Here is a 72,089-nt window from a genome sequence, read left to right as displayed (position 1 = left end):
CATATAAAGAAGCCACAGAAGTTTTGGGATTCTGTTCTGAGGAGTGATGAAACAAAACTGGAACTTTTCAGTATGATGAACGATTTTCTCGAGGAAGGAGCATGAAGAAAGAACACTCTGTCCATAGTCAAGCATGGTGGTGGCTCGGTGATGCTCTGGGGCTGCTTTGCATCCTCTGGCACTGGAAACCTGCAGCGTTTGGAAGGCAAGATGGATACATTGAAGTATCAGGAAATCCTAGGAGAAAATCTCATGCCGTCTGTGATGAAGCTGAAGCTTGGGCAACAGGACAAGGATCCCAAGCATACCTCAAATTCCACCAAGGCTTGGTTGCAGAAGTCCTGGAAGATTCTACAGGGCCGTCACAGTCACCTGACTTGAACCCCTAGAAAATCTCTGGTGGGATTTGAAGAAGGCGGTTGCAGCACACAAAACCAAGAATATTACTGAACTGGAGGACATTGCGCATGAGCAATGGGATAAGACTCCTCAGGAACGCTGCCAGAAGCTGGTGTCTGGCTCTGCATCTTGTATGCAGCAAGTCAGAGCAGCAAAAGGGTGCTGTAGTAAGTACTAAAGGTGTTTGCCATGGAGGGGTTGAAAAAATTTTGAGACTGGAGAAGTCATTCTAAGTTGGATTTTCAGTTGAATTTGGGGAAACCACTTGAAGTATTCGTTGTGTTCAACTATTACAGTTGCTTTTGTTTGATTTATTCATTGCAAACAGTTGTAAGTGTAAATTTTGACAGTAAACCTGATTTGCAATGGGGTTTGAATCTTTTCCATTGCAACTGTAGTAGTATTACAAGATACATTTGTAGATCATTCTATAATAATTTCCATAACTGATGTATGTATTTTTTTGTGTTTCTTTAGTCTGAAGAGGACCACAGATGTGATGTTCGGAGGGAAACAGGTGGTGGTGTGTGGTTACGGAGAGGTGAGAACCTGTCGTTAGCACACCAGTGCATTATACGTGTTGCATGACTCTTTCCTTGTCAACCAGTAATTAAAAAAAAAAAAGTAGTGAATCTTAAACCAGAAGAAAAGAAAATCTGAAGCCACAGACTGTACTTTTAAAGACAGGAACTGGTAATCGGATATAAAGGTTGCAGGACAAAGAAATGGCATGCTGATAAACATGGGACATACTGAGTGATGTATTTATCGCATCTGGTGTAAACTGGGATTTACTTATTCGTTCATTTATTCACTTGTCTTTACTAATTGCTTTATGCTTTTTAGGGTCACTGTGGTTGTAATTATTTGTTTATATTTTTGGAAATACTAAGTGCATTCAAAAATATTGTGGATATTACTAATAAAAATAACTGTGGGAGCAGGCAGGATAATGATGGTTCAGAGTTCCTTCGGGAGCGGTCAGGAGTTGTGTGGCACACATTTATATTTAACCATAAAAGTAATATGAAAATGGTAACATCCATGGAAAAAAAGACTTTACACAGCTTAGTCCTATACAGTATGCAGTTGACTGTAGAAATGGTGTCGTCTAGTCTGAAATGTCTTCAGATTTAAGTATATTTAGCCTGCTTTTATTAAATGACTGCCGTTCTACTGTTTTTTTGTTTTGTTTTGTTTTTTTGTTTTTTTTAAAAAACCAACCCTACTAGTCGACATCCCCACGAATATATTATTTGCCTAGTTGACTAGGCATCTCTTAGTTGTCTCTACCGCACACATTCACAGATGATGCTTCTTTTTTTTAATCAATAATTATTATTATTATTATTATTATTATTATTATTATTATTATTATGGTGCTGCTGTTGTTGTTGTTACAAACCCCAGTATGGCCACTAGGTGGTGCCATGCATTAACAAAAACTTGTATTAAATGTCTGTGTTTGTGATACAAGCCTGTTTTTTTTTCCCCCCTCCTCATGAATCGAACATGTGTGTGTAGGTTGGAAAGGGCTGCTGTGCTGCTTTGAAGGCAATGGGCTCTATTGTGTATGTCACAGAAATTGACCCTATTTGTGCTTTGCAGGCCTGGTAAGCTTCAGTTTCTGAAATGTAGTTGATATGATGCATGGTGTGTTACACATGCTTCCTCAGTACTGGAGGAAGAAGACTGCATATTTATATCCCCTCCACACACACACACCCACACACACATATATATATATACACTTGCAGATGTTTGCTTTCTTAGTTGTCAAGAAAGGCCAGTATTAATTCTTTATTATGGAACAGATGTAAATTAGGTAGATGTCACTGTTAGCCATTCAATTTCAATAAATCTTGTGATCCCTCAGTTTGGTTCTGTTTATCATCGTGTCTTGATCTTTCAGCATGGATGGCTTCAGACTGGTCAAACTGAATGAGGTCATCAGACAAGTGGACATTGTCATCACCTGCACAGGTTTGTTTTCCCAACACTTCTGTATGTATATACACTCACCGTCCACTTTAATAGGAGCACCTGCTCATGTATGCAGTTCTCCAGTCAGCCCGTCATCTGGCAGCAGCAGATACAGGTCAAGAGCTTCAGTTAGTGTTCACATCAAACATCAGAATGGGGGAAAAAGTGTGATCTCTGACTTTAACCATGGCATAGTTGTTACCAGATGGGCTGATATGAATATTTCTGATACTGCTGATCTCCTGGGATTTTCACGCACAAGTGTCTCTAGAGTTTACACAGAATGGTGGGAAAAACAAAAAAAATGAGTGAGTCACAGATATGTGGGAGGAAACGCCTTGTTGATGAGAGAGGTCAGAGGGAAATGGCTGGATTGATTCGAGCTGCCAGGAAGGATATAATAACTCTAATAATAACTCTGTACAACCGTGGTGAGCAGAAACGCATCCCAGCTTGCACAGAACATCGAACCTCGAGATGGATGAGCTATAACAGCAGAAGACCATGTCGGTTCCACTCCTGTCAGCCAAGATCTGAGGCTAACATCAACACAGACTCGCCCAAACTGGACAGCTAAAGATGAGAAAAAACATCAGCTGGTCTTTTTTCAGTTTTCAGCTTCAATTGCTTGGTTTTTAAGTCAGTTTAACTGTTTCATCAACCAAGCAGCACTGATAACACATTTTTAACTGATGAAAATATTTATTTCTTGTCACTTGCTCAGCAGCATTTTTCCCTTTCAATGTAATCGATCTGTTTCTTACAGACAGTTGGGTTATTTTTAGAATTTTTTTTTGTAATAAATTGCATGATGTTTTGTAGCTTAGTTAAATACATTCTTAAAGTCTGTACCACAACACTGATTGCGTTTGTATTTTTTAATTTTTTTCTTCTTTTTTTTTTTGTCGTCTGGTCTTCATCAGATGAGGCGACATCGTCTGAACTGACAAACAAAATGTGTGTTTTTACCTGTTTACCAACCACCCATTGTTGGATGGACAGCATGCAAACATCTTACAACCTCCTACTGTTCAAAAACCTGGAATGGTCATAGTTTTTTGTTCGTGTGTTGGATTATGTTAGTCCCAGGGTCACACACATTCTCTGTTAACATTGTACATGCTTGTATAGCTGCCTAGTGAGTTCAACAGAAATGTTTCAGCAAATTACTTGTGCAACTTATAAAGTGACAGTACTACGCAGCCTTGTTAGTTGTCGTCTCAGATCGATAATTCTGGTTGAACGTACCGAGCAGAATTAAATAATGACTAAAAGATTGTTCTGTTTCTCTTAGGGAACAAGAACGTGGTGGTGAGAGAAAACCTGGACCGTATGAAGAACGGCTGCATTGTCTGCAACATGGGCCACTCCAACACTGAGATCGATGTGGTGAGCAAACCGTAACGACCCTTGATCACTGTGTGACTGTGCTAAAGAACTGTTAGCAGCTTAGTAGCTTTCTGTATTGGTGTAAAAAAAAAAAAAAAAAAAAGCTTCCGTGTTAATATGCTGTACATCTAATTGCATCTGTTCATTCATTCATTTGCTGATTGTTATTGTGCGTTTCAGGCAAGTTTGAGGACCCCTGAGTTGACCTGGGAGCGTGTGAGATCACAGGTGGACCATGTGATCTGGCCTGATGGCAAGAGAATAGTGTTACTGGCAGAGGTGAGGTTATAACCGAGACCACCTATAATCCCCCTTTCAGCCCCTAGAGAAAAACCACACAAGATGTTGACCTTTTCATGTAGTGGTAAGTGGTACATCAGTGTGAATGAGACACTTGTAAGGATTTTGTAACCAGTAGAGATTTTCAAGTATCGTGCCATCACAGTTGAACCATAAAAATGACATAATTTTGCTTTAAAATGTTGCTAGTTACTTGTATGACGCCTTGGCGCTGTGGACAGTGTTTTCTCAGACTAGTTTGATAATGCATTCAGTAGTGTACCTGTGAATTTTTTTTTTTATAATTATTTTTTTTTTTTAAGTGTATTTACAAAAATTATCATGCGTATAACACCATTATGTTATACTTGTGCCAGTGCTGATCCATCAAGCATAAAGCAGGCATTATGTTCAGCTCCCACACAGTAAAGGAGAGAGATAAGCTTCTGTGAAATCCTCATATATATATATATATATATATGTGTGTGTGTGTGTGTGTGTATGTATATATGTGTGTATGTATATATACACACACACATATATATATACATACAATCATCATTTTATATACATTATATATAATGTTTATATATATATATATATATATATATATATAGATAGATAGATAGATAGTTAGATATGTGTGTATGTACAGTGTGTATGTACAGCAGAGGAAGAGGGACACTGAACACATACTGAGTCACATAGAGCAATCTTTGTAACAAAGATGTATGCAGATTTTGCCCGCTCTCTCGTCAACACACGATGCGCATGTGCCATGGATCTGTCGTGAACACACGATAAAGAGCTCTGCAGAAGTGAAAATAGTTTGTGAATAAAGACTTATTTTTAGTTCTTTTTTTTGTGCACACAAAGGATTCGTATCACTTCATAAAATTTGGATTAAACCACTGGAGTCACATGGTTTACTTTTATGATGCCTTTATGAACTTTTTGGAGGTTGAAAGTTTTGGTTACATGGATTGTAAACAGAGGGACAGAAATCTCCGAAGTTTCATTAAAATGTCTTCATTTGTGCTCTGAAAGTTGAACGAAATGGGTTTGGAACGACATGAGGAGGACTACTTGATGGCAGAATTTTCATTTTTGGGTGAACTATCTGAGAGAGAGAGCAGGTGTTTATATATTTATCTGAATGCATGTCTGTTCAATTAGGGTCGCCTCCTCAACCTAAGCTGTTCTACTGTACCCACATTCGTCCTGTCCATCACAGCCACAACCCAGGTGAGAGGCACAGAGCAGTGCCACTTACGTTAAAGCCGTAGTTACTGTTTGTGTTTGAGTATTTACTTCTGCTTTCAAGTAGAGATGGTGTTGCCTGCTTATTCAGTGGCAGTGTTTTGTCCTGCATGCGAGCGTGTGAGTGCACTCATGTGAGCATGTATGCCTTATGCATACAAGCACACTGTTGTCATGGTGACCAAGTTCTGTCTCCTCCCACAGGCTCTGGCTCTGATAGAGCTGTACAATGCTCCAGAGGGCCGCTACAAACAGGATGTTTACCTGCTGCCTAAGAAGATGGGTAAGATGCACATTTTTATGTGTGTGTAATATATGTATAATGAAAGCATTTATTGGTGAGTCAGACTCACTGTTCACATATAGCCAGCTGGTATTGTGCCTACGTGTGTAGATTTTGTTCTGCTGTGTTGCATGTAGTCATGAGGGATTTTTATACCAGTTTGTCAGCAGACTGTGCTGTGCTGAATGATTTAAGCACATGTGCAGACTCCTGCTTGGAGCGTAACCATGTGTGTCCCAGTACAGGCTCTGCAGAGAGAGCAGAATTTAGGTCACCCTGTCAGAGACTGCTGCCAGTGCTCACTGCACCATTCAGTACCCTTTCTCGCTCTCTCTCATGCTCCCATCCACCCATCCTTCCCTCCCTCCTTCCCTCAATCCTGTACCTTAGCATCATTACAGTAAAAAGTTGAATAAAAAAGTACTATAGAAAGCTGTGACTGATGGCATAAGAAGGAAGCTGTTTCATTTCCAAGAGGAATATCCGGAAGGTAATTAGTCAAGGCTAGACGTTTACACTCCCTGATTGAAACTCAGGAGCTCTTCTTCCTGTTTTCTATTTATTACTCATCAAAATGCCACCAGACACTGTATAGACTGTCACTGGCACACATTATGCCAAGGTTATTGAAGAACTGATGTGCCTTTTTGGTTCTGCACACGGTGTTACATTGTTGATATGTGTGTCTTTTATAGACGAGTATGTGGCCAGCCTTCACCTGCCCACATTTGATGCCCACCTCACTGAGCTGAGCGATGAGCAGGCCAAGTATCTAGGCCTAAACAAAAATGGTCCCTTCAAGCCAAATTACTACAGGCAAGTATTCCCTACAGAGTCATGGCATCTACTGCTTCCTGTTTTTCTTTTGGTCTTGTTTTTGAATTCTCTGTGCAAAAGAAACATCTACATGTTACCTTGTATAAAATGACAAACCTAATAATTATTATAATAATAATCTCTGTTGCAGGTATTAAAGCACATCACCAATGGAAAATGAAGATTAGAGAATTTAGCCAGACTCATCAATCCAGGGGAAGCTGGGGTTCAGCCTCTCTCTCGGAGAGGGGGGGAGGGGGGGGAGAGGCTCTGTGCTGATTGGCTGTAGCCTTGGGCATGGCTTGCAATGGCTGCAGCAGTTTTTATTTATTTTCTGCTACAAATAGCATAACTCTAATCCTTTTATGAGCTGCTACTGCTAGTGGCCCATCCTAGCATCATCTTTATTGAAATTTCAGACTTTCATCCTCTTTAGATTCTTGTGTTAGTTGTACCTAATCCAATTAGAGATCTTTTGTTTAATCTTGGCTAAGCTGATTTGACAAAGCTGGAAAAAAAAAACATGTACCATTTTTGACCTTTAATGATTATTGTGTTGGACATGCAGTATGTCCTTTTGTCTTTATTTTCTAAGTCGGGGGGGGGGGGGTCCTTCTTTCTATGAAATGGTGGGTTCAGACACGGTTATGGCTGGGTCCAAGGGTCCCAATTATATATTTTCTTTCCTTTGTTCACATAATTGAGAAGTGATTATTTTATTTTTTAAAAATTGATTTTTACTCAAATTTTAGGATTTGTATTTTTTCTTCCAGTTCTTAATCACAATAAGCAAGACTCATTTTAACTGACACCGATAAACGTGGGGGCACAGCCACTCTTTACCCTGCTGTCACTACAACTGGATACGGATTATTTCCATGACCAGACTGTAACCATCTCAGTGTGTCTCCCAAAGAGGCTCATGCTGTTTCGATATTGAAATGAAGCCAGTATTAATGTTTTAAAAATGTTCCCTCTATTAAGCATTTCTCCCACTCTAGTTCTTGATTTTCATATTATGTTATTGCAGATGCTTTTCAGGCTGTATAATCCTTCACAGGGGTGTATATTTAAATATTTATACAGAAAACTTAAGATTTTTCTATCTTCTACTTCCTCTTTCTGTTCCCATGAAATCATCCTGTATTAATATAGAGAGAAGCAAATTAAATGTTCTATTACATTTTAGTGTAATGTTAAATGTACTGAAAAGTTCGATTTATATACTGTGAAGTAAAGATTATTTTGATGAAATACCAAATGTATAGTCAGGCCGGTACCCAGTTTCTTTGCCAGGCTCTCCAGGATTTGTGTAAAGTGGGGGGGATTAGGTGGAACAAAGAGTGACGTCTGTGCACATTTCAGTGTTTTAAGGGGAGTTTGGAACAAACTGCTTCGATATAACTGCTCTCAAAGCTGCCTTGGCTGAATGGCCTATTGAAATTTGACAAAATCTGGCTCTTTATTTCACTACACTTTTAAAATGACCTTTATGACAGGTGACTGTTTCATCTTTGATCAACTCTGTATGTTTCTTATAAAGGGAGTGAATCGTTTCTTCAGACTCCATATTGCTGTGCGTCCTGTGCCATTTTCTTCTTTTACTACTACATAGCAAAATAGAGAGCAACAATACACAAGTCTTAGATTTTAGTGTTATTACATCAGATTCACACATCTCTACAATCCAAATACCTGGTTTTGGATGTTTATTCTGATTATAACAGTGTTAAGCAGGTCTCACCTCGCTTGTTGTCCTAGGTTGTTGCCAAGCTCAGCATTACTATACTGCAAACCCTTCATTAAATCCCTCTGCAGTCACTCTAATGATGTAGTATTTTATGCCCCTAATACACTTGGTGTTAAGTTTATGTACCGAAGCTCCATACTGTATCACCAACTGTCAGTTTCTCCCATCTGTCTGTGTTTAGTCAACGGCACTTGTGCTGACCTTGATGTGGCTTAAATTTTTTAATTTCTTTTTTTTTTTCTGTCTGCGTTTGGGTGTGCATACATTTTTATGTGTGTTTGAGGGGGCTCGTGTGTGTACAGGTTTTTTTGCAAGGCCGGAATTTTGTCGCAGTGTTGCTGTTGACTCAGGATCCGAGCCTGTGTCTAAGGCTGACATGATCAGTGGTCCCACAGCAGCACGTGCAGCGAGTTAACACCAGCATCTCGTGTAGAAACGAGCTTCATAGGAACTCAATCAGATCCACTCCTGTATTTATTGTATTCAGTACAAATAAGAGAATCTTTAATGTTACTTTTGTCAAAACAATGTTTAAATATTTCAAATTGATGGTAGATGAGCAATAATCAATATGTAACCTGAAAGAATAAAATAAAAGTCATAAAAATGTATTGGAGGAAATGTTCAGATATTGCAGCCTGTGTTTTGTTTTGCACTTCTATGTGAAATGCTGGCTGAGCTTGTTTTTCTTGTGGTTTGTGTGTGATTTCTATTGGTCTAATATTTTATTGCATTTTGAAGGTCATACTTGCATTAGGAAGCTTTGTAAACTAGGCCAAGCACACTTTTGTGAACCATGCCTAGTCAGTCAGCAGATTCCTAGCTTCAGAGCCAATAGATAAGCTTTATAATTAGGATGTGTTATCAGCTCATGGAGGGGATATTCCATGAAGTGAGCTTATAAAATCCAGGCTCGTTTGAAATAGCCTTGCCTAAATTAGCTAGATCAGTCCAGACCGAGGCTCAAAATATTTATACATCCCCAACAATCGCTTTCAGAAATGTCAGTTAAAGATCGACCGTTTAATTCCCCGTCAAACAAGTTATTTTATAAACTACGATACGTAATTAAAGAAAGCCATGTAAGCTGCCTTGCAGATACAGTGACATGGATAGATTTATTTGTACTTTGCAAGGTTCAGTAATTTTTTATTTTATTTTATTTTTTTGGTCTAATTCATCTTCTGAGGCTGTTGAAGGAAAAACATTATACACAAGCGCTAACAGAAACCAACATTATACAACATTAAATGTAACGGTAAATGGTTCAAAAGCATGCATCATTCATTAATTAAAGGGAAATTGTGGTTGTTAGACAGTCGTGTTGGTATAAGATGAATAACATACTTTTGAATATTGCTATTCTAGGAAAATCATCCTCAGGGAGGTAAAAGTAACCAGTTCGTGTCGGGCTGTGTCACACCACTCCCTGTCATGTTTTATTCATGAAATAACAGCAGCATTGACCGTAGTGCCAGCTGACATTCAAATCACATTTATTAATGCGCTCATTCTTTGATATTCCTGTGTCCCAATTGGCAGACCCTCCGTGCTAAATAGTATCCCAAATTAGAATTGGTACATCCCAAAAAGTATGTTCAAATGAGTATCCCAAAGGTACCCGGATGGTCTACTATTTTCAGTAAATTTTCGGAGTGTGGGTCTGTGCACTGTTTTTTTTCTTTTCTTTTTTTTCTTTTTTTTTTCTGTCCCCCCCAGCTAATATCCACCACAACTCCTTGCACGAGGGAGTAGGAGCTTTGCGATGTTTTGCTTTGCCAAGTTCAAGAATGCATTTTAGAGAGGTGGAAATAAAATGTGGAAAAATAAATCAAGTGAATGATAAGTTACATAGTACAAATTATATAAGGAATAAAGAATGAAGAAAAGCTGAAATGCGACACGGAGATTGTTTACGGTAACAGTGCGTAACTAGGCAACAACATTCTCTTCCGTCACATGGTGTTAGTATGTCCCGGTCAAAAGTATGGTGAAGTTTTCTGTGAGTAGATGTTTGGAGACACTTTCCAAAGATGTTAGTGTCAGCATTTTGTAACAGAAGTAATGTTTAAGTAACCTTTAAGTATTTTCCCTACATGAAAGTCTTCAGGACATGAGTTTGCGTTTTGTGGTTTAACAAAGAGAAAGAGAGAGACTGGTGAGGGAACAGCTGTTTACAGCTGTTATAATGTAATTATACACCAATCAGCCATAACATTACAACCACCTGCCTAATATTGTGTAGGTCCCCCTTGTGCCACCAAAACAGCTCTGAACCGTCGAGGCATGGACTCCACAAGTCCCTGGATGGTGTGTTGTGAATCAGACCGACTGAATGAAGTAAGGAATGGACATTTCTACTGAAGTTTGGGTTTGGGTAGTACCCAAATAGATATTTTCCAGTTTACTCAGGAACACACACTTGGTGGAATACACACATGGTGGCAAATGTTGAATGATCGTGTGCAAATATAGCAACGCTTAGATTATCGCAACAGTTAGATTTATCATTGTAGATAGCTGGTGATCAACCTGACCACACACACGATGCCCAAAGTCCCCAAGCTGGATGTTTGCACAGGAAACGGTAGCTGGGTAAGTTGATGTGGACTATTGCTTTATCGGGGGGGGGAACAGAATTTGGCCAGTTTGTTCAGTTTCTCTTTTTATACATCATTTATGGAGAATATTTCAACATGTTACAAATATCAGCAGTACAGACATCAATGCAGAGCCCTCAATCCACATACAGTGTCCTCCACTGATATTGGCACCCTTGGTAAACATGAGCAAGAAAGGCTGTGAAAAATTGTCTTCATTGTTTAACCGTTTGATCTTTAGTAAAAAAATTTATTTAAAAAAAATACTCTGCACTCATGGATATCAAACAATTGCAAACACAACACACACAAAAAAATCTTTGTTAAATATATTTAAATATAAATGTTTGTTTTATATGAATTGAACTGCCCAAAATGGCAGAATTGCTTCAATACAGTGAAAAGCACTTCCTCTTTCTTTTCCCTCCACTTTTCCTCATGGAGGTCATGGGGGCAGGAAGGTGAGACGGTCAGTTCAGACTTACCTATCCCCAGCCACAGATTCCAGCTCCTCCTGGAGGATCCCCAGATGTTTCCAAGATAACTGTAATACATGCACATCTTGCCAGCAGGACTGCCTTGGGGTACTGATCATGTGGAATTTGCCTGATATAGCTCTAGTACCAGAGCCATCCATGGGGCATCCTTTTAAGATGCCCAAAGCACCTCCTCTCAATTTTGCTCTACTCCATGGTTCTCTTTGTTCGTCAAGCTCCTCACCCTGACACAGAAAGTAAGCCCAGGAACCCTACAGAGAAATCTAATTTCCACCACACGCATTTACACCACTATTCTTTCAGTCACTATCCACAGCTCATCACCATAGGTGAGGATAATAGGGACATAGATTTACCAGGAAACAGAGAGCTTCATCCATAAATTGAGTTGCTGCTTCACCATCAAAGACTGGTACAGTGACTTTAACACTACGGCTGGTCCAGTCTGGCCCAATTCATTTATTAGAAAAAGAAGCAGCCTTTATTTGTCACATATACAGTATCTCACAAAAGTGAGTACACCCCTCACATTTTATAAATATTTGATTATATCTTTTCATGTGACAACACTGAAGAAATGACACTTTGCTACAATGTAAAGTAGTGAGTGTACAGCTTGTGTAACAGTGTAAATTTGCTGTCTATGGATATGTTGAAATAAAATAGGCCTGTTTAATAATTTTTTTTAAAGGCTCTGTTCAGATCATTATGCAAGACAGTCCTAGTTGAGCGAATATAAAATATGACAAAGGCAACTATTTTCTGTGAAATAACCTAAACCCTATCTCATTTCCTTTCAAATATCACAGTCCTCTGTTATTTATTCTCCAGGCAGACAATAGACCCTTCACTAATTTTAGGTTGTGTTTTACTTGAATTGCTGCACGGTATGTATTAAAGAAGAGAAATCACTAAAATGTGCTGAACTTTGTGTATACAGGACCAGAGCCAGATTCAGGTCTTGAATCAGTGTTTTTTCAAACTCTGATGCTGTACACAAAGCTGATCTAATGAAAGGTTAATGAACTGGGTCACCTGTGCCAATGACCCCTGTGGTGAATCCAGCCTCTACTGTGTGTGTGTGGAGCTTGTTCTCCATTGGTGTCAGGGTTTCCTCCAAGTACTGCAGTTTCCTCCCCCAGTCTAAAGACATACATTATAGGGAGATTGTCATCTCCAAATTGTGTTTAGTGAGTAACAGTGTGTGCAACTGTGCCCTGTAACCAGGGTGTCCCCTGCCTTGTGCCCCAAGTTCCTTGGCTTGCCAATGACCCTGTGTAAAATAAGTGGTATTTACGGACCTGGTCTTAATTACTTTTTCCCCCTAGTAATTAATTAAAGTGTTGTTGACAAGGAATACATCCATTTTTTTTTATTTTTTTTTATTTTTACATCACATAATGACCATCAGTTAACAATCAAGAGATTGTATTGAGATGGTCAATTCTGCTGAAATGTTTTTCTGTATGCTCTTCAAGTTAATGGAGGTCTTTAAAGGAGTCTCACAACACAACCTAATAGCTGATCTAATGTATTCTTAAGATAAACGTCGTCCTTTAATCGCACTGCGCGAGACTATAAGCGCCGAATGTGTACAGTGTGTGTAAAACCCCGCCCCCTCACCGCCTCAGCGTCCAATCAGAGCGTCGCGGAATTCTGAAGTTGGCAACCCCGGCGGCGTCGCGGTCAATGTGACGGTGCGCGAGCGGAGGAGACAGACAACAGAGACACACACAGACACAAACACAGACACAAACACGAGCCATGCAGCAGTCGGACGACATGGAGGTACTTGTCTATTTTACACCTTATAAACACATTGAGCAGGAGTGTATCAGGAATCAGGACGCGGAGCGCGCGCGCGCGCGCGCGTGCGTGTGTGTGTGTGTGTGCGCGTGTCGGTGGTTGTTGCTGGGGCAGCTTTAAATGCCCTTGCTCCAGAACGGATGTAACCCGACTTCTTATTTTGGCGACACGGCGTGTGAGCTCTATAAATATCTCACATTTTGCAGTTCGGATGACCGACGGTGGGACTGCGGGACTTCAGCAGTGTCATGTGGTGCGACCCATTCAGCCTGTGCCTCTCCAGCCCCACTGCGTAAAATCAATATATCTCTTTATTATAATCCTCGGTGTAATGCACCTCTATATACTTGGATTGGTGTATTTATACTTGGGTGAAGAATGTATTGATTTATTTTAATTTACCATCTTATTCATTTATCGTCACTATCTGCTTTATGATGGTCAGAGTCACAATGTTTACCTGTTTATCTAAAGCCCCTCTCCGCTATATTATAAGGTCACGCATGAAGATCCAAAAACATGCTCTAATACAGTGGTTTTCCTGGAGAACTACCTTCCTGCAGGTTTCATCTCCATCCAAAATATAACACACCTGTTTTAGTTGATTAAAAACCTCTTAAGGCACTGATTAGACGGTCAGGGGGGCATCATTACTGTTGGAGCTAAAGTCTTCAGAAAGGTAGATCTCCAGGAATAGGGTTGCTGATCAATACTTTTAAAGCACATCATTCTGTACCCTCATCTGACATGGTGGAGGAATTTTTCATAGGGTTGTTTATACAGTTGCATCATAGCAAGCTCTTCTTCTCCTCCTCTAGTTTTATTAGGTTTATGATTCATTCATTCATCTTCAGTATCGTGGTCAAGTTTGCAGTGGATCCCCAGCCTATCACGGCATGTTTTATGGGAGGCAGGAGGAAACTGGAGAACCCATAGCAAACTCCGGTGAACATGAGAACATGTGTATCTCCACACCTGAGCTCAGGGTTGAACCGGAGACTCTGGAGCTGTGAGGATGCAATGCTTCCCACTGTGCATTTATTTATTTACTATTTACATAAAAATGAAATTGATATTTTTTAAAAAATGTCTGAATTTATTTGCCTGTTAGATACATGCATAAAATGACTGATTAGAAATCAGAATCATAATAATAACCCCAGATGGCATTGTAGTGGAGCGGGTAGTGTTGCTGACTCATAGCACTAGGGTCGCCAGTTCAATCCTAAGCTTGGTTAACTGTCTGTCTGAAGTGTCATGTTTTCCATGTGTCTGTGTTGGTTTCCTCAATGTTCTCCGGCTTCTCATCTCCCAAAAACACGCCGGTTTGTCAAATGGCGTCTTTAAATTTCAAATGGCATATCTAGATGTGAGTCTGTGTGTTCACTTCCAGATCCCCTGTAATGCAGACCAGAATAAAGTAGTAGCAGTTTTCCCTCCACCATGTCAGATGAGGATCCTGGATGAGTGCTATTAACGTTTTCTCGAGTCTTTTTGATCCTTCAGGCTAGATTTTCTAACACAATGCAGAGGAGATTTAGATGTAAGCATGCAACACATGCATGGCTCCCTCCCACCAACCCTCCTGACTAAATTATACTTGCTGCTAAAATATAGACCAATCTCCAGGCTCCTAGAAATAGGATTGCATCTCATTCAGAGGTCAAATAAGATGGAATATGGCAGATGTAATAGGATCTTTGAGCCCTTGGATCCAGGCCAGTGCTATTGTCAATGTGTATATTTGTGCTGTTGATGTTTGGTATTTATGGAATACGAAGTAGGGGGTTGGTAGAGCTGTTCTTAATGTAGAGCCTGATGCCTCTGTTCTGGCATTACTCTCAGCTGCTCTTTTGAGAGAAGATTGAGTGCTGTGATTTAAGATTAGATTCTGCTACAGACTGTAATTGTCGTTTCATGTGCTAATAGCATTTTGCACATGGCTCATCTCACATTCTCGTAGTAGTACTGACCTGTCCATAGCCCTTCGGATTAGATTTATGGATTGGACACTCTTGATAAGAGAGCGCTTGGTGGTGACACACAGGGAGCATCCTTCTGGAAATGTGTCTGTGAGAGGAAAACCGTGCTCTCCCTCGTGCCTCTCAGTCAGAGCTCTCGTCTCTGGCTCTCAGTCCCATCTGCTCCTGAAGACCAAAATAAGCACCACTCACTATAAAAGTGTGTGTGTGTGTGTTGTATAGGTCTGTATTACACCTACTTCAGTGCTTGTTTGCTCAGTTATATTATAGAGCTGCAAATATACACATATTTTCTACCTAATTGGGATGCGCCTGTTCTCAGGAATAAGTCGTGGGCGGTTGAGTGTGTAACACAGCATGCTGGAAACAGCGTAGAGGGACGAGATGTCTATTCAGACTGCTCATATTGTCAAGATCTCGGGCAAAACATGCTGCTCAGGTATTTATTGTGGTGCAATTTAAAATCAACTTTGCAAACACCCAACCACATTTGTGTGGGAGATGTTCAAGAAGGCAATGCATAGAGTATACTTATGCATACGTAAAATATGAAATATAACGCTTTTCCTATAGCATTCAAAGATACACTCTTCAGTGTAGTATGTGGACAGTGAGTGTCACACCCATATATGCTTGTTGAACTTCCCATTTCAGATTTATTCACCTGTTTGTTGTTACAATAACCTCCACTCTTCTGGGAAGGCTTTCCACTAGATTTTGCAGCGTGGCTGTAGGCATTTGTGTTTATTCCTCCACAAGAGCATGAAAAATCTGAAAATCACTCACTGGGTGGCCCCACATGGACAGCCTAAAGATTACCATAAGATTACTGAAAATGGTGCTGCATAGAAGCCATAAGGGATGGCTGTGCATGTTCTTCCTTGGATAGTCTTAGGACTGCATCTGCTAAGAACAGCTTGCACTCAAGTCTCCATCACTGAACAGGTAGTAATTTGAGCTTGGTACAACAGACTTTATGTTAAAACTATAATGAATTCAGAAATGCCTCTGATGATCATACTCAAATTCATAAGTTCCTGTTGAAACATTTAGCACTTTTTGACTATATATTATATACTATATGTTATATAATATATACGGTTATAGACGTGATAATATTTATAATCGCAGCATCACCAGATGAGGATGGGTTCCCTTTTGAGTCTGGTTCCTCTCAAGGTTTCTTCATGATGTCGTCTCAGGTAGATTTTCCTTGCCACCGTCTCCTTTGGTGCCCTCAGTAGCAATGCATTTATAAATTTTACACTTATATCTGGAATTTACAACCCAGGTTCCCAAAAGCCTACATCTCTGATGGTTATGGGGGTGCATCTTGCACATCTGGAAAGGCACCATCAATGCTGAAAGGTACAGTTTTTAAGGTACAGATACAGTTTTTAGAGCAACATACGCTTCCATCCAGATTCCATCCCATCTTTACTTCTGAGAGATTCTGCCTCTCTAAGATACTCTTTTGAGGCACAATCATGTTACTGACCTGGTGCCAATTAACCTAATTAGTTGTAAAATGTTCCTTCAGCTGTTTCTTTTTAGTAACACTTACTTTTCCAGCCTTTTGTTGCCTCCGTCCCAACTTTTTTGACACGTGTTGCAATCATCAAATTCAAAATTGCCTTATTTTTTCTTAAAATGGTACATTTCCTCAGTTTCAGCATTTGATGTTGTCTATGAAATGTAACACTACAGCACCTGTCCAGGGTGTCCCCCCACTTTGTGCCCTGAGTCCCCTGGGATAGGCTCTAGATGTTTAAGCTTCTACTGGTACTTGTATTTCTTGAAGCATGTGGTGGATATGTGGTTGCCCTCTGGTCCTGTGGATATGTTCATTCAGGCAGTGTGTGTGTGTGTGTGTGTGTGTGTGTGTGTGTGTGTGTGTGTGTGTGTGGTTTTACGCAAAACTATCACTAACCCAAAATGTAATTCCTGAGACTCATGACAGTATGTATAATATCACTGGATGGAAATTATGGTTAATCCACTCCCAGAAATGTTGACTATTTTTTTCTGTGTATTTCATTCAGCTTCTTTAGAAATACGTCCTGCAAATTCCTCTACGCACTGATCCTCCCATTTGCATAATCACACAGACAGCATAGTGCTGGGAAAAAAGCCTCTGCAGAGTGAGGGGAAATAGTGGCAGAACCTGAAGAGTGTGTTTCGGTGTAAGCTATCCAGGTTGATCAGTGTGTTTCCTTTTCACTGCTCAAGCGTATGTTTCGTTCTTTTCTTTAGGGTTCCATGGAATCCCCCAACCTGGAGTTTGAGTATGGGGACACAGACAGTCTGACTGCAGAACTCTCAGGTGACACACATACATACACACACACACACACACACACACACACACACACACACACACACACACACACACACACACACACACACACACACACACACACACACACAGTTAACACACAGTTTGTGTGTGTTTTAGGCATGTCATAGGAACTTTTAACAAACTTGTGGTTATTGTGATAAAGACTTGACTTTAGATGAACTGTTAATATATTGTGTATTAATTAAAATGCATTTACAAACCATTAAGCCTATTTTACACTGTCCACCTTCCACCTTGTCTTTGTCTTTGAGTAAGAGAGATTTTAAAAAAAATGTTTTCCCCCACACACGGTGGCTGGGGGCTCGAATCCTGCGTCCGCCCTGAGTGCATGGAGTCTGTATGTTTTCCCCATGCCTCGGGGGTTTTCTCTGGGTACCCTGGTTTCCTCCCCCAGTCCAAAGACATGCGTTGTAGGCTGAGTGGCATATCCAAATTGTCTGTAGTGTGTGTTTGTGCCGTGTGATGGGTTGACACCCTGTCCAGGGTGTCTTCTTGGATAGACTCCAGGCTCCCCGTGACCTGTGTAGGATAAGTAGTATGGAAAAAGGATGGATAGATGGATGGATGGATGGATGGATGGATGGATTTTTTTCCCATGTATACTCAGCAAAAAAAGAAACATTCATTTTTCAGGAGACTGTATTTTAAAGATCATTTGTAAAATCCAAATAAGCTTTACAGATCTTTATTGTAAAGGGTTTAAACAATGTTTTTCATGTTTGTTCAGTGAACCATAAACAATTATTGCACATGCTCCTGTGGAACAGTCCTTAAGACACGAACAGTTTACAGGCGATTAAGGTCACAGTTACAATAACTTAGGACACTAAAGAGACCTTTCTACTGACTCTTAAAAATAAATAAATAAATAAATAAATAAATAAGTAAAAACACCAGAGAAACATGTCTAGAGTGCCTGCTCGCCTGTGTGAACATGCCATAGGCCTGCTGCAGGGAGGCTTGAGGACTGCAGATGTGGCCAGAGCAATAAACTGCAATGTCTGTAATGTAAGACGCCTAAGACAGTGCTACAGGGAGACAGGAAGGACAGCTGATCGTCCTTGCAATGGAAAATTACATGTAACCATGTGTCCTCCCAGACGTGATGGAGAACTTGCAAATGCCTTGGTGGAAGAGTGGAGCAACATCTCACAGCAATAACTGACAAATCTGGTGCAGTCCATGAGGATGAGATGCACTGTAGTACTTAAAGCAGCTGGAGGCCACAGATACTGACTGTTACTCTTGACATTGACCCCTCCTTTGTTCAGGGACTCATTATTCTATTTGTTTGTCAAATGTCTGTGAAACTTGTTCATTTTATGTCTCAGTTGTTGAATGTGTTTATGTTCATACAAATATTTACAAACGTTAAGAAATTTGCTGGAAATATAAGCAGGCGAATGTATATATTCTGTATATATTATGCTAGCCAGCAAGCCTGAGTTTGTCAGAGTGGAATGTTTCCTCGTGTCATTAAACTACCATGCACATTTGTTGAGAAATGGTATAGTTTGTTACTTGAATCTTTGCTTGTTCTATTATTTTGTATGTAGATCAGTTTCTATCCAAAGTGATTGTTGGTGACATGGGATACACACATTTGCACACTTGTTCATGCCTGGGCTCAATTTACAGCAGCCAGTTCATCAACCGGCATGATTTTGGGAGCTGGAAGGAAACCAGAGAACCCAGAGTAAATTCAGGTGGTTTTCTCAGGTGGAACTCAGACCATATCCTACAGGTAGTCTTGGGTTCGGTACCATGGTCCGCTTCCTGGTCCACATAACAGCTTTCACATTACCAATATTTCATGCTCTATTTTGGACTAAATTGCCAGTGTGAAAGCCCCCTCAGACACGGACAGTAACCTGAGCTCAGGATTGAGTAGGGACCCTGGAGCTGTGAGACATCAAGGTTACCTGTCATGCCACCATGCCTCCTAATACTACATGATCATAAGAAACACATACGAATATTATGCAAATGAAGTCCAGCTGAAAAGGTTCATGACCATGCCATGTACTGGGCCATTAAAAAAAATGCTACACAGGGTTTACATTCAGCACATTTATTTGTAGAACTTGTTTTACCTGCTATACCACTTCTTCTTTCTTTCTTCTTCTCTTTCAGAGCTGTACAGTTACACAGAGGAGCCTGAGTTCAGTCTGAACCGGGACTGCTTTGAGGAGGACTTTAGGAGTCACGGTAATGTCAAGACTATCATGTCTCGTCCGGTTACAGAGCGGTGTGAACAGTACACATCTCCTTGTTTACTTCAGCTGTAGCCAGCTACAATCATGCCCCCACCAATAACCTCATAGGCCTACTCAGAACTGTTGTGTGTTCATGATTGTGTTTTTGTGCATGTACTGTCACTGTGGCTGGTTTCTGTGGTGGAATTCTAGCTCTTTACCAAGAGAGACTGCTGTATGAGAAGGTTATTCACACATGTAAAGTGTGTGTGCCGAGAGGGAGACTGAAGGAGCTGATTAATTGAAAGCTCCCAAGTGGCCCGGAAAGAGAGAGAAATGAACTGTCAGTATGGTACAGTTCCTGTGTGTGTGTGTGTGTGTGTGTGTGTGTGAAGTACACCCTGCAGGGAAGAACAAAGAGCCAAATGTACAAAGTACAGCTCAATGTGTGTCTTGAAGAATGTGTACGAAGGAGACACTGCTGTGTTTAACCAGTTCAGCAGCCCAGTTAGAAGTCTCTGTTTTCTTTTACACGTTTTTGTACACACAGACTGTAATGTCCTGTAGCCTGCTGACTGTAAAATACTGAGCCTCTGAGATGAATTGGTGGATAGTTCTTAATAAGTCATGACCACATATTAATATTTGGAGGCCACAAAATATCTAAATGGCCACAGATTGTTATATAATTACAGTTATAACTGTGGCCATACAAGACCAATTTTGTAGCCACAAATTGTGTAGGTTGAGCCCAGGACTTAATATGTTGCGGGAGCATCTATCTTAATGCGTGACTTCCAGTTAGTTATTTGTTGGGAACGGATGGAAAAAAGTCAGAGAAGTCACTTAAAGTGACATTGGCTAATGTATCCATGTCACAATACCAATGACCCCGATGGGGGTCCCGGTCATGGTGGAGTCTTGTCTCTGCCCTGTGCGTGTGGAGTTTGCATGTTCTCCCTGTCACAGTCCAAAGGCGTGCGTTGTAGGCTGATTGGCATCTCTGAATTGTATGTAGTGTGTGAATGGGTCTGTAAATGTTTGTGCGATTGTGCCCTGCGATGGCTTGGCATCCCGTCCAGGCTGTCCCCCATAGGATAGGCTCCAGGCTCCCTGCAACCCTGTGTAGGATCAGCGGCATGGAAAAATGGATGGATGGGATAGTTAAGTATTTCATAGATGCAAAATACAACTCAAGAAGTTTAACTTGTGGCCACACCTTATTAAAAATTAACCGCCATTCACACCAGCAAGTCTGTAATAGCTAACATATTATTCTCTCAGAGAAGATTGTCTTGGAACTAGATGTTCAATTTCTCTGTGATTTGAAAAGAACAGAAAACTGGTGTATTTTACATTATTGTGTGAGCCTGAAGGCACTTGGGAAATTCAGTAAATGTTTCAAAATGTTTCTAGGCTAAAATGTGGATCCAAAACAACCCTTGCACTGATGATCGCGACATTACAATACAGTCTTACTAAAACTATTCTTATACAGTTGTATCCAGCTTTAAACACTAGAGCACTAAAGTAAAAAAATACAAATTTATAAAACACACACCTACGTTGTCAATACTTGCACACTTTACATCTCAGTGATGTCGTGTGCATCATGTTTGCGATTAGAGAAGAATTATTTTTAGTATCCACTTTTTTTTTTTTTAAACCATTGTTGGGCATACAGTGTTCTTTAAACCTGTGAGTGTTGTAAGACAGAAGCCCTTCTTTGTGATGGTTTATTAAATATCCATTCTCTCACCCTGTGATGAGTAGATTCAGCTCAAGTTCCCCTCACACAACTTTTTTTTCAAGGGTTTTGTTTAGCTGGTAATATCCAACTTAGTAAAAATCATGAGCTGAATAAATATACCCACTGGTCTAAATGTATAATGTGAAATATTAATAACATGCATTAAAGGTGATAAAAACAATGCTGCGCTGATAGCAAGCAAGCTACATGTTGTTGAGATGTAATTTGTGCATGTTGTGCTGACGATAGCTGTGTGTGTGTGTGTGAAATATGCTGATTTATAGCTTAATCTACAAATATCTTTAACTAAAAAATCATGAGGTTGTTCTACAAAAATGCAAGTTTTGCATGAACTTTTCTCAAAAACTGCATTTACACTTTCCACATCATTACATTCTGAGTAAAGAAAATGTACCCATTTATTCCACAGTGCAGGGAAATGTGTCTAAATTATTGTCAGAGGAAATCACACATCCTACAGACCTACCAACGCAAAAAATTCAATTTATGATGAAATGCACCGGAGTTTTACTAAGAGGAGTAATACTCATCTGTGGTACTGATCGTGTTTATACTGATTTAAGCATGAACATGAGTGCACAGTGTTGGTGCTTACGGTTGTTTGCCCATGGGCTTATCTCTTCACTGTATGTACAAGCTCAGATCACCTTGTTAGACCTCCGTGTTCTTTCTCTCTCTCTCTCTCTCTCTCTCTCTCTCTCTCTCTCTCTCTCTCTCTCTCTCACGCTTTCTGTCTCACTCACCCTATCTCTCTCTCTTTCACTCTTTCTCACTCTTTCTCTCTCTCTCTCTCTCTCTCTCTCACGCTTTCTGTCTCACTCACCCTATCTCTCTCTCTTTCACTCTTTCTCTCTCTCTCTCTCTCTCTCTCTCTCTCTCTCTCTCTCTCTCTGCTCTTGTCACCTCTCCTGTCATGTCTGCTCTCCTCTATTGTCAAATTGGTTGTCCCTGCAAATTAATTCCCATCAGCCTTATAACTTGCATAATTTCTTCTTGTATGTCCTTTCAAATCTCTAGCCCCTTGAATTTTTTTATATTGAGACACAATTCCAAAGATTCACTTTATAATTATGTAAATATAAAGTGGACGTTTGAGATTTTCAATGTACCTGATGGATCGATCAAACAGGAACGCTAATGCTCACTAATCTTTCTCAGATGTGAAACAAAGAGACTGAGAGAGTCATTGAGCAGTGAGAGTGGAGACTGATTGAATGTGTGTATTTACTCGTGTTTTTCTCTCTCTCTCTCCCTCCCTCTGTGTGTGTGTGTGTGTGTGTGTGTGTGTGTGTGTGTGTGTGTGTGTGTGTGTGTGTGTGTGTGTGTGTGTGTCAGTGAAGGGCAGGAGATGGGTGGAGCTGAGTGTGGATGAACAGAGGGCATATATCATGCGACTGCTGGATGCTCTAGAGGTCACGGACAGAGACAAGAGACTCAAAGTGTCTCGGGCTATACTCTACCTGGCCCAGGGTACACCCCCCCACATACACACTCATTGAGACTGAGTCTTTGCATTGTATTCAGTGTTTCTACAATAGAGAATGTATAGCAGATGTGTGTGTGTGTGTATATATGTTACATTCCCAAATACTCTTTTTTTTGTGTGTGTGTGAATGTGTATGTGAATAAAGGCGTGTTTGATGAGTGTCACACAGAAGCAGATGTTCTGCAGTGGTCACGACACAATGTCTTTCTACTCTATGAAATGGGCATCTTCACTGCACTGCTGGAGCTGCTCAGCATGGAGATTGAGTGAGTGTGCTCTTCACAGATTGTGTGTGTGAGTGTGCGCGCATATCTTAAAGGTGCAGCGTGTAATGTTTAAACCTGTATTTAATCCTGAAACAACTTTTTTTTTTTTTTAAATCAGTTATGCTTGGTGCCATGAAATACATCTGTATGTTTCTTCATTTATCTTTACATTTTTCTGCACCAGAAATCGGCTCCATGTTCAGTTCTGTCCCATTTTCTCGAAAGGCAACATTATGGTTTCAACACAGTTGGGATTGTTTTTTGGTGAATGTTTTGGTTGCAATTCCAATTCGGGTCTAAAAATCCCACTCGGCCAGTTTCTTCTAATCTTCATTCCTTCATCAATCTCTTTCTCCTCCCTGTTCCTGCTTTAATCACTGAGATCAGAACGTAAAGCCATGCTGTCTTAGAGTGCTGGCTAACTAATCTGCATTGGAGAGTAGTAAAGCACTGCATTTACTCAATTACTAGAGTACTTTATATTCTTATATACTTGTAAGAGCAGTTTTAATGTTGGTAACGTTTTATTCCTACTCAAGTAAACATGTAAAGACAAAAATATACTTTTACTTATAGTATATAAAAGTTTATAAAAAAAAAAGTTTATAAAAATATACTTTTTATGTTACATTCAGCTCTGCTCTGTTAATTTATTCCCCCCCCACGGTTTAGAATTGGCTGGACGTTCTGCTTGTTTTGTTCATTAGGATTTCTTTTTGATTCTCCATGGCCCTGTCACATCTTCTTCTTCTTTACTCTTCATGAGGTCACGGTTTACGTCACTCCAATGTGTACCAGTCAAACATTGTCAGTCTTATTACAGTCATGTGAAAAAAAATAAGTACACCCCATGGAAATGGTTGCCTATTTATTTATTTATTTATTTTTAATACATATTTGGACAAGCAAACATTTGATCATCTTTGAAACAGTGCCTATTAATAAAGTTGATATACTTGAATAAAACCATGAGGACAGATGGCTTTTTCAATCCTTTATTCATCAGAAATATCAATAGATGTGATATCCATCTGTGATAAAAGTAAGTACACCTTTATCAGAAATAACTTCTTGTAGGTGTTCTGTATAATTGTCCACCAGTCACTGACATTGGCTTGCTGGAATTTTTGACCACTCCTCATACAATATTCTTTCACTTGCAAGATGTTTAAGGGTTTTCTTGCATGTACTGTTCATTTCAAATCCCTCCACAACATTTCAATGGGATTTAAAATCCGGGCTTTGACTAGGCCATTCCATAACCCTCCATTTCTTCTTTTTGAGCCATTCCTTGGTGGATTTGTTGGTGTGCTTAGGATCATTATCTTGTTGAAAGGTCCACTTTTGGTTCAACTTCAACTTTTGGACAGATGACCTCACATTATCTTCAAGCACTCTTTGATATGATGCAGAATTCATAGTTGAATCGATGAATGTAATCTGTCCAGTCCCTGAGGAAGTGAAGCAACCCCAAACCATAACATTTCCACCACTGTGCTTTACAGATGGTATGAGGTGTTTCTCCTGAAAAGCTGTCTTGGGTCAGTGCCAAACATGTCTGCTGTTACTGTGGCCAAACAACTCTATCTTTGATTCATCTGTCCAGAGCACATTATTCCAAAAGGCCTGATCTTTGCCTATATACTCATTGGTAAACTGTAGTCTTGCTTTATTGGACTTTTTAGACAGCAAAGGCTTTTTCCTGGCACGCCTCCCATGCAGATCAAATTTTTGCAATTTATTTCTGATTGTAGACGCACGTACTTTGCCACCAACAGTTGCAAGACTGACTAGCAGATGCTGTGGTGAAGTTATGGGGGTCTTGGAGACTTCTTTGTGCATCAGACGGTTTGCTCTTGGGCTGAATTTGCTGGGCGGCCAGTCCTGGACTAGTTGGCAGTCGTTTGAAGTCTGCACCATTTGTAAGGATTTTTCTTACAGTGGAATGATGCATTTCAAATAATTTAGAGATCTTTTTAAATCCCTCGCCAGACTAATAGGCATCCACAACCTTTTTTTCTGAAGATCTTACGGTACTCTTTAGATCTTGGCATGATGACACTACACACCTCAATAACAAAGGGAACACTAGATATGAGAGGTTTAAATAAGGTTAAACAGGTTCCACCTGCACTCCCTAAGCAGGTTCTAATCACTGTCACCCAATCTTGAACACCTAATTCTAATTATATGGATTTGAAGGTGTGATAAATGTAGGAGTGCACTTACTTTTTCCATGTGATTGCTCTTTCCTTTTTTTTTGTTAATTTAAAATTACTACAAAATGTCAATTTTGTGTGTCATTTGTCATTACACAGTTTCAAATGTTTTCTCGTCAAAAAAGCCAACAATTACCTGGGGTTGTACTTATTTTTTCAATGACTCCTGGGGTTGTACTTATTTTTTCATGACTCCAGGAACTCCACAAAGAACTTTAAAAAAGTGTTTGTGTCCATGAAGATGCTTAATGCTTAAATTAGACACCGTATCAAATAGAGATGAATGTTAGCGTTACAATTAGCCACAGTCCATTTCTAATCTTGACAGTGAACAGTGAATTCAAATTGAGATAATAAGGTTAAGTTAGTTTTTCCCCCATAGATTAGAGGTGTACATTCTACCTCAGTGATGCATAGATGTATATTAATAATTGAAATAACTTAATTGCCATTTATTTTCATTTAGTCATTTTGATTTCATGTTGTAACGGACATGGAGGCTTAGTGGTTAGCATATCTTGAATTTCCCCTATGGAGGATCAATACATCTGATTGTATCTTATCTTACATTTGCCTCACACCTCGGGTTGTGGGTTTTGCATCCTGCCTCCACCCTGTGTGTGGAGTTTGCATGTTCTCCGCGTGCTTCGGGGGTTTGCTCCAGGTACTCTGGTTTTTTCCTGCAGTCCAAACACATGTGGTGTAGGTTGAATGGCATTTCCAAATTGTCCGTAGTGTGTGAATGTATGTGTGATTGTGCCCTGAGATGAGTTGGCACCTCCTTCAGTGATGTCCATTGTTACAAGTGCTATACAAATAAAATTGAATTAGATTGAAGAGCATGAACACAAGAGTTCTTCCACTCCAACCTTGGCACACCATGTTTTTATGGAGCTTGCTTTGTGCACAGGGGCAGTGTCATGCTGGAACAGGTTTGGGCCCTTTAGTTCCAGTGAAGGGAAATTGTAATGCTACAGCACCTGTCCAGGGTGTCCCCCGCTTTGTGCCTCAAGTCCCCTGGGATAGGCTCTAGGCTCTTGGAGTAGGATAAGCAGTATGGAAAATGGATGGATGTATGGATTTCATGTTTTAAAATGCTTACATTTGATCCTGTCTACTAGACAATGCTCTGCTTGAGGAGATTTACACTATATCCATTCTTACTCATACTCAAGTAGTTACCTGGATAAGTATTTTTACTTTCACTTGAATAATTATTCTTTGAAAGTAATAGTACTTCTTATTTGAGTGTAACAAGCCAAATTTTTTGGAAAGACAGAATAAGAAAGCACACATTTTGTGACATTTATATGTTTAGGATAGGCCCATTGAGAGCTTGCTACGATTGCTACGATTGCTACGATTACTCTGATTAGCACCAGGGCATTGTGTTGAACCAAAGTGACTTGAGCTTAAATGATTTACTTGAGGACACGACGGAAACGCTCAGCGTGAGGCCAGAGACCTTGGAACCTGTGTGCTCTGTGGCTCTGAGGAACCAGTTCTATTTTTACCCCTCACTCCCTGCGAGTCTCCTGAGGAAACAGGCTGGAAACAGCTGTCATGTCCTGGCTGCTGATGGCACTGTATTTGTGCAGCTCTCCCCAGGCCTGCCCTAATGAGACACCTCTCCTGTCCTGCTTCAGTCATTCACTGTTCGCTGATTCCATCTCAGTGCTGTTCAGCAGTGCTTTGAAATGGGTTTGTTACACTCTGTTATGGTGCTGCTGTAGGACTGCTATTTCTGTTCAGTCAAATTGACAGCATGTGTGGCTCTGCTGTGGTATTATAACCTAGGGAAAAGGGGGGGGGGGGGGGAATTATTCTTAGATGCATCAGTGTACAAAATGTCAGACTTGTATATGTGCATGTAACGCTAAGCCTAGTGTTTATCAAGAATGAAGGTTCTCAAATTTATCAAGAAGGATAAAAACCTTGAGATTTGTCAAGGTGAATGAAGAATTGTTTTATTATTGCTTCATGGCATTCTGAATTGAAATCGTATTGAGTGGTAGAGAAAACATTTAAATACTGCAGTACACGTCTTGCAATCTGAACCCACAAAAACTGCTTTTCAATGGATACCAAAAACACCTCTCTCGCTCTTGCTCTCACTCCTTCTCTTGGTTTCTCTCCACTTTGGATAAGTGGCTTCCAGTGCAGTTCGAAAACAAGTTGCCCTTGTGTGCTCTGCATTCAAGCTCCTTAGTGTTGTTTGGCTCCCTTGGCTGTAAGTTGTTACTGTAGTAGAGGAAACACAGCTGTGTGTGAGCTTTTGTGCCGACACATATTAATCATGCTTGCTCGTCTGGTTGATGAGAGGGTAGAAGAGGTTGTAAATGTAAATTGAAGATGGTACATATGGATGTGTAGCCATAGCACAGTAAAGCAAGCGCTTTGTTCTGTATGCTGTGTTCACACTGGCTGTACTTTAAAAGCGTAGCCTGGCATGCTTCATATGCTGATATGAAATGTAAATAAAAATATTCCCATAATCACATATTATAACCATAACAGCTCTGTAACCACTCGGATCTGTTTTTCTCTAGCTTAAATAGCTTTTACTAGTAACAACAACAAAAGATTAAATAGAACTATAGAAATATAGAGTAAATATATATAAACATTGAAATAAACATATAAATTATATATATATATATATATATATATATATATATATATATATATATATATATATATATAATTAAAGATTTTATTTTATAATGAGAATTCAGAAATATCAGTACCCTGGTCGAGTACCTGTGTCTGTTCCCCTATAAATAGATCAGTGGTCTGTTCCCAGTGTGTAACAATACCCGTGAAGTTCTCTGCTTACGAGGTGACACATTTAATGCAGTACTACTAGAAATTCACAAATTGATTTGTTTAACATGTGATTAAAAAAACAAACATATAGCTTATATTACATAAAATGTGTGTAGTGCTGTCGCTTGTCTACATCAAGACAGTGATGTAGATTGTGTCATGGTTATGCCAAAATTGGCGCTGAACTACATTACTCATCAGCCCCAGCACATCACATGACCACTGATCACTGATCACTCACACATGTTTTGTGTTACCCCTAATAAGGGGTATTTAAGTTCTGGTTTCTGTTTACCTCATTGACATGCTTCTGTCGATGTTGTGTGTGTTTGTTGCTTTGCCTGTCATAATCTTGCCCACAGTCTGTATGTTTTGCGGTATTGTGTGTACTCATCATGTTAGTTGTAGAGAATAATTATTATAAGATTGCAGTGCCTTACTGTCGGATTTTTTTTACTGTCCGATTTGTGTCAATTCTTTCAGCATGGTTACCACACAGGACAGGTAGTAATGAAAAAGCAAAGAAATGTGGGATCATGGATTTGTTACTGTACAATGCCGTACAATACACAATGCACATTTTGTTCATTTTTGTTTGTCTATGATCCAATCTGATAATAAAACAAGGACAGCAGCACTTTTAAACACGGGTGTTTTCACACTGAATTATATTGTACCATGCTAATGATTGAAGAAAAAACACTAAGTGTGAACACAGCCTCACTCTATGATTTGATTCTCTTTGTTCACTGAGCCGTGTCAAGTGGAATTAGGTGTGCTGGAACTGGAACCGAGAAGGATGTTAGAAAGCTCCTGAGTGCTTTATATGGCACACTGCTGGTGTGTAGGCACTTGAAGAGAATTCTCTTATATCATGTACTCTCTTATATTATGAACTGCTATTAAGACTACTTAGATATGGGGAATATTGGGTCAAATACCTATGAGGAATGTATTCATTTAATTACCTTTTTGAATAAGCTGATCAACTGCCATCCTTTATTATAGCTGACGCATGTATTTTCTATACCTTGAAAAGACATATTTTTGTAGTATGACTGTGTGCTGTGCTTTGTCTGAATCTGTGTAGCACCGTGCACCGCCCATGCACTGCTGCTTATCTATGTGTATAAATACTCCTGTTCTGCACGAATAAACTGGACGTCTCTGTGAACAGCATGTGTCAGTGTGTGTTCATCTAGACTCTCCAGGCCTGAACACTCTGCGGTCAACCATACTTTCTAGCTCATAGCAGCACAGAACTAAGAGTTAAGAGAAGTGAAAGGCTGAAAGGCTGACTGAGGACTGAAAGACATAGTCTGAAATTCCTTATCTGTAACAGCACTCAGTGCTAACTGTTATTCAGTAAACTTCATTATATCCTATTATCTCACAGTGCTGCTGAATTCTCAAATCTTGGTCAAAAGGGGTTGATAAAGTAACAGCAGGGGGCCACGGTGGCTTAGTGGTTAGCATGTTTGCTTAGCATCTCCAGGGTCCCGCCTCTGCCCTGCATGCGTCGAGTCTGCATGTTCTCCCTGTGATTTGGGGGTTTCCTCTGGGTACTCTGGTTTCCTCCCCAAGTCCAAAGACATACGTTGTAGGCTGATTGGCATTTCCAAATTGTCCATTGTATGTACAATGGGTTGGCACCCCATTCAGGGTGACCCTCACCTTGTGCACCGAGTCCCCGGGGATGGGCTCCGGGCTCCCCCCTGACCCTGTGTAGGAAAACATTAGAGAAGATGGATGGAAATTAACAGCAGCACTGACTGTAGTGCCAACTGTAATGCAAATCACAGTTTTATATTAAAATGCTCATTCTAGTACATTATTGTTTACAGTTGCGATCAAAATTATTCAACCCCCGCTGCAAATCAGGTTTATTGTCAAAATTTACAGACTTTCAACTGTTTGCAACGAATAAATCAAACAAAAGCAATTGAAACGCTTCAAGTGGCCCAAATTCATCTGAAAATGCAACTTATGACAAAATACAACAGCACAAATATGCAAAATAGGTGTTGTCTCAAGCACACCTGATACAACTAATCAAGGGCTTCATTAGTTGCACCAGGTGTGCTTGAACTGCAACACATGAAATACCTGAACTAGCTAGGGGCAGAAAATTTATGAAATACCTGGATGAGGCAGAAAAAGGGAGCTATCAATGGCTGTAAACAGATTTCTGAGAAGGCAGGTTGTAAAAAACCTTTGAGTGACTGCAAAGGACCTGCAGCTCTGTGCATTGGTGATCCTGAAAACCATGACTCATTGAAGTTCAATGATGGAGAAGAAATTAAACAAGCAGATAACGTCTGCTACCTTGGATCCATTGTGGAGAAAAATGGAACGACCCGACAAGAGGTCAACCACAGGATCCAAGCAGGTTGGGCCAGCTGGAGAAGAACTACTGGAGTCATGTGCGACAAGAGAGTGCCGGCTAAAAAGAAAGGAACCATCTACAAGAAAAGTGGTGCGACCAGCCATGCTGTATGGTCTGGAAACAGTGGCTACCACAAAAAGACTTACTGCTACTCTGGAAGTAGCAGAGATGCGAATGCTCAGATTTTTGTTAGGCCACACTAGTCTAGACAAAATCCAAAATGAGCAAATCAGGAAAACGGCCCAAGTCACGCACTTCATGGAGAAAGCAAGAGAAGAGCGAGTGAGATGGTTTGGGCATGTAAATAGAAGAGGAGTAGAGCATGTAACACGAAGAATGCTCGGAATGAAAACCCCAGGAAAACGGAAGCGGGGAAGACCGCTACGGAACTACATGGCCCAAATAAGCATCGACTTAAAAAAGACCAGGGTGTCACTGGAAGACACCCACGACAGAGACATATGGAGAAAATTGATTCGCTGTGGCAACCCCTGAACTAGGGAGAAGCCGAAATGAAAAGAGAGAGAGAAGTCATTATAAGTTGCATTTTCAGTTGAATTTGGGGAAAGCACTTGAAGTATTCATTGTGTTGAACTATTTCAATTGCTTTTATTTGATGTGTTCATTGCAAACAGCTGAAAATCTGTAAATTTTTACAATAAACCTGATTCGCAATGGGGGTTGAATCATTTTGATTGCAACTATATATAGTTAAACTCATTCACAGGGACTTGTATGGCAGACACTCAACATAATCTAAGGTTAATAATGACTCTTAAAAGATGTGTTATTTAATAAAGAACAACATGTAGTCATATGATCAAGACATTTCTTTAAGAACTCTGGAAGGGGCCTTGGGTATAAGCATTTTCATTCACAGGAATGTCTTCAAAACAACAGACTTTGTGCTTTCCTTCGTTTCCTCTGTAGTATGACAAGCTGCATATTTTTGCCCTGCACTATGTGGTGGAGGCATTATATTTTAGGATTTTCCGTCTGTCCGTGCATCCGTTCCAAGAAGAGAGACAGATGAACTGATTAGATTTTGAAATCGATCCAAACAAGGTCAAGGTCACAGCAAGGTCAAATGTCTGAAATAGTTTTTATTCAATAGCTTCTGTCCTGTTTGAGGTATACTTTAAGTGGATTTGAGGAATCCAAATTAGAGGTGGGTGAAGCTCAGGTGGTAGAGCGGGTTGTCCACTAACACGGTTCGATTCCCGCCGAAGTATCCTTGGGCAAAACACTGATCCCTCTCGATGGCAAGCTAGTGCCTTGCATGACAGCTCTGCAGCCATTGGTGTGAGTGTGTGGGTGAATGAGAAACAGTGTAAAGCGCTTTTTAGAACTGCTAAGGTTAAAAAAGCACTATATAAGTGCAGACAATAACAAATGGACTAGACTTGTTGGTTCTTCTAGTATACCGGCTCTGGAAAAACAGCCTCATAGAGATAGGTCGACGTGAACAGGGGTGTTTTTTTTCTATGCCATGTCACGCAGTTCTCAGTATTCAGTGCGGATATCCAAAAATACACCAGTGGTTTCACTGTGTCCAAAAATACACCAGTGGCTTCTCGTGACCTTTTTGCAACCCCCAGGTTAAGAACCGCTGTTTTAGACAAAAGAGAGCTTTGTGAAAGAGTGACAGTTTACAGCTGTTTATTACCCAAGTGATCACTTGTTTTACCGATGTTCCCCAAAAATGAAGTGGAATTATACTCTGATGAAAAAGCATGATGTATCATTCTTCAATTAATTAAATGGAATCACTGGTAATTTGCTGTGGTGTAAGAGAAATAAACACTGTGATGTGCTGAAAATGAACACCTTCACCTTGTTGTAATCAAGTTCTGCATCACACCACCCCATGTTTTTTTAATGCCTAAGTCTTTATAATCTTATGCATAGTTTTTTACATTTAGTTTTTATGTAAAAATTTTGCTCTATGTATAAATAATGTATATGTATTGTTTTCATTTTCTTCTCTATGAAGTGTCCTTGTGTGAAAGAAAGACGCTGTACAAATATAAGATTGCTGACATTTTCTCTGACCCAGGAATTATGTAAGATGTTTAGTGAAATATTTAGAGGCTGGTTGAATCTATATTTGATTTTTGGTGTGTGTGTGTTTCTTTCTCTAACAGTAATAACCAGGCATGTAGCAGTGCTGTCAGGAAACCTGCCATATCCCTGGCAGACAGCACTGAACTCAGGTGAGAAATATTCTAGAAATGATTTCAGTAATGATATAACCTTTATCTCAACCTTTTCCTAAAGACACGTGCGTGCGCACACACACACACACACACACACACACACACACACACACACACACACACACACACACACACACAAAATATCACCATCTCATCCACCTCTCCCTACTCTATTAGACTGAGCCCTGTGGGTGCAGAAGAAGGACTGCTCAGATTATTGCTTTCTAAATCCAGCCTCACCTGTCAGTCCATCTCGGAGTGCTGTCCTCTTCCCGCACTTCTCATCCCAATGCCATCACTCCTCTAGTTGATTAGACGCTTGGTGGGAAATCCCTCAAGGCAAAAGGGCTAGAATTAGAGACCTGCTGCTTTTTGCCATTTTAATTAGGCAGCTAAAGACACAGGGTGAATTCTGATGAGACCTTAATAGAAGGACATGTATCATACACATACACTGATGCACATCTCTCTCTCTCACACACACACACACATTAAAAATGTGTGTTGGGCAGGGTTCTGCTGAGCATCATGTATCTGATGGTGGAGACGATCCGGGTGGAAACAGGAGACGACAAGCCGGAGTGGCGGAAGGCTCAAGAATCCTTCAGAACCGAGCTGGGTGAGTGAGTGTGTGTGTGAGTGTATAAAATTGACCTTGTAATCTGTGATTAACCTGCCTTCCCCATCATAGGTTCACCACTCTACAATGGGGAGCCCTTTGCCCTTCTCCTCTTCACCATGGTAACCAAGTTCTGCAGCATGAGTGCCCCCCACTTCCCAATGAAGAAAGTGCTACTGCTGCTGTGGAAGACTGTACTGGTCAGATTTGTGTATATATATATATTTTTTTTGTCAACTCGCCTTCATTTAAATCTTTCAGCGGTTTACTGGTGCTTTAATTCAGCTCAAGCACCGCGCGGAAAAAAAATTGACTACGCCAAAACTCCCACTTCACTGCTGCAGCGTCCGGTGTAAAATTGTAGCAGTGCAGAGCTGACTGAGAATACAAACTGCAGTTTTGTCGTCATTCCACACAAGAGACATCATCTTTACACACAGCACGAAATCAATGCATTTTCCCGCCCTCTTTTGATTGACAGGATACAATCGGCCCTATCATTGGATGTTTTTAAACTATCGGCCGATGGTGCATAGCGTGAAAAATAGCCTTTATCGGCTGATACACCGGTGCATCTCTAATCATAATCTTAGTTTCGAAGTAAAAAGCTAAAGTTAGTCTATAAAAGAAACTACACCATGGTCACATGACTTGAATGTCACCACCAGTAAGCTTCCAACAACTCTTTCAATCTTTATTTAAAAAAAAAAAAAAACAGTACAATTGAAAAATACCATCAATCTATAAGTTGGAAAGTTTGAGTTGGAATAGTCTGCAAGAGAGCGAGTATAAACACAACGAGGCTGTAGTAGATGAGTTTTTCCTGTTCGGTGTGATGACTTTTAATATTCCCGACAACCTCTGTAGTCCCATTTTAGCCACCGTCTTTTTCAAATCACGTAAAAGCTTAACAAAATCATGAGTGTTGTATTACTGATGTATGTCGTAGAATAAAATGTGAAAATACCTTGAGCTTGTGTTCACCACAGACCTTATTTCAGGCATTAAGCCAAAAAACCCATTCAAAACCTATTGATTCGTGACGACGGACCTGGAAGGGCAAAAAATGCTAACCCATTTCCAGGTGTTAGGACTCATTCCTGTAGCACTCTAATAGACGTTATGACATTTAATATATGCCAGCAGTGCTACTTTCAATCTTTGGTCCAAAATTGTGTGTACATCACAGCATCTTTGTTAGGCGGACATAAAGCCAAAGTGGTATTTTCCTGATTTAAAAATCTTAAAAGTCCTGTCCTATCACGAACAACTCGGCTTTGTGAATGCATGCTATATCCTCATCATGCACTTTTAAAGGAACGAAAAGAAAAAGGAACACATGCACAAATAACACCTGCTTAACAATGCAGTTAAACAATCAGCCTGTCCTGTGGCAGCAGTGCAGTGCATAAAGTAATACAGATACAGGTCAAGAGCTGCAGTTCATCTTTCACATCAAACATCAGAATTGGTAAAAAAAAAAAAAAAAAAGATCTCCGTGATTGTAGCATGTTCAGTGGTGCCAGACGAGCTGATTTGAGTATTTTATAACTGCTGAGGATTTTCACTCACAACAGAATCTAGAGTTTACCCAGAATGGTTAAAAAAACAAAAAATATTGCATGCAGCAGTTCTGTGGATGGAAAACGCAGTCGATGAGCGAGATCAGAGGAGAATGACCGTCTCAGAAGCATCTCAGAAAGCACAACACGCCAAAGCATGAGGCAGATCTGCTACAACAGCAGAAGTCCATAAAAGTGCATGAGCAGGCAAAAAAAAAAATTGTTATTTCCGCCATTTACACAGTTTCTAGCGTAATCTAATCACTTACATTATCTTTATAAAAATATCACTGTGCTGATCCACACACTCTGAGAGGAGACCATTTGATTTGATATCACCACAACATGTCTTACCACACCTCTAGCTGGTTTTAAACAAAACCCCCCTCTTTACCTTTACACTATCCGTTGTTACCCAGATGAGGACAGGTTCCCTTCTGAGTCTGGTTCCTCTCAAGGTTTCTTCCTCTTAACATCTTAGGGAGTTTTTCCTCGCCACCGTCAATACCGGCTTGCTCAATAGGGATAGATTTACACACTTAAAATCTGTATCCAGTGTTTATATATTTCTGTAAAGCTGCTTTATGACAATGTCCATTGTAAAAAGTGCTATACAAATACAATTGAATTTAATTGAATTTTGCAGTTAAGCTGTTCCTGTTTGGTTTACTGAATTCTTAAATTCTGGATAAAAATACCACATGCACACCAATGCTATGACCGTCTGCCTTTATTTGTGCTTACTTAACTTTTGTATGACTAAAAATAATCTTGACTTGATGACAGCTACTGTATGACAGATACGTTGACAGATTTTTCCAGTGAAGTGTGTGTGTGTGTGTGTGTGTGTGTGTGTGTGTGTGCGTGTGTATTATAGTTCACTCTGGGCGGTTTTGAGGAGCTGCAGGAGATGAAGGTTAAAGGGAGGGAGAAGCTGGGTCTGCCGCCACTCCCTGAGGACAGTATTAAAGTGGTCAGGAGCATGAGAGCAGCCTCACCACCAGCCACTGCCATGGAGCTCATTGAACAGCAGCAGCAGCAGAAAAGAGGACGCAGGAGTCGCAGGGTATAACACACACACACCAGAATATGTAGAAATTTGCATATGTGTACATATGTCAATACATTTTCTTTCCCTGGAACACTGAATACAAAACACATCCTCAGAACCAATATAACACACATGCAACACAAGTGAGGATTCAAAATAAACAAAACTATATATTTGTAGATCTTTCAGGATACAGTAGGAACTGGGAAAGTTTGCAAGGAGGACATGTACCAAACTAAATCTTATTCCATCAAATAGATTTTTTTTAAATCAAACAGAACGTGTTTAAGAAATCATGGCTAATAGAGAGCAATTTGTATAATTCAGAGAAAGACACAATTTAGCCATGCCAAAGCAACTGTTACTGCAGACCAACAACAATCCATTTTATAATGTAAAAGAAAACCATGGAATAAGTATACAGCAACGCAATACTACACTTTAGAGCCCAAATGATAAAAATAAAAAGTTTCCATTTAGCACCTTGAAGGTTTATTCTTCTCGGGGAACCTAGAAAACACCCTGTAGATCACTACAACAGAAAGTTTCCCTTTCCGAGAGGGCTGGCTAAGCACTTCATACTTTCACAGTAAGAGGGCACTAACTAAGTGCTTCAATCAAAACTCTTGAATAACATTAAAAGATGGGACTCCATAAACTTTTTTGTTTTATGCCAGTGAAATAAAATCTTGCTCCAAAAAAGCTCATTATGTAATTTTTTTTAGTTCACTGAATTGAATATACATTGAATTACAGAGAGCAAATCAGATTCTGAACAGAAAAGTGCACAAAGGATATCAGATGCTCTGTATCCGGGGCTGCGACTATATGTTATGATAATAAACAAAATTGGATGAAATCTGAAAATCTTATACACTAGTAGTGAACACTGCACATTGGCATCAATTAGCTTATGTCGACTAATTATTGTACCTTGTGTAGTATGAAGTGTAGCACAGTCATTTTGGTTTGATGCAGTCTTGTAAAAATATCAGAAATTCTCAACTTTAAATGGGATGTGTGGACTGCAAACTACAGAATACTGATATTAACTGTGCGACCCATGCGTGACGAAGACTAACGTTACAAGATAATATAGATTGGATAGGAAAAAATGTATTTAAATAAAACACAAAACAAACACCTCCTAACAACATTTTATATTTACTTCTCTTTTCTTTAGCAGTTACAATGAACCAATCCAGAAAATAGAGATTCTTCAGCTCACACAATTCCTGCATGCCTGGTGTATTGTATATTACACACCAGCCTAAGCTAATGACTGTGCACACACTCACACACCACATCTGCTCCCCCCCCACTGCAGCACTAACTGACTTGTCATTCACACATTGCAGTAGCACTGCAGTACCAGGGCAGCGATGCGAGTGAACTCTAGTAACATACTCACTGACCCGTCTGCCTCGTATACAGCGTACACGAGAGGACCTTATTACTGTTAGATCTCATTTTCTCTAACCTTTCAACCCTGCTGTCTCTCTCTCTGTGTTCTTCCTCAGCCTCTCTCTGTCTGTCTCTCTCTCTGGCGTTCTCTTATTGCTCATCCCCGTTTCTTCCTTGTGTTCCTACAGAGTGCCTTTGTTGATAGCTTGGAAGGAGACAGTCCCTTTGCCAAGAAGCAGGTCTTTACCCAGATCCCCTTTTGTGTGCATTCTCTCTGTCTTGGGCTGTTGCACTCCTCTGTCCTCCCTCATTCACTGCAGTTTGCTCTTTTGAGTATAAAAAAAGCCTTCAGTGGTGGGAGGTCTTAATAAGCATTAAAGCTTAAGGCTGGCTGAACTGTGTAGTAAATGTGCCAGACATTAGCGCTCTTTCTGTCTCCGTCTGTTCTGTCCTTTACTTTCATGTCCCTCCATCTCCACCTTGTTTTAGACCTAAAGATCATATATATATATATACACACCCACTAGCAGACTAGGTACCAGAATGGCTTTCTTCATAGGCAGCAGCCGGTCATATCAGATTCATAGCCACAGCACTACAACCACCTGACCACCACACACATGCCCATGCATCACACCAGAGGAAAAAAAAAGGCACACACACACACCTTTTCCACTAATGCAACCCATGCCTGATGCTTGCTCTGGACTTTGCCATTCATCCATTTAAACAGCACTACAGATAAGGAACTTGTTTATTTGTTTGTGCCTTTGTTGAATGAAACATGCACTACTGGAATGCACAAAAATTAGTGTGGAATTTTTACTGAAGTGTTCTGGGCCACAACAAGGGTTCATATTCCTCTCGGAAGCTCAGTGGATCGGTAAGTTTATGAGATGGGCTCTAACCTGAGGAGTTTCAAGAGATAATGAATGTTGTGTGTGAGAAAGATGATTTCAGAATTGTGGCGTGAGAGAAAACGTGATGTGGAAAGGAAAGTGACTCCGTTAACAGGGAGAGTGGCTGTAAATGTCACCCTGATGTTAGTCTCTCTCAATGTTGCCATACCAGAACTTCATGTACACTTCCAGTCAAAGTTTTCTGAGGACCCCATATTAACATATTGGTTGAACTTTAATCAAAGGACTTATTTTTAAATTTGTGAAGCAAACTATCCAAGACAGAAATAGGTGAAATTTCATTCATTCATTTTCCGTCCACTTTTCCTGTTGAAGATCATGGTGGCAGCAGGCCGAGAAGGTCAGCCCAGACTTCTCTATCCCCAGCTACAGATTCCTTCTACTCCTTCTAAGCTTGCCAATTCCATAAATATAAAGTCTTTAGTGAAATGGTTAATTTTTTGTAACAAAGCAAAGGAAATTTTGAGGTTTTTTAAACACTTGACTGGAGGTGTATAATAATTGTCACTATAATGCCAAACTATGTTTCAATAAAAACAAAATTTATATTTATATATGAAATATTTTTACATATTGCTCATATTATGTGAATTTGATTAACGTTATACAAAGCCTCAGTCCTAGGTGTTTTGCTTCACAGAGAGACTCGGCATCAGGGTGTATATAGACCCTTTTAGGGTGTATGAAGTGGTCTGAAGGTGGTCAACACACATTCTTCCTGTCCTACAGCCTCTGGTCAAGCAGGACAGCCTGGACACCTACAACGAGCGGGACCCCTTTAAAAATGATGACGCTCGGGATGAAGATGATGACGCTGAGGATGTGGACAGTGGAATAGAGGGTGAGGTTGACCCCCTCGACCGTGATGTCATCATCCAGCCCCCTCCTCCTCCACCCCCTCTGCGGCCTCCTACTGAGAGAGTGACGTTCCCCAAAGGGCTACCGTGGGCACCTAAAGTCCGGTGAGGCTGAAACTCCATCTCTTCTCATGGTTTTCTTAAACTGATATGATAGCGCTTACAGAAAATGTAGTTCACCTACTTTACTCATTACTAATGCTTTTGCCTATTTTTTTTTATTAACCAGCTTCTCTGCATTTTATAAACAGCAGTAAAGAGAACATGAAGTGGCACATGAAACAGATTTGAATGTTAATACAAACTCTCATTAGTGTATTCTGTCTGCTGAAGACAGGTTTTACCCTGTCACTGTGCCAGTTCTGGAAAAGAGCAACCTTACTGAAGTCTGCACCTGGGACATGAATAATGCATGACAGTGTGGGCTGGGAACATAAGAGAGAGAGAGAGGATGGATTGGAAGCTAATATGGCTGGGAATACAGTCCTAGTCTTACCAAAAAGCTTGGTTTACAAATATGTTCAACATGAAATGTACAGTGCCCTCCACTAATATTGGCACCCTTGGTAAATATGAGCAAAGAAGGCTGTGAATAATTGTCTTTATTGTTTAACCTTTTGATCTTTTGTTAAAAAAAAAAATTCACAAAAATACGCTGCTCTCATGGGTACCAAACAATTGCAAACAAAAGACAGGTTTATCAAAAAAAAAATGTTGGCACCCTTTAATACTTTGTGCTACTTCGCTTTGCCAAGATAACAGCTCTGAGTCTTCTCCTATAATGCCTGATGAGGTTGGAGAATACATGGCAAGGGACCTGAGACCGTTCCTCCATACAGAATCTCTCCAGATCCTTCACATTTCTAGGTCCATGCTGGTGGACTCTCCTCTTCAGTTCACCCCACAGGTTTTCTATGGGTTTCAAGTCAGGGGACTGGGATGGCCATGGCAGGACCTTGATTTTGTGGTCAGTAAACCATTTTTGTGTTGATTTTTAAAAAATGTTTTGGATCATTGTCCTTCTGGAAGATCCAACCACGACCTGTTTTATGCTTTCTGGCAGAGGCTGTCAGGTTTTCATTTAATATCTGTTGATATTTGATCTGTTGAGTCTGTGATGCCATGTATCCTAACAAAATTTCCAGGTCCTCTGGCAGAAAAACATCCCCAAAACATTAAAGAGCCACCACCATATTTAACCGTGGCCATGAGGTACTTTTCCATATGGCTCCCTCTCTGTGTGCTCCAAAACCACCTCTGGTGTTTATTACCAAAAAGCTCTATTTTGGTTTCATCTGACCATAGAACCCGATCCCATTTGAAGTTCTAGTAGTGTCTGGCAAACTGAAGATGCTTGAGTTTGTTCTTGAAACCCTTCCAAATAACTTGTGGTGATGTAGGTGACTTCAGATTGTAGTTTTGGAGAGTTTCTGATCCCAAGAAGCAACTACCTTCTGCAATTCTCCAGCTGTGATCCTTGGAGATTTTTTGGCCACTCGAACCATCCTCTTCACAGTGCATTGAGACAATATTGACTCATCCAATTCCAGGTTGATTCATAAAATTTCCAGTTGCCTGGAATTTCTTAATTATTGCCACGATTGTGCTATTTTCTTATAGACACTTCCCATTTTGTGAAGCTCAACAACCTTTTGCTGCACATCATGGCTATATTCCTTGGATTGTTATGAATGACTAAGGGAATTTGGCCTATGTGTTACCTCATATTTATACTCCTGTGAAACAGGTAATCATGGTTGAACAATTTCCTGTTCCTAGTCACCCAGATGTACTAATAAAATGTAAAATATCAGTGGGAATATACTTCAAATATATTTTTTCTCATGTGACTTCATAGAGGTGATAAACCTGTGTTGTGCTTGCAATTGTTTGATATCCATGAGAGCAGAGAATTTTTGTGAATTTCTTTAACAAAAGATCAAAAGGTTAAACAATAAAGATAATTTTCAAAGCCTTCTTTGCTCATATTTAACAAGGGTGCCAATATTAGTGGAGGGTACTGTGCCTCAGTGAGCTGTATTGCTTGTGTAATACTACAGAGAGACAGGGAGAGGGCGACAGGAAGATGAGGCTTTAAGGGTCTAGCATAGTAAAGAGATATTGTCTGTAAACACCTAGTGACACCTACATTCTGGTTTATAGGGGAAGAATGTCATATGCACAAGTTGATTTTTGATTTTTAAAAATAACAACAAAAAAATTCTCATTGTAAAGCTACCATCCCTCTTATGATCCTATTTTGGATTTGCTATTATATCCCCTAAGATGGGTATTAACACCATTTTTATTGCATCCATATTTACATGTTTTTCATGTGAATTCGGCAAATTAAGAATGACAAAGCTCATGCTCACATGCTGTGGAGGTGGTTATGTAGGAATGCATGCAGTTATTAGGTGCAGTGCACCATAGATTCAACCATCAGAACTAGGAATGCAAATTTCAAGACACAAAAACATGTATGACAACCAATATTTACCAGTGACCGAGTACAGAGTTTATGAGTCTGCAAATCCGATTGGCTTAATATTTAAATGAGTAGTAGATTTTGCTAGAACCTAGCTGAAGTTAACCATGTTAAAACTCAAAATCCAAACAAATCCAGACCCTGCTTTTAGGGTTCCCTTAACAGCCACACCCCTAAAGCACATTTACATTAGTACATGGGCTAGAATACGTGAATGCTAGTCAAGAGAGGAAGAATAGGGTAGGGGCAGCATGTTGTTCTGACTGGTGGGATGCCAGCGTCTACATCACCCCATTTACAAGTTCTGTTTCACCACACTGAAGGTTTTCTCTGAGTAGACATTTCCCTGACACTGGTCACAATGGGGGAAAACTATAACAAATACTTATAAACATGTTCGGCCAGTTACTATATGCTCTGATTCATTTTATTAGGCCAAAAAGCATGATATGCCATTCATTAATAAATCAAAGATTGCTGTAGTATAAGAAGAGTAAAACTCTTTGGGATGTGCTATTATTGGAAAATAATCAACAGTTGGGCAACAACAGTAATGGTAGCACACTACCCTATCGCTAATTATTTTCCTATAACAGTACACCGCTTTTGTGTCTTATTTCTTACTTAACAAACTGGGTTCTATGGGTTTTTCTTGTGACATCTGCGTCCCCTATCATTCGAACCAACCTTCCTCTTTTTATAGTTCACGCCCAGGTCATCAACATCACACTCTCCAGCAGTTTTATATTCCCTGCTAGAATTCTCATGACGTGCATATACTGCTCATACATGCATCTTCTTGCTTTTCCAGTGTTTAAGAACTGTCCTCTTCTCTTATCTCCTCCACAGAGAGAAAGACATTGAGCATTTTCTAGAGACCAGCAGGAACAAGTTTATTGGCTTCACCCTGGGAAGGTGAGTCTGAGCTTACAGCTTCACTCAGCTTAGCTTAACTCCTGCCTTAATGAGAATCTGACAATAACAGTGTTAGTGAAGGTGACATCAGGCTTTACCTTGACACACTCCAATACTGCATGCTGTAATCTAGTGAGATGTGATGCATGAATGCTGGCTTTCATTGCTAAGCTGGTTTTCATTACTTTTGCAGTGATACAGAGACTCTGGTTGGGTTGCCCAGACCCATTCATGAGAGTGTGAAGACTCTTAAACAGGTAAGGCACATTTGATTTTTGAAGTATTTTCATACCTAGATAACTGAAATATTTGCTTATATACATTTTTCTATATAATATCTGATCATTTGCATTTAAAAACTTGTAAAATATATTTTTTAAAAAGTCTCATAATCCCTCAGTCGTGCTGTTTTATTTATCCTTGCACATTGCCTCTGAATTTCTTTTGGTACTGGCCATAAGAGTTGGCTGTAAATCAGGATTACACAGGTCTTAACAGGTTCCACCGGTCTTCACTAAGGCAGTTTTGAGTTAAATGATTAGAGAGGACTTTATACACGTCGCACCAACCAAGGATATGCTTGGGTACAACTAACAAGCTTAGCTTGTAAGAATGGTCGAGGTGTATCCTGAGCCGATCCCGGAAACAGTCAGGACACCACGCACACACGAGGGAACTAGGCAATGTGCAATTTGGCCTACGTGCATGTTTCTGGAGGTGGGAGAAAGCGAAGAACCTAGAGGAAACCTACACGGACATGGCAAGAACATGTAAAATGTTGCAGTGTGCTACAGTAACCGTGGGGACAGTGGAGCAGTCAGTTCTACCCAGCATCTGTGTTACTAAGTAAAATAGCTTCTTTTACTAGTCAAGATTTAAATCGCCAATTCTTGCTAACAGCAATGGAAGATATAAAATTGCAGGAAGCAAAAATGATTTTATGTGAAAATTCAGTTTAAGACTGGTGGGTGCTGTACTCCCAGAAAATTACCCCTGTTAAGAACTGTTTTTGCATCCAGCCCTGCAAGACACCCCAAAATAATTTAGTTCCAATGATAGAGATACCTCAGCCAACTAATCATGTCTTAATAATGAATAATGATTATTAGAAACAGATCACTGAACTTTGTGAGGTGGCAGATCACAGGAGCCACTTTTGGCTTCTCAGGAGTACCAATAAAATGTAATTCTGAACTGTGAGTGACAGATTAATCAGTGGTGGAATGAAAATTCATAGCGAAGAGCTCAGTGTTTGACAAGCTACCATCCATTGAAATGTCTGTTACATCTGTCACTCATGGACAAGATTGTGGTAATACACTCTTCCTTTCTATCTTTTGCCTTTCACAGCACAAGTACGTCTCCATTGCCGAAGTGCAGATCAAGCGAGAGGAGGAACTGCAGCAGTGCCCCATGACCATGGTGAATGTTCATAAATGCAGTTTTATGCTGATACAGCTGCTAGGGTTGTCATTCTGATTCACCTAATGCTCTGATTGACTAGGGGGAGGAGGAAGTGGATGAGACACCTGCAGAAAGCCTATATGTGGGAATGCTTCCGAGCCTTTCTCAGTATGTGGTATGTAGGTCCATATCCATTTTACTCTGTGTTAATATATCTGCTGATGGGTCACAGGGTGCTCATTGGATGTAAAAAAAAAAAAAAAAAAAAAAAAAAAAAAGAACGGGTAGATTTAAAAAAAATAAAATAATAATAATAATAATAATAATAATAATAGAGATCAATTCAGCCAGATGGATTAATCTAAAAACTGTGTGTAAGAAATAGATACAGATTTATACAAATAGATATAGATTTTTATAGATATAAATTGTGGACTGTCACGCCAAACTGTCTTGTCATGGAGCAGGGAGATTGCAGACTGTTTGAGGTTTAGAATCATGGTTTTCATTACTCAAGCTAGTCAATGACTGTTTGTTTTCACAGGATATTTGACTGATATTACAAACAAAAACAGCTGTCGTGATTGTAACAGTCATGACCAGTGTACTGTGTACATTAGAAAGACCGTACAGTAGAAGGGACTGAGGAAGAGATTAGAAAGGTTTTTCTCCATCTTGGTTATGTGTGGTATTTATTTATGATCAAATCTGATTGTAAAACCTGCGATTACTCTCATACCTATAATGACTACATGTAAAATCTGTGTCTTTAGTTATGGTATGTTTACGTTAACAGAGTCTCTCATTGCATTGTGTTCGATAATGTGATGGGACCACTGAATCTTACATCCAATTCTGTATATAAGCCTTCACAAAGAAAGAAACAGGATAGTATTAGACCAGGGACAACCTCCCTGTAGATCTACCTTTCAATAAAATCTAGTATGCTTTATATCAGTCGTATTCAAGCTTTTGCCCCATGAGGCCCACTTCCTAGTTTTTAAGAACTTTCTTCCATAAAAAAAAAAAGTTCTGTGAACTCAAAGCATTCTCCGGATTCCTTGGCAGAAAGCAAGGCTGCCATTTCAATTCATTTTTCAAGCACCACAAGTACTGGCCAAAACATTACTAATGTGAAATGGGGGGAAGGACAGGGCTTCTAGAGAGTGTCAGTTAATATTACAGAGTTCAAAACAGTCGTGCAAATGTTGAGTGGCTCATCCGCCATTTTTATTATGAACAAAGACAGCGCTTTTGGTGTATTCCAGAGTGTTTTCCAGCGTATTCCAGTTTTACAATGCAATCCTATGCAAAATCTGTAAAGGTTGGCATATTTGCTCAAGTATTACAAATCTTTATTGCTGGTATTTTCCATCTCACTCCTCACCCATGAGCCCCCTGAATTCCTACCAAACTATTACTCATTTGGTATACTACGTATTTGTTTTACAAAAATATATGCGGGGTCATGAACTGAATTGTTGTAATTGCTCCGCTAGTGGGAATGTTCGCTCGGACCAAAGCTGGGCCTGTTTTACTCTGAATCTGTACATCATCAAGACTGTTCTTGCTGTTCCAATCATCAGATTAATCTGACAGCAGTTCTGTCTTTGTGTACTCATTTATTTTAGCCATTACTCAGAAAATTTTTGACGTGTTTGCACGGTTATGGTTTTTAGATTGCCCTGTTGAAGCTTCTTCTGGCTGCAGCTCCAACCTCTAAAGCTAAGACGGACTCCATCAACATCCTGGCTGATGTTCTTCCTGAAGAGATGCCGTAAGTACACACGCACGCACACATGACACTAACACTGCAGAGAAGAGAGACATATTGCATATTTTCCACAAAAATGTTTAATAACTTGTATGTGCTGGAAACAGCATCACTGTCCTCCAGAGTATGAAGCTTGGCATTGATGTGAACAGACACAAGGAGATTATTGTCAAGGCCATTTCTGCACTGCTTCTCCTCCTGCTGAAACACTTCAAACTTAACCATATATACCAGGTCAGAGACTCTCTCTCTCTCTCTCTCTCTCTCTCTCTCTCTCTCTCTCTCTCTCTCATTTTCTGGTTAATTTCTCTTTTTTTCTCTCTTGCCTCCTGCGGCTAACCGATCCTAAGCATTGCTTATAGGCACACAGTCAAGCTGACATTCAGGTCTAGCAGTAACAGAAGTGAGAGGGAGATAAATGAACATCAGCTCCTCTGATGAAGGGCACATCTCTCATATTCTTCAGTGAGGGGATTTAGGTCCTATTTTCAGGAAGCTTATATCCCCCAAGTTACACACTGGCTGCAGCAGAGACGATTATACGCTGCCTTCTTCACCTGGCCTGATCTAGCACTCGGGTCTTACCAGATCTGAGCCATCCAACATGAAACACCTCTTCAATAGGAGCATGAGAATAATGATGAAAAATAGACATGGATTCTGGCAAACGAAAAAAGACGAAGAGAGAACAGAGTGTTCTGGGCTGTAATTTGCATAGTCTTGTCAGTATGGTGCAGTCTAATCCTGTATGATGCGAGAGCTTTTCCCCCCAATTTTTTATGATGATTCAAGTGCACTTTATAGTGAGTTATGGAAATTCGTTGGACTGATGCCATCTACTGGTAGAGAATAAAAGAGACTGAAGAGAAATGTACAGGTTTGGTGTGATCTTTAGTGCAGTGGCTATCGGTTAGTTTTTGTCTGAGGATTTACGTTTCTCATTACATTACAAACCGAAAACAACTTTATAATCCTTCTAATTAATTTGTGGAAAAAACTGTCTTCATGCACTGAAACAGGAAATGTGAAACAAAAGCTAAAGCAACATTCAAACATACACGTTTAAATCTTGGCAGTCCCAAAACTAGACACTACATTCCTAATGATTTGGTAATATTCTGCTTCATATCCTGCCTCCAGCATCCCAGAGCATACAGAACTCTAGTCTAAAAGCAGGCCTTGTGAAATGCAGAATGGTATAGCTCTTTCTCTGTTTTCCAAGCAGAATAATAATAGTAAATGTAATAATAGTGTGATATATTCCTATTAAAATGACAAATGCAGGCAAGATACAGTACATGATGATTAATGATGTTCAGATCAAGCCTGTGCTTCTGAAACGTTTTCGATAAAGTGTGATCAATGTCAGGTTTATTAGGTGAGCTAATGACTTTGTTTCTTTTGTCCTGCACAGTTTGAGTATGTGTCCCAACATCTGGTATTTGCCAACTGCATCCCTCTCATCCTCAAGTTCTTCAACCAAAACATCATGTCTTACATCAGTGCTAAAAACAGGTAGGCCTCATTTAGGCCTCCGCTTCTCTGTGGTCAAACATTTCCAAAAATATGTGTGTGTTTAATACATATTTAATTAGTGTGCGTTGCACCATGTGTTCTGACTGCAGTATCTGTGTGCTGGATTTCCCTCACTGTGTGGTCCATGAGATGCCTGAACTCACTGCTGAAAGCCTGGTAATTTCAACACTCCATAGATTCTTTCTCAGTGCTGTTCATTTATAAAGATGTCTAACCCGGCATAATCAGGTGTGTGTGTGTGTGTGTGTGTGTGTGTGTGTGTGTGTGTGTGTGTGTGTGTGTGTGTTATTAACAGGAAGCTGGAGACAATAATCAGTTCTGCTGGCGGAATCTGTTCTCGTGTATCAACCTTCTGCGGATCCTAAACAAACTCACCAAGTGGAAGCACTCCAGAACCATGGTGAGAGATTAAACATTGCATCAAGGTGACCAAAAATCATGTTCTTCATGAGGCTCTTGTAAGTCTACTTTAAACCACAAAGATCAACTTGTCTGATAATTCTGAAGGCTTCATTTACTGAGTTCACTGTGATACAGTAGTGAAAAAACCCGTTGGCATTGTGGAGTTCGGTGTCATGTATTTCGACACTGTTGGAAGCTCACTTTGCACTCCTCTCAAGATGCTGGTGGTGTTTAAGTCTGCTCCAATCCTGAAGAGGGCACTGAAGGTCAAGCAAGCCATGATGCAGCTTTATGTCCTCAAGCTCCTCAAGATTCAGACCAAGTACCTGGGACGCCAGTGGAGGAAGAGTAACATGAAGACCATGTCAGCAATCTATCAGAAGGTCCGGCATCGACTTAATGATGACTGGGCTTATGGGAATGGTAAGAACCATGGTGTTCTCAGACAGATGGTCTAAAAAGTTCATAGCTACTGGTATTTCACAATTAGTCATATGAATATGTATACAAGCCAATATAGGTTATTATAGCAGTATATATATATATATATATGTATATATATATATATATATATATATATATATATATATATATATATACAAATGTTATATAGTATAGATTATAATTATCTCAGCTTCAAGCAGAAGTCATAAAGTTTGCTGAAAAACGTCAATTCAGTCAAGTCCCCAGACTAGGATCTAGTTAAGCTAGTCTAGATTTTTGATCTGGATTTCAAAGCAAGCAAAAATCTTATAGTGGACACAATTAGTACATAACACCAGACTTTTCTGAAGAAAGATTTTATTTATCCAAGCGTTTAGATGGATCCAATAGAAGACATAATACAGAATCTTCTAATACACCATGTTGCACTTTTTAGGCTCTGAAGAATCTCAATTTATGCTAACAAACTGCCAATTGTCTTTTGAATAAGATCTAAATCAGGCAAGACGTTGTCTGTCTGACCTGAATGCCAATTAAAATATGGTCAGCAGTATCAAATGCTGCACTGAGAAGATCCTAACAAACCCAAAATAGAAAACTGTAGCTGTAGGTCATTTACCAGTTTAGATAGTAATGATTCGGTATAATAATGCTTCTGAAAACCAGAAGGAAATACATTGTGCTTGTTATTACTACAGTGATCTACAACTTCCCCAAACCTTACATAGAAAAATAATGTTGGAGATTGTATGGAATGATCAATTGGAATGATAGGAGGGGTCAGGATGTGGTTCCTGAAGTAGTGGCTTAAGAACAGCTAGCCCAAGCCAAATGACAAATATATTATGTGTAGTAAAACTCCACACTAATGATCAATCCAAAAATAGCTTAAGTTAGTGGTTTTCAATGTTGGGGCCACCAGAGGCGCCCGGGGGGCCTCAACAATTTGGTGTGCCCATCCCTCCCACTAGTATGTTTTCTCTTTCTCACTCTCAGACAACCACACACACACAATCAATTCCTAATGTAATGTAAAGATGTAAGATGTGATTATTAATAAAAAGAAGGGGTGGGGGGGATATATTCAGAAATCTGTGTTTTTATTGTGTTTTAAAGACATATTGCAAAAGGGGGGCCTCGGTCAAATGTTAATGCCATTTGGGGGGCCTTGCCCTGGAAAGGTTTTATGAACCCCTGGGTTAGGTGGTACTGAGAAATCTGAGAAACCATTGCTACAGTTATAAGATCAGGAGGAATGTCAGAATCAAGCAATAGCCAAATAGTTTGTTAATTTTGAGACTTTGTTAAGTAAAATGGGGAATGGCAAATTATTCAGTACCAGACTTTTGCCTCACTTTATTCTTAATGTTGGTTATACAGTAAGTCACAGCTAGCTAGATAATATCACCACTATGTTTCCTCTAAAATGATAACACACAATGACTGCCAATAATCTTTAGATTTTTGCGCCATCCTAATGATGTGAAAATACACTGTGATCTCTGCTTTAGATCAGAAATCATACACATATCAGGTTAAAACCAATAAATTGGCAACAATAGAAATGTATTCATTTATTATTATGAAAAATCAGGCAGCAACTGTAACTCTACACTCAACCCTTTAAAATGCACTGATAGCCTTCTCTGTCCTTATCTGTCAGATATTGACGCACGGCCATGGGACTTTCAGGCGGAGGAATGCGCTTTGCGGGAGAGCATTGAGAAGTTCAATGCACGGCGATATGATAAGAACCAGAATAGTGAGTTTGTCCCAGTGGATAACTGCCTGCAGAGTGTGCTTGGCCAGCGAGTCGAGCTGCCCGAGGACTTCCACTATAGCTATGAGATGTGGCTGGAAAGAGAGGTCTTCTCTCAACCCATCCAATGGGAAGGCCTGCTGCAATCCCAGTAATGCAGCAAGACGTTAACTTGTATTAGACTGAACCGGTATCAGAATCCCACATGTACAGACAAACACACATGCAGACAGAGCACACGATGCCAGTGCCATTCTTCCTGGAAACAAATGCATGTAAATAGAGATCTCTTCAAATACAATGTGTGGGTTTTGACATGGTAACTCATTTTATTTGTAAAACACAATCCTCTCAAGTGTACTCCTGACAACAGCATGAAAGACAACATATCCATTTCAACCTTTACATTGTATACAAATGACCATTTTTAAAATACATGAATACAAAAGAAGTAAGTATTATAAGTATGTCCTCAAAAAGAGTGAAGGTATATATTTATTTATTTATCTATTCTTTTCAAATTTTCTCAGTCTGGAACTGCTGATAAGACTTTTATTTTTGATGCATACTCATATGTATATAGAACAAAAAAGAATGCATGTTGTCAAGCTAAAGAGACTTGGTTTAAAAAAAAAAAAAAAAAAAAAAAAGAAGAAGGAAAAAACAAAGACCAATATGGCAACCACAAACATTACTCATGTGTCAGTAGGACCGGAAGAACTGGTCTGTAAAGATTCCTTCCAGAGACTGCTGCTGTCCCTCACGTCCTGCATAGTGTCTCTCACTCAGTGTACTGGAGAAACATCCTTGAGAAAGTCACGCTTCTTTTTGTATGTTGGACGTCAGAGCCGCCTACCATACTGTCTACTTAAAATGAGCTCTAACAGCACAACACAAAAGCACAGAAGTGTCCTTGGTGAATAGCATCACCCTCTATACAAATAGCAAGGTTCCAACATAACGGTGCTGGTTTTTAACACGATTTTATGACATCTCCCCTGTCTCTGTTTTCCCCCACTCCCTCTCTTTCACCTCTCTCTTCTTGCACTCACTTGTCATGATTAAATGGAGTCTTTGTTTTACTACTGAATGTTGTTTAACCAAGAGGGGATTTTATATGCTTCATTTCCAAAATTGTTTTCTATGCTGATTATTTTTTATTATTTGTTAAAAATGATCAAAATGCATACATTTTGTGTCCTGACATCACATACCTATAAATAATAATTGTAGACCAATGCAAGTTTAAATACTTTGTTAAAACAAACAAAAAAACAGCAATTTCACTGTATAGCATATGAGAATTATGAAGAGCTGCCAAGCAAATGTTTCAAACTGTCATGGAACATATTTTAATCTTTTAATCAGCTGCACCTATTCATTGTGTCTTACTTATTATCCAGTATCAATGTCACAGAATTTAAAAGTCTGTTCTTAATATGTAATTATCTCTGTTCTTCTGGGCTCAAAATGATCCATTACATGCTTTGACTGATGCCTCTGTACAGAGATATTGATCCAACAAAAGGGAGCAATAGCATCTAGTGGCTGCACAGAATGGATATCGTAATTATATGGCTACATATTGCACTTGCAATATGCCTTAATATATTAAAAGATGTTGCTATGAACTAATTGAACCCATGGCTATTGACTGGTCTACACTATTCTATACAAACTTATTTGTTTTGCTGTATTGTTTAAAAGCTGAGAATCTGTGACAACTTTGCTTTGAAACATCTAAAAATTGGTCAGGACGATCACAGAAACAAATTAAAACGATTTAGTAAAGGACATATTTGCATATTACTTCCTTTGGTGATGTCAGCATTGCAAGGGCCAATGTTGTGAGTTTGTAGAACTAGAGGACACCATGACATACTGTAAATCACTCTGCTAAATTTGACCTCGGTAGTAAAATGTGCAAAAAAAAGCTGCTTATTCCAGATGTTTACAATCCATGACAGTACAGTAAAAGAGGAATACTTTAATTTCACATTAGTCATATCTACGAAGACTGGGAAGATAGCCCCAGGTCACTCCAGTGAAAAGGTTTCAGAAGGCCACGTTAGAAACTCATGCCTAGTGATCAAATGACTGGATTATGTTGAGTTTCTGTGGACTCGTCAATGGGTATTTTGCAAAAAGAGTTGGTTCTTTTAATGGTTTTTATAGGTGAGCCGACTGAACTGATTTGAAAACAAACTAGTCAAAGTATTTTAAAAAAAAAAATAAAAGTACCTTTTCACAATATTGCATGCTTTACTTTTCAGTCATTGACTGATATTTATTAATAGAAACTAATGTAATGTAAAATGTAATTAATGTAAATTGTAAATGTAGTAAAAAAACAAAAACATTCTGTGAATAGCATTGCTTCACGCAAAGGTTGATTCCTCCTTGACACTCTTGAAGAGAAGGCTGTTTTTACTCATAATACTCTGTGGTATTCAATACATTTCCTGATAACAAACAATATTTTATAAGAATACTACTACACCCTACTACTGTGAAGAGTTGCTTCTGTATTCGTGGGACAGAGAAATTTCTTTTCCTTAACTCAGTGGTCACCAACCCTAAGGCAATGTTTATATGATCCAGTGGGCAAGATTATGATTAGATGGTCTGGTGGGCACGATTATGGTTGGAGCTAAAGTCTTCAGGAAGGTAGATCTCCAGGAACAGGATTTGTGACCACTTAAGATCTCAAAAAATGTCGGTTGGTCATTGTGGGGAAATGCTTCCTCCAGCAGGATGCTTCCTGTTCTTCCTATTTTGGTTTTTATAGTTAGTTAGACGTTGAGAATTATAGAAAGGCAGAGAATGTGTGTATCCAGACTGACCGTTCTAAACACACCATTACTTACGCTGTAATCCTATCCTACTGATCTAACGTCTGCCTGGATAGTCGTCAATAATTATATTTTCAGGTACGTAATCATGGGCAAATATACCATTTTACACAAGTTCACTTTAGTTTACTGATTCCCTGAGGTGTTTTATTTATTTATTTATTTATATTAACAAATGCACCAGCAGATGTAATTAAAATAATACAGTTCAATATTTTATAAACCTATTACTCTTAGATTCGGAAAAAAAGATTTCGTTATTTTGAATTTTAATTTAATTTGGGGGAGCTCTGGACCTCAGGCCCCGCCCCCAAATCTCGTCGCCTCTGAGCTCGTGCAGTAGGTAAGTGCAAATCATGGAGCGCGCGTGTCTCCAGGACAACCTGATCTAAACAAAGCTATTCCGCGGAGAATAAGAGCCTATGGTGTAATTCTCCTCTCAGGTAAGACCGTCTTTCTCTAAACTATAATAATATTTGTGTTTTCTGGTTATTAGTAATTGCCTTATGCTGCAGCGGTTGTAGAAATGGACAGTTTTACGCGCGCATGCGCATTTATAGGTTCATACTGTACAATGTGAACGTGTATGTATGTGTGTATATATATATATATATATATATATATATATATATATATATATTTTGTGTGTGTGTGTGTGTGTGTGTGTGTGTGTGCGCGCGTGAGAAGGCGGATAGCTATTCCCCAGGGATTTGCACCGTTTTCAGTACTCACCTTTCAGTACTCACCTGAGAAAAGCTGACACTTGAGAATGGTAAGTCAGCATAACATTAGGATATGAGTCGTGTATGGGTCATGAGAAATAAACCACAAAGATTAGAAAATGTTTTTCTTTGTCTAAATGTAGCCTGGTATGTACAGTGATGCTTTGTGAACCCTTAGAAATTTCTATATTTCTGCATAAATATGACATAAAACATCAGCAAATTTTCACACAAGTCCTAAATGTGGATAAAGAGAACCCAGTTAAACAAATGAGACAAACATATTATATTTTGTCATTTATTTATTGAGGAAAATTATCCAATATTACACAGCTGTGAATGAGCAAAAAGTATGTGAACTTTTTGCTTTCAGTAACCGGTGTGACCCCCTTGTGCAGCAATAACTGTAACTAAATGTTTCCGGTAACTGTAGATCAGTCCTGCACATCGGCTTGGAGGAATCTTAGTCCATTCCTTAGAACAGAACAACTTCAACGCTGGGATGTTGGTGGGTTTCCTCACATTAACTGCTTGCTTCAGGACTTTCCGAAACATTTCTATTGGATTAAGGTCAGGACTTTAACTTGGCCACTGAATTTGGTAGAATTACTTGTGTGCTTAAAGTCGTTGTCTTGATGCATGACCCACTTTCTCTTGAGTTTCAGTTTATGGACAGATGTCCTGACATTTTCCTTTATAATTCGCTGGTATAATTCAAAATTAATTGTTCCATCAGTAAAGGCAATTCAAACAGGCCCAAACCACACATGGGATAAGGTTCTTATCCTGGAATGCAGTGTTTTCTCCAAACATAACTTTTCTCATTAAAACGTTATATTTTGCTCTCATCCCCAAAACATTTTCCAATAGCCTTCTGCCTTGTCCATGTTCACAAACTGCAGACGTGCAGCAGTGTTCTTTGTGGAGAACAGTGGCTTTCTCCTTGCAACCCTGCCATGCACATCATTGTTGTTCAGTGTTCTCCTGCTGGCGGACTCATGAACACTAACATTAGCCAATGTGAGAGAGGCCTTTAGTTGCTTAGAAGTTACCCTGGATCCTTTGTGACCTCGTGGACAATTACCACTTGCTCTTGGAGGGATTTTTCTCTTTGTTGGTTGAGCACTCCTGGGGAGGGTAATAAGGGTCTTGAATTTCCTCCATTTGTACACAATCTGTCTGACTGTGGATTGGTGGAGACCAAACTATTTAGAGATGGTTTTGTAAACTTTTGCAGCCTCATGATGTTCAACTCTTCTTTTGAGGTGCTCAAAACTCTTGCTTATTCGGGCCATGATACACTTCCCCAAACACGTATCAGACCCCTGTCCTCACACATAATGTCACCCCATTGATTGAAAACACCTGACAGTAATTTGACCTTCAAATTAACTGCTAATCCTAGAGGTTCACATACGTTTGCCACTCACAGATGTAATATTGGATCATTTTCTCTCATTTGTAGAATTGGGATCTCTTTGTCTACTTTTAGGACTTCTGTAAAAATCTGATGATGTTTTGTCTACATAAATATAAATAATCTCATACCATTACTAGACAACTTACTGACATGGATGACTGAAAACCCTAATATGCATTCCCCAATGTTTTTTACAGCCTAAAGGAACCAAAAAGTCCAAGTCCCATAGTGCCAAACCTAGGAAAAAGAGTGACAAAAAACGGCCATCTAAGAAAAGGTCAGCGAGTACTACATGCACAAAACCAGCAGTGGATATTCTGAGCCCAGCTGCTATGGAGAATGCCTACTATATTTCCCATAATGCAGTGGACTGCCTGGAGTTCAGAGGCTTTGGCTGGCCTGAAGCCACTAAGAAAAAAAGAAAAGGACTAAAAAAAACCCAAAAAAACAAAAAATGAGGACGAGAACCAGCTTTACTGTGAATTGAAACAATATCAGCCATATATATTCTGTAGATGATAAATTGTCAGGTACATCAATTCTGAATAAATGCTGTATATATTTTTAATGAACCCAACTCATGGATGCATGTGTGACACTAATGCTCAGTATTTCTGAGATAAAACTAAATATTCAGCACTTAATTACATAATTTCCAAATTCATTCACTGCCCTCTTTAGACTGTTGATATTAATGACCAGTTACATTGGTATTCATTAATCACCAGCATATGCTATTTTCAGTGTACACAGTGCTGTTGAATCCTACAAATAGTTAAACATGATCATTAATAGATCACGGAACCTGCTAGGATTACAACACTATTGGACGTCTTTTGCTTCATTTCCATCCAGCTTCTGTAATTAACATGAAACACAAAGCAATAGAGGCCTTGAAGAATGGACAAGAAGCAGTCAGGTAGATCAGAGTGAAAAAGGGCATGAAAGGCAAAAGCTCTCCGAGAGGATGCTACAATAAAAATTTTTTTTTTTTAAAAAGTAACTTTGAGGGTGGTTTAGTTTGATCTGCAAACATAGCTGGCATTATTTAATTAGACTATCTGCACCATCACTGACTAGCAAGTAAAAACACAACTGGCTGCATAAGTTACATTAATAGACTATTTTGTGAATTCCCCCATTCTCTAAATAAAACCAGCAGACAAACTTACAGACCCAAATGAGAGAATGTCATTCTTCCTGTGCAGATGGAGCACACCTCAGCAATACAGCAGCACTGAGTTATCACTTCAACTAATCCACGATCAGAGGAGGCATAGCTCTTTTATAATGGAGGTGTACACAAAATTTCTCATACATTACAAAATGATAAATATTCAGGAATTGTATAGAAGTTTCTACATCTCCTTAGTAGGTAATAAAAGTTGCAGAAGGTGGTTCCCTATGTCCATAAGCAACTTATTTGCACAGCAACACTCACTGATAAAATCATCCTATAAAAACAGTGATTCAAGAGAAACAAAATTCTATAATACTATACAGCTGAACACATTTGTTACAATATGTCTGAAAATCAGTGGATATTTTTCAAGATTGTCTCTAAAAACCCTTGATTTAAAAATGTAGCAGTTTCATAAGCAGTACAGTAAGCACAGTCATGTCCTCATAGCCCAAGCCTAGCTATAACATAACTTATTGTAAACTGATCACAACAACCAGTATTGAGAGTCAGTGACTAGATACAGTAGTTAGCATTCAGCTAGCCATGACACAACGTAGGCCTACACCTCGTGTGAAATTATAGGTACAAGGCAGACTGAAAGAATAAAAAGGTTTAACCTATTAGTCACAATGGGCAATCCTAATATTGCAACATTAAGATCAAAGAAATGGCATGATTTGATATGCATGTGGGTCATTTATAAAAGCAATTTTACTATGCTTTCTACTATAGTTTCCTGCACACAACTGTGGGCAGCAGTTCCTGAAAGCAGCCTGTCCGGCACAAACAACCATGACACAGTGATCATATTTTCATATTATCATATGATCAGCATTTGGCAAATTGCTGTGGTACAAGTGGAAAAATGCTTTATGATTTGCAGTCATTAGAAAATAATCAACTTCATGGTGGTAATGGCATCACACCCACCCCAGTCATTATTTTCCGAGCATGCCCCATTGCTTGATTCTCTACTAAATACAACTGAGAACATTAAGCCATCTACACTTAGCCACAGAGTGATTGGACTGCTCTTTATTTGTGCAAAAAAGTTAAACTGCTCATATTTCACTTTCATACAGCAAATATTCAGTTTAAGTGTACTAAACTTCAAATCTGCCATAACTTAAAATACATCAATTAATTTTTTTAAGCTTTGTGATTTACCTTCTTTAACCAACAGTTGAAATGTTTTATGAGCCAGTACCTTGAAGGTGCAGAAGTCAGTGCTGTAATAATTTGAGTTGTAAATGCTGCTCAATGATTTCTCCTGCCTATGATCTTGTACAAGAAAATCAAACTATTGAGTTGTAATTTTATTAAGTATTTCAGAGTTAACAATCCAGTATAGATATATGGGGAAAATATGGTTATAAAAAAAAAAGAAAAAAAAAAAAAAAAAAAAAAGAAATCAATCTTTTGCTAAATTTAGTTAAAATATATATATATAAAAAACCCCAAAAAACCCTTGACACATACACACTATAAGCAAAAATTAAAAATACACAAGCAAACCAGATAATCTGTTATGGTAGAACTCAGGGGTATAAACAGTGGTCTCCAGTGATATTTTCACCCGGGTATGCAACTGCATTAGAAACGCAATTTAATATATTAAGGGGTGTTGAAGCCGTGTGCTTTGGCAGTGAACACATGGCCTACACTTAAAGGCCAGACAGGTAGTTGCGAAGTGGAAGAATCCGCAAGTCCCTTTACACAACATCTCGTGTTCGTCTGACAGCACAGCAGAGCAACATGCTGAAGAGCATGCCAAAGATCTGTTGGTAAAGCCAGTTAACATCAAACATTAATAAGATTAGTGTGTATATATATATATATATATATATATATATATATATATATATATATATATATATATATATATCTCTCTCAAAGTAGCCATCTGTTTCTGCAAAATGTTACTCACCATGACCACACCAATGCCAATGCCCACACCTCCAATAATGTGCATCTTGGAATTAAACAACTCATCTATTGCAGCTGGGCAACTCTAAACAAATAATGATGGAAGGAAAGCAAGTTATCCATAAAAAAAAACAACCAAAGTGTTGGTCATTATAAGAAGAATGATGACTAGGTTTGTTAAAGGTGGATTGTTACCGTTGTGATTAACAGAGCTAAACCCTCCTTCTTTGGGCAGGTGTCTGCAGCACCATCAAAAACAGTTCCAGTTGGACCACAGCACTGAAGCTAATTAAAAGAGAACCAAAAAAAAAAAAAAACAAACAAAAAAAAAGGTACTCAACCAGGGTGAAAAATGGCCAGAGGTTTTAACCCCCCCCCCAAAAAAAGAAAGAAAAAAGGACATAAAACGCAAGACTTACACCAAGCTGAATGACTGTCAAAGTTTCTTTCAGTGCTGGCTGCTTTGTGCTTTGGTAAGCTGCATAGGTCTGCTCGTAGAATTGCTTTACCTCTTCAACAATCTGGGGTGGGAAGTAATTATGCAATGTTCTAATCTCTGAAAAAAGGAAAAACTCCATGCTGAGTGTAGAAATCTATTACCTTGTCTTTATTGGACAGCCCCCAGATTCCTGCGGCCACTTCTGCTGCAAAGATGATGAGCAGGAAAATAAAGAACTACAGAGATGGAGAAAGTAAATACACAATGTTTACTGTTACATGTTCAGAGCATGATGTTGTATCAATGTCCCAAGTACACAGCAAATACCTGTTGATCAAAACGTTGTAAAAATTTACAATTCTGATGCAGCCTCCTAATTGTATTAGTTACTGTAAGTAGTATAGTAAGCTACAAGTTATAAGTTAGCACATAAAATATACAGAATACATCCCAAAAGTCAGATGAATTCTTCAGGATGCTATAGCACTCACCAATCCCAGCATACATTGAGACTCTCTGAGGGCTCCACAGCACCCAAGGAAACCAACCACCATCATAAGTGCCCCAGCCACAATGAGGATGTAAACACCTTAGCAGCACAAAGAGTGGTCAGTATGAACAAAGAAACCCCTCAATAACTCAGCAAGATATTTAACAAGAGATTCAACACACTCATGTTTAATATATTATAAACAATAATAAATCATTTTAGCATAATTTAGGTTTTGCCTAATAACACTCGTGTTAACCACTGTGCCATATTCCAAGCCATTCTTTTTGTGCTGCATAGGCGTATTCAGTATGCAGGGAGTGCAAACAGAACAGACCCAGTGCTGAAGTCTGACCAACACCACCCACTATGTATTGTTGTAGGCAACCCATCATTAAGATATTTGCCATTGCAGCACAGCATGTAACTATTGTGGTCATGTTATGAGGTCTTACAAACTAATGAAGGGAGAAAGAGCCCAACATTTTTTCACAGGGTAAACAAACAAGACAGAACAATGAGTCTCTGTTGGTTTGGGGGGAAGAATTCAGAAAATGATGCTTCTCTGATGGGTTGCAGAAAACAGGAGGATATAGAGGGGGAAACATAATGCCTCATTTACCCTGTCTTATTAAACAAGACTACTGCTATGAGTCGAGCATGTCACCTACTAACATACTAACTAAAACTTACACAGCAGTCCTATCAGATTGACAGGCAAACAATTCACAGTGCAAGTTTAGATTCACTTCAAACCCACTAACATCAAATTCTTAAAATAGAGGCATTTCATTCAAAGTTTGGGATTACTAGACTTTAATCATGATGATCAACAAACCCCCACACTGTTTATTTAAAAAAAAAAATTTTTTTTTTAAAAATACTAAAGCATAAAATCTCTCTCAAAGAGCAGTAAACAAAAACTAGTCAGTATTTGGTGTGAAAACCCTTTGCTTTAAAAAAAAATATCTGCCTCACTTCTACAGACACTGGTGCACTTGCTTCTGTTTTTGCTGATGAACCAGACAACATTCGTTATATCTTTTGTCTGAAAAGTGGAATATTGAATAATGTGTTAAATTCTTTAACATGAACATTTTACTGCAACATGACTTTGTTGAAAAGTAATGTTTAGTAATCTACACTGTTTTTGTGTAGATTCCACTCAATGAAAAAGTCATAAAATAAAAACCTAAGAATTTGTATTTAAAAAAATTTGGGAGCCTAAGAGTTTTGCACAGTACTGTATATACACACTAACATTTCCGCTCTTTGTGGTGTGTGCCAATCTCTCAGCTCGCATGACCACATTCAAATGACTGAACATTTTTTGGGTGTGACCTGTTTCCATGACTACACAAACAGGGCAGCAGTGGGGGTTGGGTGGGATACTGAATCCTGATACCTGAACAGTGTTGTGTCTCTGAATGCTGAAAACAATATTGAATCTTAAATGAGAGTGAACTTTATTTACCAACAAGGAATGTGGAAGGGGCATCAGCCACTTGAAAAAGGCCTGCAGTCTGCTTGTCAAAACGTAGCCAGAGACCAACAGCCAGGACTCCTGTACCTGCAAGCTATTTAAAGCACAACACAAACATGGAAGTGAGATTTGTTTGCATTTCTTCCCAGCAGCAAGATAGCAGTCTCAGTTACAGACTGGCACAATGGTACCATATCAGTTAAGGAAATGTGTCAACAGCTCAGTTTTGGATAGGTAAAAAGCACTTATTGGAGGTTAAGAATTAACTCTACTCAAAGGAATCAAGACCAACCGGCCTAATAAAACAGACAGTCTCACTACCTCAGAGTTAAGAACAATGTTGACTTCATTTAATCCTCATTGCATCACAACTTCCAAAAGAAACTACACTGAATCAGTCTCATACCACACTGCATTATCTCCCATTATGTGGGATTTTACTCAAGAGGCAGACAACAGTTCACACAATATAAATGGATGTTTGGGAGACAAACCTAGTTAAAATCACCTGATATAACTTCCACAAGTGTACGGTATTCACTATTGTGTGACTCATTCAGTGGGCAGGCACGCTTACTAATGCACAAACATGTTGAACCACATTAAGGTTAAACCTAAAGTCAAGCAACAAAACATATGTTTGACAAGCCATGCTTGGGTTTCTGTAAATAGTTTCATCGGGAGTTAAAATAGCTTTTTGTTGAGATAAAAATGAGACTTGGGTGTGGGCAGTGTCACTCAAGTTTAGCACTCCTGAACACAAACTGGTTAGAAACCCCAGTATTGTGTAATTCACCATTATTTGTACAGTGCTTTTTACAAACACTGTCCAAATGAGCTTTACAGAAATAAAAATTTAGGATATAGATTTTACATGTATGAATTTATTGCTAATGGGCAAACCAGAGGCAACAGTGGCAAGGAAAAACTCCCCATTTACAGATTGGCTTTACAGGGAGCCAAATCCATTATAACCAATATAGGAACCTTTATGCCTCATTTGTTTATTTTATTTTTTCTTTTGTTGTTTTTTCCTGATTAGAGTACCTCAATCAATACAGATCATCAATCCCTGCTAAGTAAACCATCAAGCACTAGCCCCGATTTGGAGAACAGGTTTCCACTGACAAAAGTTAATTAGTCCTAGAGTTAGCAAGAGTTTTCTGCTGAGAATCTCCCTTTGAGTAAGATCATCCAAGACAGATATGATCCAGACCTAGCATTTATTTATTTATTGGTTTGTTTATTCATTCATTCATTCATTCATTCATCTGTAAATATACCCAAAATCATTTAACCTTCTAATTTAGCCACAGAATGAAAAAAAGAAAAGAAAAAAAAGCCAAACAAACAAACCACCATATTTGAATTACCAGGTCATGGATACCAAAATGCCTACGCCCTGCTTGGAGGGCAACATTGTTTAAGTAAAATTATAACTATGAATTTAACTTCCTGAAGTGCTTGAAGCGTCTTTCCTAGCTGCTAGTTTAACCCACAACCAGGCCACAACTTCCCCTCAAACAGCACTCTCATTTATTTGGAAGTGCCGTTACAATAAATGAGCGCAAAACACATTTACAGGAAGTAGTTTCCTAACAGTAGTCATACTTCCATGAAGTCTAGAATCTCTCAACTCCTATACCTCAAACACAGCTATTCCAACCACTTCAGAAGAAGTTTGAAACAATTCCCAGAGAATTACAAGATCAATTTAATAAAGGATTAAAGCACATGTTTATTTAGCCAACCCTAATATGTTTATATACATTACTGGTTTAAACAAACTACAACCATTTGCCAACATAAAAGGTAAATAAATACTTACCCAAAAAAGGAAATTAAAGCCAAACATCAAGTACTTGATGCAACTTAAACCACCTCCAACTCCCATAGTTAAACTTCAGGATTTCCAAGTGAAGAGAATCAATCAAACTTTTAAACCACAACGAAGTGCGTAACAGCTCTGTCAATTCTGTGAACGTATGTCTCCCCTTAAGAGAAATAGAGAGCCTAAACTAGGAAGGGAAAAAAAAAGAAAAGAACAAAAAAAAACTGCAACAAAACAACCAGCCAACCATGACCCTTTATGACTTTCCTGAGCCTCATTTGAATGGCTGAAAGAAAAGTGTGGGAGGGACAAGGTGTGGTAGGTGGTAGGATTCAGGAAATAGGGGTGAGTGGAATGTTCACGGAAGTGCAGGTGTATCTGATATCTCTAATATAACTGCCTTTTCAATAAACTCATTGGTGTGGATGTTGGATCTTTGACTTGGAGGCTGTGGCTTTGTGTATGAAGGCAACTGATCTGTAGAATTTTGTTTGAGTAAACTGGGGATTTCTGTGTTTATTTAAACCTGCAGTGCAGGTGTTGTTTTGTTTTTATTTACAAAAATGAAACACGAGTATTGGGTCAGGAGAGAAAGAAATAGTTAAATACTGATCAATTCGTGTAATCTCACACAAAAAAATGAGAGTAATTTAATATTTAATTGAAGTAAATTTAAATAAAAAAAATTATTTTATCCCCCCCCAAAAAAAAGGCAACCTGTCACAACATAAATAAATAAATAAATAAATAAATAAGTAACTTAGGCATTTCACTTTCAACTTAGATTGAAATAAAAATGAGGCCAAATTCTCCGTAGTCATTCATCAACAGGGGGAAGATTAGAGAATACACAACTTCACACTACTACAGTAAATGTACACCATTGGTTCCATTACTAAATAGTCCTGCTATGAAGGGTGCATTGTGTGGTTTGAGACATTCAGAGCCATGGGATTAATCTACACAGTGGAGGAAGAACACAGCACAAGCCATGCTACGAAATACTGACGTGCAAGTAGCTTTCAATAGCATTTTTCTACCTCAGACTTTAAAAATTCAAAATCATACATCCTGTAACTTTAAAATGACTAATGCAAAAATATTGGGCGGCTGTGGCTCAGGTGGTAGAGTGGGTTGGCCACTAAACGTAGGGTTGGCGGTTCGACTCCTGGCCCACATGACTCCACATGCCGAAGTGTCCTTGGGCAAGACACTGAACCCCAGGTTGCTCCCGATGACAAGTTAGCAGCTTGCATGGCAGCTCTACGACCATTGGTGTGTGAGTGTGTGTGTGTGTGTGTGAATGGGTGAATGAGACACAATGTAAAGCACTTTGGATAAAAGCGCTATATAAGTGCAGACCACCTAATGCCTGAAACATGCCTGTTCCTGAAAGAATAGCATTACAGGAGAAGTGACCAAGTTAGCAAGCTAAAGTGTTGCTCCAGATTTGGTCACCAAACCTGTTATCTATAGAAAGCTGCTGGAGTTCATATTCTCTTGTTTGTGTGAAAAAGTAATTCAAGACTGGTTCTCCAGCTGGAATCTTGGAAAGCAAACACAACTTTGCCATTGTTCTGTATTGTCTTTATTGTTCTCTGTTGTGGCTGATAGAATATCTCTCCATTCTTTATTCAGCCTCCATAGGGGTCAGTGGTAGCTCAGTAGTTAAGATGGTGGACTACTGATTGGAAGATAATGAGCTCAAATCCCAGCACTACCAAGTGTCCACTGCTGGGCCCTTGAGCAAGGCTTTTAACCCTCAACTGCTCAGCTGTATAAATGAGATAAATGTCTATCACTCTGGATAAGGGCCTCTGCCAAATGCTGTAAATGCTAAATAGTTTTGATGACTGACAAATAGGTGGATACTTGTTTACATGAAAAAGGTGTATGATTTTACTGTCTGTTTCCATGCTCTCTAAAAACTTCCGAAGTGGTGCCAGAGAGGTGTAGAACCTGAAATATCAGATGAAATGTTGAAACGTTTGAAGATAAAATATTTTAACTTTTATTACGTTACTTTTTTATTTTTACCTTGATATTCAAAAAGCCCCTGTTCATATTGTACAGGTACCACTAACTTATAACTGTAACCAATACCTAACAAAATTCTTATTTTTCCATGTTATCATTCACATACGTCAGGGAAAAATATTGATATTTTACTCAGAAACCTGTCATGTTATAAAAAAAGAAATGTTGTGGTTTCCATTTCATGTGGTTTTTAATGCACACAACAGAGTGCAAGTAATAACAACATGCTGGGTATGGGTATGGCATAGTTAGCAGCATGACTAAGGTAGTATGAGTTGCCTCTTGTGACATTCAAGGCATTCTGGAAAGTCAGGAATTTGAGTCTATGCTATAAATTAAACATGATGCGATTAGGCATTGTTCCGCCTGGAGCTAGTTTAACAAACGTGCAAACAATGACTTTTTATCTGATTTGCAAGTTGCCACGCCTCACTCTAAAAGTCTTGTGGGTGATAAGCCTTAAACCAAATTGACAACTTGTTTATAAAAATGGGCTAACACACCTATAAACACATATTTAACTATAGGTGTCCCTTTCCATGTTGGGATTTGTTTTCCCTCCAATGAGGAATACATTATGCAACAATTAGTTCCAGTCCACTAATTTGATTGGCCGAGTGGCATTCCAAGAGTGCTTATATTTAGTATAACTGCACCGGGAAGTTTTGCTGGGTGTATCACTCCACCAGTCAAGTTCATCTGTGCTCGCACTGCGGGCTTGTGCCTACAGCCGAGTTACAGACGAGCTGATACTCAACCGCACTCTTGCTTGTGCAATATTGTTTAATTCTATTATGGTTTGTTTTTCTATATACTATATATATATACTATATATACTATATATATAAAGTATTTAATATACTTTTCATAATTTTATACACCAGAACTCTAAGAGAACCTTCAGTAAAATATTCAGAAACTGCCCAATACTAAAACACCACAGCTGATGTGTAGCATGGGTCTGGAGTGTGAGTGTGACACACCCATACCAACTTGCCCTTTCCATTTGGTTTGATTTCCCTAGCCACTGGATGAAAGATTTGGGAATTTCTCCTTGTCTGCTAGGACAAAATTGCTATTGTGACACTTTCTACTTGAGAAGAACATTTTGTAACATAGTTTGTGCTGCGCCGTTTTCTACTGTGTAGATTAATCTGACGTTTACAGTAAGCAAGCAATTCACCTTCAATGACAACTCAGGGCTGCATTCCAATGCACATTCTATCGAACGAATAAGATCCCTGTATAGCAATGACACCATTAGTGTACTGTAATGTATACTTATAAGTTTTATTCTAAGTCTGCAGAGCTGTGTTTGTTAATTCTCTGACCTGATCACAAGTGTCATGGACTAACTACAATCCAGCTACATAAAACACAAGGCCTTGTTGATGGACAAAGGTTTCTTTCCGTTATGATGTTGGTGGCTCTGGGTGAAACTATACCAGAAATTTGGGAGAAGGTTTTGGTTGCCCTCCTTTCCAGTATGATGATGTAGGGCATATCTGAGCTAACATATGAACATGAAGTACTCTTATGGAATTTACAACATGACTTACAGTAGCTCAAAAACGATATACAAGCACCGGTCATTTTATTAGGAACACCAGACCAAACCTGGATTGGATACCCTTTACTCTCAGAACAGCTTCAATTCTCTGTGGCATGAATTTCACATGGTGCTGGAAATTCTGGTCCATTTTATTTGCAGCAGATTTGTCAACTGAACATTCATGCTGTGAATCTCCCATTCTACCACACCCTAAATGTGCTCTGGTGACTGGGAGGACATTGAAGAATACTGAACTCAAAGTCATGTTCATGGTGCCAGTTTGAGATGGCATGCTTTGTGAAATAGTGTCTTATCATACTAGGATCCGTTATGATATTGGTTAAATGTAGCCATAAAGAGATGCATACTGTATGGTGAGCAACAATACTCAGGCTGTAGTATTCCAACAATGCTCAATTGGTATTGAAGGGCCAAATGTGTGCTAAGATATCATTTACCACACCATGACACCAACACCACCAGCCTGAACTGTTGACACAAGGCAGGTTGGGTTCATGGATTCATTCTTTGATGTGAAATTCTGAGGCTATCATCTGCGTGTCACAGCATAAACCAAGATTAATCAGACCAGGTGACATTTTTATTCAACTATCCAGGTTCTAATCTGAACTGCCAAATGATCTTTGAATCAGTGCTCTAAATTACAATCGTCTTGTGGATCATTATTCACAAACCACATCCATGTTTTTAGTACTGCTTCTGTGTTTATGGTTCTTTCACAACACTCACAATGGTGGTGTTTTACAGTCGGTTCTGTCTTAAATACCTTATGGTGGACACACATTGTGATGTGGTGTTATAGAAACCAGAAAGTTGCTTTACTGTACTGCCTGCTGTAGTGTAAACAGTGCTGCTAGAAACATGAGAGCTGTGATATGTCATAACAGGAATGTGCCATAACTCTGAATGCAAAGGGAAAATTCTGAGGGGGAAAAAAACTGTTATTCTGTTATTCCACTAGAGGGAGTAATCATCCAGTGACCACTAGCAATCGCCTTCATTTCATTAGTAAACTGAAAATGTGAAGCTGGAACCATGTCTCTTTCCAAATCCCAGTTCAAGAGGGGGTGAATACTATGCAAGCACTGTGTGTATGAATGGTTACGACGGCGTTATAGTGCCATGTAAAAAAACAACAACAAGAATTCGAGAGAAGCTCTTCTATTTCTCAAGAAATAAACACACAAAAATGACCAAATGTGTATTTTCTTGCTCTGGAGTGGACAGAAATCAAAGTATATTTTTAATACACATTTGGTCATTTTTGTGTGATTATTGAGAAATAGAAGAGCGAATCTCGAATCTGCGAATATCCAATATAAAATGTTTACCATGGTGTATTTTTGACTTTATTCTCATAATTATGACTTTATTCTAGTAATTTTGACTTTATTCTCAAAATATTACGACTTCTCGTAATTTTGACTTCATTCTCAAAGTATATTATTCTCGTAATTTTTAATTCATTCTCAAAATATTATGACTTTATTTTAATAAAAAAAAACTATTTATAATCAGTAAATTATAAATAGATAAATTATAAATTATAATCAGAAAAAACTTTATTTTTTCATGGCATTAAAATGACGTCGTAAATTGTTAAACCATAATTTGGAAAATATATATATTTTTCCCTGTTCATATGTAAGTGATATACCCTACTTGTGCATTCACAATGTACGTATCAGATAAATGCAGAAAAGTTGTCTACTAAACTGAATTTTTTGGGCCAAGACCACTTGAGATTAAATGTAGTGTGACCCTTTACCTAAAATGTCTTTACCATGTCCCAGGGATTAATACCTTGACTAGGGATTAATTCTGATTGTCCACCATAATGGACTTCCTATTAAAACCAGTCATTATGGATATACTTTTCTTTCCTTTTAAGTGTAAACTAGCGCAAAATCTTTCTGCAATTTCAGAAATTTAAACCAAAGCTACCATTATAAAATAAATAGAAGTTTACTGTACACTAAAACCAGGTTCAAAATATTGTACATAGTGTTCTCTGTCCTACCAGCACACCTAAATCAACACTTAGAAATGTACAGTGCTGGGGAACTCCTGGAGCAGGACTGGGAAACACTGGCTCAGGTCAATCCAGAACTGTCATAATCCAGCTAATGGAGATGGTCACAGTTTATTTGCAATCTGGAATATAGAGCTGTTCGTTAATCAGTATTGCCCCACTAACATTTACACAGTTGAGCATACTGACCAATCCCATATGTTTCGATTTGGAAGAATTGTGATGTACACATGATTGAATAAAAAGTAAACAAGTAAATGCATATCACAAATGCAATGTATTTTTACATTTTATCCATATTTATCCTAGTGAAAAGCTTGATTGACCAGCATCTGCCTATGTCTTAGAATGAAATTAAACAAAAAGAAATAAAGGATTATTGCAACTCACCCAAATAAAAAAATTAAAGACGAAAATGAGATATTTGATCGCCTGCTCTCCACTTGTTAATGCTGCCATGACAAATTCCACCAAGAAGTCACAACCTTGTAATAAAGTCACCGCAGATGGTTTTTCTCTTCCAGATGATAAAACAATTATATTCCAAAGAAACGCAGAGAGAAAGTTGTGTTGATTTTGCGATGGTCAGTGCCACTCCTCTTGTGGGGATATGAGAGATGTGTTTATGTGTGTTTGTGAGTTGGAGTGAAAGAGAGAGAAAGGGTGGGAGGAGTGAATAACAGTACATAGACAAAAGGACCACAGAGGAGCAGAGGAATAAGACATGGGGATGAACTGCATACTTAATAACACAGCTACATTTTCAAACACTACATTATGGAAGCAGGCAGTTTGGGGGTGTAGCATAACATCAAACCAGCTAAATAATAAAATAAAAATAAATAAATAAATAAATAATATATACGTGTGTGTGTGTGTGTGTGTGTGTGTGTGTGTGTGTAACTGAGTGCAACAGTCTGCACAATTCAATTGACTTTTATTTATATAGTTATAATGGACATTGTCACAAAGAAACCTACAGAGGAACCAGAGGAACATAATTTTTCCCCCATTTATTTTCATTTTCATAAATAAGAAAAAGGCCAACATGTAAGTGTTGAGATATTAATAATGGAAATCCAGAATGATAGACTTGGCATTTGTATCCTCTGAACAGCTTTTGGATTATTTAGCTGTTAATATATTTCATCATGTATGTTAGATGCCACACACACATTAATATTAAATATAATTTATAAAAAATATTGGAATACATGTAAAACCTTTTATTTATTTTTTTACTTTAAAAGTCAAGTTTTTCTATAATGACTCAGGTTCTGACAGTGAGATCATTGTTTTACAGTGGCTGCATTTGCACAGAACTGTCCAGAAATGTATGGGATGCTCCTCCATGTACAGGAGAGAAGGAGGTAAGCTGAGGTCAGTGCTGTTGCAGTGCCACTACAACAGATGAATGCTGAAAGCAGCTATTATTTTCTTTTCAGATTCCATTTTCTATTTTTATTTTTTATAGTTCATAGGATACAATAGGATTACAGTGTATATAACAAACAGAGGTCTAGCACTGTGACACAAACCAACTACACACCCAGAAAATGTCATTGAGTAACCATAAGTCTATAAAATATATATTAATTTTAATCCAGCGCAGGGAAATGTGTAGCCCTTTACACGTACTGTCAGTGCTGATAGTTAATATGCAGTGCCTTACTCATCTTTGCTTGACACTGTATATATGGAGTGTGACAGATCATCCTCCCTCGTATCAATAATGTTTATAGCTTTGTCTGCTAGTGTTGGACTGGTACAGACAGGAGGACAGTGGGGATGACAATTGTGCCTTGGCAAAGGGACTGTTTTGTACAGAATAATAGAGCCCATTGTCACAGTCAAGGCGCCGCTCTCCCTCACCCACTCACCAATCACCCAAATCCGTCAGTGCCGCACGTCATTCTTCACAACCAGAACAAAATAGATGTCAGATATTTAAAATCAGTAGAATGTGCCAGCAAGGAATTATTATGAATTAAAGCACTATCATCAAAAGAAGGAAATACATTTAAATGTATTCATTTTGGCAGAAGCTCTGATCCAGAATCACTTACAAGAGTCAAAATACAGTTGACGTATGTAAAAGAGCTTTTGGGAATTTGAACGCACAAGTTTCAGGTCACAAGCATGAATTTCTTTAATTTAATAGTCACAAGTAGGACGTTTGTTTTGGTGGAAACCTAAAATTGCTCTTCATGCTGAGAAAACCATCCCCACAATGCAGCACAGTGTCGGTAGCATCATGTTAAATTATCACTGGCCTCCTTGTTATTTCTTCACCTAATGCTCTCCTTATCCGGCCACCAACCTTTTTATATTGATTTTCCTCCACAACAGTATTATGGGTTATTTTCTGTAGATATGATGTGGAAAAGTTCAAGGGGGTAAATACTCATGCAAGGCACTGTTAGTTACATGAAACATCAACAAACAAATACTCCACTCCACTAATATTGGCACCCTTGGTAAATATGAGGAAAGAAGGCTGTGAAAATTTGTCTTTATTCTTTAACCTTTTGATCTTTTATTTTAAAAAATTGCAAAAATACTCTGCTCTCATGGATATCAAACATATTTGTTCAATATAGGTGTGCAACAATTATTGGCACCCATGAATTAATATGAGAAAATATATTTGAAGTATATTCCCATTGATATTTTACATTTTTAGTACACCTGGGTGATTGGGAACAGGACATTGTTCAACCATGATCTCCTGTTTCACAGGGGTATAAATATGAGGTAACACACAGGCCAAATTCCCTTAGTCATTCATAACAATGGGTAAAACCAAGGAATATAGCCATGATGTGCAGCAAAAGGTTGTTGAGCTTCACAAAATGGGAAGTGTCTATAAGAAAATAGCACAAGCATTGAAAATACCCATTTCCACCATCAGGGCAATAATTAAGAAGTTCCAGTCAACTGGAAATGTTATGAATCAACCTGGAATTGGATGTTTGTCTATATTGTCTCAGCACACTGTGAAGAGGATGGTTTGAGTGGTCAAAAAATCTCCAAGGATCACAGCTGGAGAATTGCAGAAGTTAGTTGTGTCTTGGGGTCAGAAACTCTCCAAAACTACAAACCGAAGTCACCTACATCACCACAAGTTGTTTGAAAGGGTTTCTAGAAAACAAGCCTCTATTCTCATCCAAAAACAAACTCAAGTGTCTTGTTTTCCAGACACTATTGGAACTTCAACTGGGATCGGGTTCTATGGTCAGATGAAACCAAAATAGAGCTTTTTAGCAATAAACACCAGAGGTGGTTTTGGCACACACAGAGAGGTAGCCATATGGAAAAGTACCTCATGCCCACGGTTAAATATGGTGGTGGCTCTTTAATGTTTTGGGGCTGTTTCTCTGCCAGAGGACCGTGACATTTTGTCAAAAAATCAAGGTCCTGCCCTGGCCATCCCACTCCCCTGACTTGAAACCCATAGAAAACCCATAGGGTGAACTGAAGTGACCAGCCTGGACCTCGAAATTTGAAGGATCTGGAGAGATTCTGTATGGAGGAATGGTCTCAGATCCCTTGCCATGTATTCTCCAACCTCATGAGGCATTATAGGAGAAGACTCAGAGCTGTCAACTTATCAAAGGGTAGCACAAAGTGTTGACTATAAGGGTGTCAATAATTGTTGCACACCTATACTTAACAAATTTTAACAAAGATTTTTTTTTATTGATAAACCTATGTTTTGTTTGCAATTGTTGATATCAATGAAAACAGAGTATTTTTGTGATTTTTTTTAACAAAAGATCAAAAGGTTAAACAATAGACAATTTTTCACAGCCTTCTTTGCTCATATTTACCTCACAAGGGTGCCAATATTAGTGGAGGGCACTGTATATATTATGATAGATTGAGCTTTCTTTGTAAATAGCATCCTTGCCAATGGAATACCCAGGGATCATCCAGCAACTATTTAAAATGGTTAATTTTTAAAGATATTACTGCTTTGTGTGAAATGCAGAAGCATAAAAGCCCTTATATTCCAAATAACTGTTTATTTAAAAAAATAAATAAATAAATAAAATAAATGCAATTTTATAAAAGAGGTCAGGTGCAAGAAGCATTTCCTCTGGAGCAGGTGAGGCAATTGTAATTCGTCCTGATCATGATGGGGCAAAGACTGGTGAGCAGGAGATGATGGGTGCTCAAACATGAAGCCACAGTCTTT

At 39.0% G+C, this 72,089-nt stretch overlaps 4 protein-coding genes across 9 annotated transcripts in view; 3 read left to right on the top strand and 1 right to left on the bottom strand.

Moving 5' to 3' along the window:
- ahcyl2b (adenosylhomocysteinase like 2b) overlaps positions 1 to 8,786 on the top strand; it is a 38,914-nt gene extending 30,128 nt beyond the window's left edge. For both annotated transcript variants that reach the window (XM_017494529.3, XM_017494528.3), the window contains exons 9-17: positions 877 to 940; positions 1,924 to 2,012; positions 2,312 to 2,382; positions 3,677 to 3,771; positions 3,952 to 4,050; positions 5,227 to 5,295; positions 5,515 to 5,593; positions 6,289 to 6,409; positions 6,561 to 8,786. In XM_017494529.3, the coding sequence (XP_017350018.1) occupies positions 877 to 940; positions 1,924 to 2,012; positions 2,312 to 2,382; positions 3,677 to 3,771; positions 3,952 to 4,050; positions 5,227 to 5,295; positions 5,515 to 5,593; positions 6,289 to 6,409; positions 6,561 to 6,567 (694 nt within the window). In that variant the 3' untranslated portion in view covers positions 6,568 to 8,786. The remainder of the gene's footprint in view (positions 1 to 876; positions 941 to 1,923; positions 2,013 to 2,311; positions 2,383 to 3,676; positions 3,772 to 3,951; positions 4,051 to 5,226; positions 5,296 to 5,514; positions 5,594 to 6,288; positions 6,410 to 6,560) is intronic.
- A 4,103-nt stretch (positions 8,787 to 12,889) lies between these two features.
- On the top strand, positions 12,890 to 51,180 carry strip2 (striatin interacting protein 2). Of its 2 annotated transcripts, XM_017494781.3 has the most exons (22): positions 12,890 to 13,044; positions 17,298 to 17,367; positions 19,537 to 19,611; positions 22,705 to 22,839; positions 23,001 to 23,121; positions 32,697 to 32,765; positions 33,281 to 33,387; positions 33,460 to 33,587; positions 35,827 to 36,015; positions 37,593 to 37,643; positions 39,054 to 39,286; positions 42,519 to 42,584; positions 42,778 to 42,841; positions 43,935 to 44,006; positions 44,089 to 44,163; positions 45,668 to 45,765; positions 45,870 to 45,996; positions 47,177 to 47,277; positions 47,388 to 47,454; positions 47,594 to 47,698; positions 47,919 to 48,123; positions 49,808 to 51,180. In XM_017494781.3, exons 1-22 carry the CDS (start codon positions 13,021 to 13,023, stop codon positions 50,056 to 50,058), a joined length of 2,433 nt encoding a protein of 810 aa, XP_017350270.1. In that variant the 5' UTR covers positions 12,890 to 13,020; the 3' UTR covers positions 50,059 to 51,180. The 2 variants fall into 2 exon arrangements, with proteins under 2 accessions (XP_017350270.1, XP_017350271.1); XM_017494782.3 differs by lacking the exon at positions 37,593 to 37,643.
- A 1,267-nt stretch (positions 51,181 to 52,447) lies between these two features.
- LOC108280010 (small lysine-rich protein 1) lies at positions 52,448 to 55,996 on the top strand. Of its 3 annotated transcripts, XM_053688153.1 has the most exons (4): positions 52,450 to 52,833; positions 53,057 to 53,198; positions 53,443 to 53,527; positions 55,095 to 55,996. In XM_053688153.1, exons 3-4 carry the CDS (start codon positions 53,525 to 53,527, stop codon positions 55,353 to 55,355), a joined length of 264 nt encoding a protein of 87 aa, XP_053544128.1. In that variant the 5' UTR covers positions 52,450 to 52,833; positions 53,057 to 53,198; positions 53,443 to 53,524; the 3' UTR covers positions 55,356 to 55,996. The 3 variants fall into 3 exon arrangements, with proteins under 3 accessions (XP_047018069.1, XP_053544128.1, XP_047018068.1); XM_047162113.2 differs by having other exon boundaries at positions 52,448 to 53,198; positions 53,440 to 53,527; XM_047162112.2 differs by having other exon boundaries at positions 52,450 to 53,198.
- Positions 55,997 to 57,099: 1,103 nt separating this feature from the next.
- cd9b (CD9 molecule b) lies at positions 57,100 to 68,488 on the bottom strand. Of its 2 annotated transcripts, none has more exons than XM_017494735.3 (8): positions 68,282 to 68,488; positions 60,410 to 60,512; positions 58,937 to 59,034; positions 58,607 to 58,681; positions 58,426 to 58,527; positions 58,202 to 58,291; positions 58,008 to 58,091; positions 57,100 to 57,858 (listed from the first exon to the last, which is right to left on the bottom strand). In XM_017494735.3, exons 1-8 carry the CDS (start codon positions 68,348 to 68,350, stop codon positions 57,793 to 57,795), a joined length of 687 nt encoding a protein of 228 aa, XP_017350224.1. In that variant the 5' UTR covers positions 68,351 to 68,488; the 3' UTR covers positions 57,100 to 57,792. The 2 variants fall into 2 exon arrangements, with proteins under 2 accessions (XP_017350224.1, XP_017350225.1); XM_017494736.3 differs by lacking the exon at positions 68,282 to 68,488 and adding an exon at positions 62,247 to 62,446.
- Positions 68,489 to 72,089: the final 3,601 nt, after the last annotated feature.

The sequence above is a fragment of the Ictalurus punctatus genome, chromosome 19 (assembly GCF_001660625.3).
Source record: "Ictalurus punctatus breed USDA103 chromosome 19, Coco_2.0, whole genome shotgun sequence".
Taxonomy (NCBI): Eukaryota; Metazoa; Chordata; class Actinopteri; order Siluriformes; family Ictaluridae; genus Ictalurus; species Ictalurus punctatus.
Note: the sequence above shows the minus strand (reverse complement) of the source record. Positions and strands in the feature narration are given on the sequence as shown.

Excerpts from the sequence above, each read along its gene's own strand:
- strip2 (XM_017494781.3), top strand. The coding sequence starts at position 13,021 with ATGCAGCAGTCGGACGACATGGAG. Across the intron at positions 32,766-33,280 it reads GCAGACAGCACTGAACTCAG|GGTTCTGCTGAGCATCATGT; the intron begins GTGAGAAATATT and ends TGTGTTGGGCAG. Across the intron at positions 48,124-49,807 it reads TGACTGGGCTTATGGGAATG|ATATTGACGCACGGCCATGG; the intron begins GTAAGAACCATG and ends CTTATCTGTCAG.
- cd9b (XM_017494735.3), bottom strand. The coding sequence starts at position 68,350 with ATGGCAGCATTAACAAGTGGAGAGCAGGCGATCAAATATCTCATTTTC. Across the intron at positions 58,528-58,606 it reads GGCTGTCCAATAAAGACAAG|ATTGTTGAAGAGGTAAAGCA; the intron begins GTAATAGATTTC and ends TTCCCACCCCAG. Across the intron at positions 57,859-58,007 it reads TTGGCATTGGTGTGGTCATG|ATCTTTGGCATGCTCTTCAG; the intron begins GTGAGTAACATT and ends CTTTACCAACAG.